Raw genomic sequence first — 64,603 nt, forward strand, 5'->3', positions numbered from 1 at the left:
GCTGCCCTGTTGCCACTGTGACCTCACAAGAGCAGGCAGCAGCAGGTGCTGGTAGCGCCCCGGGAAGGGTCGAATGCGGTGACTGTGGGGGGATTCCTCCGTGATGGCTGGTCTGTGTAAAAGGTGGGTGGGTCAGACGTGGTCCTCCCTGGGGACCATCCCAAAGGGGCTGTGACCCCACAGTGCTGGCCCCACTGCTGCCTTGGGCAGCCCCAGGCAGGCTGGGGACCGAGCACTGTCTCTGCTTCTCCCAGGCACAGCACGCGTGCTGGATCGACTTGGGAGTGAGGGGAGCTGGTGACAACAGCAGGTACACCACCCGCCAGAGCTTCCTCTGACCACTGCGCAGTATCCTCTCCTTTGGCCTCATGGATGCATTCGGCGTCGTCCTGCTCTGCTCCACCTTCCTCTTCCTCTTTGTCCTGCTCTGGCCCCTCTTTGTGCTGCAGGACCACGTGCTGCCGGCCCTGCTCATCCTGGGGAGAGCTGCGCTCCCCATTACCGATATCTTTCTCATCTGTCTGCTGCCATCCCTGGCTGCCTTCCTCACCGTTCTCGTCATCCCGTCCTCCTTTTCCTCGGCTTCATGCATCTGCTGGTGCCGCTGCCAAGCTGAGCCCATCAAAGACAGTGGCAGTGCCTTGGGGATAAGGTGTTTGAGAAGATGTAGGAGAAGCAGCCCTGCAGACCCCCAGGGTAGGGGAGAAGGAGGGGAAGAGGTGCTCCAGGTGCGAGAGCAGAGATTCCCCTGCAGCTCCTGGGGAGGACCATGGTAACACAGGTTCTCACCCTGCAGCCCGTGGACATCCGCCGTTGTCACGGCTTATCGCCAGCCGGCAACTAAGCACCACACAGCTGCTCACTCGCTCGCTCTCTCCCCCTATGGCGGGATGGGCGAGAGAATCGGCAGGGCCAAAGTGAGAAAACTCGAGGGTTGAGATAAAGACAGTTCAGTAGGTAAAGCAAAAGCCACGCGCGCAAGCAAAGCAAAACAAGGAATTCATTCATTACTTCCCATCAGCAGGCAGGTGTGCAGCCATCTACAGTGAAGCAGGGCTCCATCACGCGTAACGATTACTTGGGAAGACAAACGCCATCCCTCCAAACGTCCCCACCCTCCTTCTTCTTCCCCCAGCTCTATATGCTGAGCATGACATCATATGGTATGGAACATCCCTTTGGTCAGTTGGGGTCAGCTGTCCCGGCTGTGCCCCCTCCCAACTTCTTGTGCACCCCCAGGCTGCTCGCTGGTGGGGTGGCGTGAGAAGCAGAAAAGGCCTCGGCTCTGTGTAAGCCCTGCTCAGCTGTAATGAAAACATCCCTCTACTCTCAACACTGTTTGCAGCACAAATCCAGAACACAGCCCCATACCAGCTACAGTGAAGAAAATCAACTCTAGACCAGCCCAAACCAGCACACCACGGTGCCCCTTCGCCGACGCTGGGGAGCACCCCAGCTCCGCCTGATGACAGCAGCCACTCAAACACAGGCGGTACAGTCAGGGCAACAGGTTTCTTGTCCTGCTGCAGGTCCTCAAAATGAGGTTTTGGACCTTCACAATGAGGATTTGGGCCCCCAAAATGACTATTTGATCCCTCAATATGAGCCTATGGCCCTCAAAATGACCATTTGGGCCCTCAGAATGAGGCTTTGGGCCATCAAAATGGCTATCTGGAGCCACAAAATGACTATTTGGACCCTCAAAATGAAGCTACGGGCCCTCTACATGACCATTTGGGCCCTCAAAATGAGGTTCTGGGCCCTCAGAATGGCTATTTGGAGCCACAAAATGAGGCTACAGGCCCTAAAATGAGGATTTGGATGCTCAAAAAGAATACCTGGACCTTCAAAATGAGGCTTTCTTCCTCAAAACTGGGATTCCGGCCCTCAAAACGGGGCCTCGGACCTTGACAATAGGTTTTGTGCCCTCAAGGGATCTGTTGCCACTAAAAAATGAGGCCTGGCAGCCTAAAACGGGTCTGCGGAGGTGCAAAATGAGGCTATGGACCCTCAAAATGACCATCTGGATGCTCAAAATGAGGTTTTAAACCTTCAAAATTACTACTTAGATGCTCAAAATGAGGATATGGACCCTTAAATATGGCTTTGCGTGCTCATACTGCCTATTTGAACCCTCAAAATGAGGTTTCGAACCCTTAAATGAGGCTTAGGACCCTCAAAATGAACTTTTAGACCCTCAAAATGATGTCTGGGGTCCTCATAATGAGGTTTTGGGCCCTCACAATGAGGATTTGGGACCTCAGAATAACAATCTGGACCCTCAAAATGAGGCTTTGGGCCCTCAAACTGTCTATTTGGACCCTAAACGTGAGTATGTAGACGGTCACAATGAGGTTTTGGAAGATCAAAATCAGATTTTGGGCCCTCAAAATGACTATTTGGGCCCTCAAAATGAGGAATTATACCCTCCAAGGAAGACTTTCAGACTTCAAAATGAGGCTTTGGACCCTCAAAATGGGGATTCGGGCCCTCAGAATAAAGCTTTTGGCCCTCAAAACAAAGATTTCCTTCCTCAAAATGAAGATTTCAGCCCTCAAAAAGGGGGTTCGCGCCGTCAAAATGAAGAAATCGATGCTCAAAATGAAGATTTCGGCCCTCAAATCAGGGGCTTCAGGCCCTTAAAATGAAGATTTTGGGCCTCAATACAAGGCTTCGCATTTGGACATTAGGTTTTGTGCCCTCAAGGGATCTGTTGCCACTAAAAACTGAGGTGTGGCAGCCTAAAAACAGGGTGGCAGAAGCTCAAAATGAGGCTTTGGACCCTCAGGATGAGGTTTTGGAGACTCAAAATGACTATTTGAGCCTCAAAATTAGCATTTGGACACTGAAAATCAGACTTTGGGCTCTCCAAATAGTTATTTGGACCATCAAAATGAGTTTTTGGGCCCTCAAAATTACTATTTAGGCCTTTAAAATGAGGCTTTGGACCCTCAAAATGACTATTTGGGCCCTCAAAATGAGGCTTTGGAACCTCAAAATGACAATTCGGACCATCAAAATGACTATTTGTACCATGAAAATGACTGTTTGGGCCTTTAGAATGTGGTTTTGGCCTCTCAAATTGCAGCTTTGGAGACTCAAAATGACTATTTGGGCCCTCAAAATTACCATTTGAACCCTCAAAATAAGGATATGGATACTCAAAATGTGGCTTCAAACCCTTGAAATGAGGCCTTGACCCTTAAATGAGCCTTTGGGCCCTCAAAATTACTATTTGGGCCCTCAAAATAAGGCTCTGGGCCCTAAAAAGAGGATTTGGTTGATCACAAAGAATACTTGGACCTTCAAAATGAGGCTTTCTTCCTCAAAACTGGGATTCCGGCCCTCAAAACGGGGACTCGGACCTTCACAATAGGTTTTGTGCCCTCAAGGGATCTGTTGCCACCAAAAACTGTGTCGCAGCAGCCTAAATACGCGTCTGCGGAGGTGCAAAAATGAGATTTTGGACCCTCAAAATGAGGCTTTGGACCTTCAAAATGACAATTTGGACCCTCAAGATGCCTCTTTGGACCCTCAAAATGATACTTTGGACCTTCAAAATGACTATTTCGACCCTCAAAATAACTATCTGAACCCTCAAAACGAGGCTTTGGACCCTCAGAATGAGGCTTTGGACCCTCGAAAGGAGGCTTTGGGTCCTCAAACTGTCTTTTTGGACCATAAACGTGAGTATTCAGACCGTTAAAATGAGGTTTTGGAAGATCAAAATCAGATTTTGGGCCCTCAAAATTAGTATTTATTCCCTCCAAATGTGGAATTATACCCTCATAAGAAGACTTCCAGACTTCAAAGCGAGGCTTTGGACTATCAAAATGAGGCCGTGGGACCTCAAAATGAAGTTTTGGACCCTCAAAATGACATCTGGAGTCCTCAAAATGAGCTTTTGGATCGTCACAATCAGGCTTTGGGACATCAAAATGACAATTTGGACCCTCAAAATGAGGTTTTGGATCCTCAACATGGGGATTTGGACCTTCAAAATGAGATTTTGGGCCCTTAAAATGAGGTTTGGGGCTTTCAAAATTACTATTTGGATGCTGAAAATGAGGCTTTGGAGACTCAAAATAACTATTTGGACCCTCAAAATGCCTATTTGGACCCTCAAAAATGAAGCTACGGGCCCTCAAAATGACTATCTGGAACCTAAAAATGAGGCTCTGGGCCCTCGAAATGGCTATTTGGAGCCACAAAATGAGGCTAAGGGCCCTAAAATGAGGATTTAGATGCTCAGAAAGAATACTTGGACCTTCAAAATGAGGCTTTGGACCCTCAAATCGGGGCTTAGAACCTGACAATAGGTTTTTTGCCCTCAAGGGATCCATTGCCACTGAAAACTTTATCGCGGCAGCCTAAAAACGGGTCTGCGGAGGCGCAAAAATGAGAGTTTGGATCCTCAAAATGAGGTTTTGGACCCTCAAAATGACCATTTGGACCCTCAAGATGCCTCTTTGGACCCTCAAAATGATGTTTTGGACCATCAAAATGACTATTTTTACCCACAAAATTACTAACTGAACGCTCAAAATCAGGCATTGGACCCTCAAAATGAGGATTTGGGCCCTCAAAATGAAGTGTTGGACTCTCAAAACGACTCCTCAAGTTCTCTGTCTCTCAGTCTGGGGACGGGAGGGCATTGGGTAAAGAGGTTCAGGCCGTGGAGAAAAGAGAGACACCATTTCTTCCGCGTTTCCTCACTTTTAGGACCCCAACCTGTCTTTTATGCCCCCAGCCTTTTCTCAGGGCCCCCAGTTCCCTCTCGAGGGCCTAAACCCTGAAGGCGGAGCTGGTCGCCTGGCAACGGCCGCCCAGGAGTCTGGGGGGAGTCAGTGGACCCAGGACAGCCAATCGCATTTGGGGAAGGGTGTGATTGACATGTAACCAGACAGCCAATCCGAGGCAACATCACCTCAGGGAAGGGCGGGCAGCGATGGGGGTGGGGAGGGAGCCCTCAGGCAGCCAATAAGAGAGAGCATCACCTCAGGGGAGGGTGGGCCCCAACTGAGGGCAGAGTGACAGCCCATGTGGGCAATGAGAGGTCAGAGTCCAGGTGAAGGGCGGGAGCCCACCAGGGCAGCCTGAACCAGCTGGGGGCCAATCAGAGGCAGCATCCCCTCAGGGCAGGAGACTGACAGCCCTCCCGACCTATGCCGGCAAAGACTGGTGTGAGAAGAAGGCGGGCTCCACCGGCAGCCGGGCCGAGCTTCAAGATGGCGCAGGTGGGGCCTGCTGTGAGGCTGAGGGTGGGGAGGAGGGGGAGGACCCGGCCGCCATCCGGCGTCTCCCGCCTGAGGTGGTGAGTTGAGTAGGGGGGATGTGGGGCTGGGGTCCCCCCTCAGAGCAGGGGGGTCCCGGGGTTGATGCTCTCCCCACCTCTCTCCCCACAGCTGCTGCACATCATCTCCTTCCTGACGCTGCCCCCACCCCCTGCTGAGACTGGGCCAGACCTGCCGCTGCCTCCACGAGGTGTGCGACAGCGAGGCCGCCTGGCGCCACCTCTGCACCCCTCTCTCCTCGGCCTCTACCAGCGCCCGTGCCTGCAGGAGGGCCGCCATCCTCACCTGTGAGTCCCTGTCATTGCCAAGGGATGGGGGGTGGCACTTTGTCCCCCAGCCTCATTTTCAGAGTCCACAGCTTTGATTGTATGGTTGAAAGCCTCATTTGTATGGTCCCAAACCCTCATTATTAGGGTACAAACCTCAATCATAAGTTCCAAACCCCCCTTTTAAGGTTCAAAGACTCAACGATGAACGACTTTAACGATTCTATATTTCTACAATTCTATGATTCTATGATTTTAAGGGCCCAGAGTTTCATTTTTAAAGCCCAAAGTCTGATTGTGAAGGTCAAAGCCTCAGTTTCAGAGGCCAAAGCCTTATGTAGAGGGTCCAAAGGCTCATTTGTAGCTTCCAAAGCCTCCTTTTCAGGGACCATAGCCTCCTTTTCAGGATTCGGTCCACAATTTGGAGAACCCAACACCTATTTTGAGCCTCCCAAGACCCATTTCTAGGGTGGAAGGCTTAGGTTTTGGTACGGAAGCATCATTTGAGGGCACAAAACCTAATTTCTGTGTTCGAAGTCTCAATCTCATTTCCAAAGCCCCGTTTTTAAAGAACAAAGCCCCATTTTGAAGGCCCACACCCTCCTTTTGAGGGTCCAAACTCTCATTTATTATTAGGTCCAAACCTCTCTTTTACAGCTCTGAGCCTCCACTGGAGTGCCCAAAGCACTAAAACTTCATTTCTTGGGGCCATGGACGATCCAAGAGTTTCCCCTCCTTTGCAGGCTCCAAAACCTCATCTTTAGCATCGAGCCCATCTTTTAGCCCCAAAAGTCTCTTTTTTAGGGCCAGACCCCTCATTTCTAGGGTCCCAACCTGTCTTTTATTACCCCTAGTCTATTTTTAGGGCCCACGGTTTCATTCTGAGGGTCTAATCCCGCACCATCAGGGCAGAAAGCCTCTTTTTAGGCTCCAAAGCTACATTTCTAGTGTCCAAAGCCTCCTTTTTACTTTCCAAATCTTAGTTTGCGTTTCCAAAGCCTCATTTCAGGCTCCAAAGCCTCAGTTTTATGGTCCCAGGTGTTATGGCTTTCCACATGCCAGCAAGCGTGCCAGGGTCCGGCCCTAGGATACGGCTGAAAGTGCAAGGTCCGAGTGAAGGTGTCCAATTCCTCTTTTATTACTTCTCAGATGACAGCTCATGCTGGTGCCTGAGGCATTTCTCGAATGACGGTTCAGTTGAGGCAGGTGGGCGTCCGTGGGGAAGCAAGTGTTACCAAAATCTTCAACAGCAGTAGAATGATGTCTCTTCCTTTGGTCTTGGAGGAGGCTGCACAACCAAAAGGTAGACTAGACGGGTCTCGGTGGGGTTTTCCAAACTGGTTACCCCCTTCGAAAGAAGGAAGAATCCACCCTGCGCTTCTTTTCTGGTTTGCAGCGCTGCTATCAGTAGCTTCCCAGGCAAGTGGGCCGCGAGGTTTCGTTAGAGTCGCAGGTACAGTTCCAATCTGTGGTAAACTCACGGTGACGGGTTGTCCTGGCTGTAACGCCATCGGATAGTTTCCTTCATCAGAAGGGGGAGCATCAAGCTCAGCTTCTGCAAAGAATGCTCGGCTCACGGGGCTCCCGCTGGGCCCGTGCCGATTATTCAGCTGATGAAGTGTTTGGGGAAGTTGAGTGTCCCTCTGGGCCTTCAGACTCGTTCTCAACAGGCCCTTAGCTCTTTCTACCACCCCATCTGATTGAGGATAACAGGGGGTGTGGAATAGCCATTGGATTTCTTCTTGTGTTGCCCATTCTTGCACTTCCTACACGGGAGAAGTGCGAGCCGTTATCACTGCGGATGACATCAGGAGTAGGTAGACTTGAGAACCAAAACCATACTCCTCGTACTGTATTTCACCCATCGGCCTTCAGGCACTTTGTTGCCAAAAGCAAGCCGGAGACGACTTCCGCTCCCGTGAGGATGCATCGATATCCCGCAGAGGGTTTGAATGGCCCGACACAATCAGTTTGCCGTGTAGACCATAAGGTTTTTCCTTTATTGCTATGGAGGGGTGGTGCTTTAGCAGGGCGATTTTGCATCATTTTAATCGACATTGAGGACACTCTGCGAGAATAACTGCACAAGTTTTCCTGTCTAGGGGCCAACCCGTGCTCTGTGCAGCAAAAGAAAGTGCTGCTTTACCTGTGTGACCTGATTTTTGACGTCGCCATTCCCCCATTTGATACCACTCAGAATTTAGGGAGTTCCCTGTTTAGGTTTTCCTGATCTTTGTCAATTCATCCACCTTTCTGTTCCAGTCCGTTGCTGGCTTATTATCTTTGGTGTGAGCTTTCACCCGTCCCACCCTGAATGGGGTTTTTCTGGCTACATTTAATAACAGTTGTCAATCTTGAGTTCTCCAAACGGGAGATCGCTTTACTTCCCAGTTCAGCAATTCCCACTGTCAGAGCCGGTATGTGGCTCCAGCCCGCACAGCACAGGAGTCCACGGATATAACTTCTGCTCCGTTCTGTGCTGCTAAAGCAACTGCCCTTCATTCTCCTGCTTGTGCACTGCCTTCGCCTTCTCCTCTAATTTGTTGGCCAGTGTTAATGTTCAATGTGGCAGCTTTATATTGCCATTTAGCATTTGTTCTTTCTGCATCAGTGAACCAAATGTCTTCTGTTGGCATTCCCTCAGTGAGGGGAGGTGCGTTTGAAATTGGTGAGGGTTTGAAAGGCTGTTGTAACACTGATGGGTCTGCACTTAGAGGCATCTGGAATTTGGAAACTTTAGAATGTCCTTGGGTCAGTTGCATGTCATCTGCTGCTCCCATCGGGTAGGAATACCATTGCCTGAGAGTGGGATTTTGTGCAATTCCTTCTGGGGGAGCAGCCCAGCCAAGGTCATCCCACCGCAGTGTCTTTGCTGGCCGCACTGGAGACCTTGGCTTCACCCTCCGGTCACGGAGGTGTACAACAAAAAACATGATAACCCACAGCCCCCTAGACACCCCAAAGGCCCCTCCATTCCTCCCCACAGCTCCCCATACCCCCCGCAGCCGCCCGTATGCCCTTGTGCCCTACAGCCCCTATGGCCTCCACACTCCTCCTCCCACGCAAAAGCCCCATCCTGTGCCCTTCTCCCTCCCCACAGCCCCACGGCCCCCATCTCCCCCACTCCCCATGCTCCCATCCTGGGTGGCCCCACAGCCCCGTGGGCCCCTGTCCCAATACCCAGCAGTGCTGGCCCCATGGTCCTCTTGCCTCTTGCACCCCATCCCCTGGGGCCCATTCTAGCAATCTCGTAGCCGCTGGCCCTGTCCCCAAAGCCCTGTCCCTGCTGACCCCACAGCCACCGGCCGGCACAGCCCCGGCTGCTCCCTGCCAGCTTCTCCAGGCACTCCCAGGTTTTGCTGCCGAGGGGAAAGGTGCTGTCGGATGGAGGCCGGAGCGACCCGGCCTGCCAACCCCTGAATGTGGCGACGCTGCACGCAGCCGCTTGAAGCGTCACAGCTGAAGCACGTGGCTCACTGCCTGCCTGCTACGTGCCCCCACCGCTTCCTCCTGGTGTCCCCCCGGGTGCCGGCCACCGCAGCTCTCTGAGCAAGTGAGAGAGCCCATTCCTCTTGGGAGGCTTCAAACACGGTGTCTGCCTGGGCTAGAACAGAGGACTAGGCTTTATTTTGCCCCTTCCTGGGCTGAAGTTCCGCCCCGGGGCTGGATGCTGGAACCAAACAGGGGCTGGATGCTTGAGCCCTGGGCTAGAGCCCGCGTGGTGTTGCTGCCCGTGCACATGTGCACACCTGTGGTGCACATGTGGGTGTGTGATTGTCTGCAGTTGCCTGCTGGGAATACTTGCGCAGCCTGGCTCATGCTGGCGCCCGCAATCGCTCCTGCCCGTGCACTGAGAGTGGGTGCTGAGAGCAATGCCCTGATTCCCCGGTGGTCGCGCCTGGGCCTCAGGTCAGCTCTTGGTGCCAGTACCAGGGAGGTGATGGTCCTGTCACAGGAGGCGGGGATGGCCATGTCACCATGATGTCACTGTGGGTTTGTGACACAGGCGCCCTGGCAGGTATAAAAGGGGGCTGCTCCCTGAGGCGGGGGAGCATCTGGAGGAGAACCTCGGTGCTGCTGGGCAGGAGTTTGGAGAATACTCGCCAATGGCCTGTCCTGTGTCTGCCGTGCAGTGGAAGGCCCCCAACGGGGGAGAGGAGGGTGAGGGCAGAGTATCCCCACGGTCCCCACAGCCCAGGGGCTCAGTGCCTGTGTCTGGATCCTCTCCCCAGAGCTGTGTCGTGGCGCGGTGCTGCGAAAACAAACCCCAGGAGCTCCAGCAGCTGGAGGGGCTGCTCACCCAGACGATGGTGAGTTCACAGAAGGACGGCCTGGTTGAGGCTGGAAGCGACCCCTGGAGATGATCTTGTCTTGTGCAGTGCCCCTGCTCAAGCAGGGTCGCCTACAGTCAGTTGCTCAGGACCATGTCCAGAAGTGGACCGTGTCAGAGTTGGGCCTGGGGGTCCCTCTGTCTCCCTGCAATGTGTCCCGCTTGCTTTGCAGAGGGAGCAGTGGTCGGAGCTGCTAGAAGCTGTTGAGGAACGGGTTAAGGTCAAGAAGGTACTGGCGACAGGAGGGCCGGGGGCTCAACAGGTTTGTGGGGGAAGCTCCCTCAGAGCGGGCATGGCCAGGACTCTTGACCGGGCCCTTTGCTTCTCCAGCTTCTCAGGAACAAGGTCCAGCGCCTCCTGGAGAGACGGCAATGCCTCCGACAGGCAACAGCTCTGTGAGTGGCGATGGGGCCCTGACTGAAACCGGGGCAGCAGGGTCAGGGGTGCTGAGCAGCTTCGGGCAGACCTCTGCCCGTTGCAGGCCTCTCTCTGGCTCCTGTCTGCTCTTCCAGCCTGCCCTGGAGAGCCCTTTGTCTTCTTCTAAGTGGCTCAAACCCTCTCTGAGCAACTCGGGACTCCTGGAAGCAGCTCTGCACACCTCTGAGCAGCTCCCAGGCTCTCCAACTTGCTCCTCAGGCCTGGGGTGGCACAGGGGTGGGGGATGGGTCTATGCAGTGCTGGGTTGCCGGGGGTGCCTGGTGCCAGCCCCAGCAGAGGCTGGGCAGCACCCAGGCTCCCTGTTGGCCAGCCGGGGGGTCGCCATGCCAGCCAAGGTCTCTCCTCACAGGCCAGCAGCCCGTGGTGTCCGTAGCTGGGGGAAGAGGGCGCAGGCAGACGAGACAGATGGGTCGCTGCTGCAGGAGATGGTGGCTGTGCGGCTGGTAGGACAGACAACCCTGCTGTGGGCCTTGGGGAGGGAAGGGGCTGCACTGTGCCCGCGGGACGTGGGGGCACTGATCTCAGCGGGGACGAGGGAGGGGACCTGAGCCCCCAAACCTCGGCCTCCTCGCACACCCCAACACATGTCCCTGCTGTGCCTTGGCCTGTAGGAGGAGCAGCTGGCGTCAAGGAGGAATAGTATCGCTTCTTGGCTGAGGTGAGTTGCCTGGCGGGCGTGGGGTGCTGGGGCTCTTCCATCGGCAGTGGGATGAGAGAGCTGCCCGGGCCCCTCCCCGCAGTCCTGAGCAGGGAGTCTTGTGCCCAGCACGGTGCGAGGTCCCACGGTGCTGTTTGAAGAGGGTGGTTGGAAAGAGCTGAGACAAATTTGCCCCCAGCTCTGCCTGACCCCTCTCCTGTCCCGCAGGAGACTTCTTCTGTTCCTCGCCCTCCTGCAGATCGTTGTCCTCATCGTGGTCTTACTGAAGAGGGACTTCCTTAACTGGGTCCTGCCACCAAAGCTGGCGGCCGCCTTTGGGAGCCGCCCAGCCAGGTCCCGGTTCTTTTGAAATGGCGCTAGAAAGAGAATAAAGACATCTCTGATAGCAGGAGAAGTGCGTGATCTTGTCAATGAATGTCAGCTGACATGTCGGAGGGAGGTGGCTGCTGCTTTCCCTTCCGCCTGTGCGTGCCCCACGATGGCTCTGCCTCAGACCTGGCTCTTGCCCAATTTGGAGGCAGGAGGGTGTATCCACCATCCTGCGTAAACGGCTGCCCTCGCTGCACCGGCAGGAGCCATTGCCCGTGGCCCCTTTCCTTCTGCTGTAGAGCTCCAGCCCCCGGCAAAACCTCCAGCGGGACACAGGGAGCTCCTTCCTCTTCAGCCCCTGCCCGGGGGCACGACGACCAGGTTCTGCGAGAAACACGCAAGGGCGCTGACCCGTGGGCACTGCCGTGGCTGAGTACGTGTCCCAGAGACCACACAGAGCCACCCCACAGGTCCCCTTCTTGCCGGCTGCTCCAGATTGATGCTCACTGCAAACATGCAGCAGTTCCCTTTCCTTTCCCAGTTCCCTTTCTATATTCTTTTCCTGTGCTACCACCTTGTTGTTTGGGGGCGGAAATACCATCCGTCCATAAGGCCCTACTGCATTTTTTGTGGGGGGAAATAAATCCCCCCAACATCGTCCTCTATTTTATTGGGGGGGGAACTAATTTTCATCCCGTGGCCTCCTCTATTTTGGGGTTAGCAATAACTCATGTTCATCTTATTTTCCAGCCAGCCAAGTTGTGTGCGACTGCTCCCTGCAGGTCGTGAGCCCCCTCCTGTCCCTCCCGTTCCCCTCTCTGCAGCTCGGCAAGGGCCTTGGTGCCATTCAGCATCTGCTGTCCTCACCCCATCGCTGGGCAGGGCGAGGCGGGACTGTTGTCTTTCCACCGCGCGCTTTGCCAGCAGCCCTGCTGCAGCCGGCAGACGAGGTCATGGAAGAGGGAGAAGGCGTAAGGCAGATCAGGCAGCCCGCAGGCTACTACCCATCTTCAGGCGCTGACGCTCCACCTCCTGCGAGCACATCGAGATCGAGAGCAGCACCTGGAAACCAGGCCAAAGAGGTGGAAAGGAGGAGTCTCGGAAGAGGGCTGAAGAGCAGCCCCCTCCTGCTGCCCTGTTGCGGATCACTCCTCTGTGCTCCGACCCCACGGCATGGGAGGCGGTACTGAGATGCTGGAGTGAAACGTTAGGATGCTGCAAAGGAGCAGGCAGCGACAGCCGAGAGGCAGATCCTCTCCTCGGCTGCATCGTCACTCCCGTGTTTAACAAAGTCGTTGGGTTCCAGCGGTGCCCGTGAACAGTTTGTGGTGCCTGGCAGGAGCATCGCAGACTAGTTGGGTCTCCTTCTGTGCTCTGAACTTGCAGAGAGCTACAGAGGTGCCAAAACGTCTTGGCCAAGAAGATCCTCCTCAGGTGACCCCAACGTGTGTTTGGAATGCACCCAGAGAGTATTTCTTCTCGAAGAAGAAAGCCAATCCTAAAGGTAAGGAAGGAAGACACTTTGTAAGGAATGCACCTGGCATTTAGACGTGTTAAAGATAAAACCTGTCTCCACTAACTAACAATAAGCATTGACACAAGGACGACTTCTAGGAAGATAGAATAGAGTGCCAATACAGTGTCCGAAGGCTGACCCACCTCATTATCCTGCGAAAACCACACCTCCTAGGTAGAAAACGCCCCCAACCCAAATAAGCCCCCTCCTCTCTGGGCATGCGTAGTGAATTAAAAGAGAACTGTCGCTTTAAGGTGAAGTAAGAAAGGTACCAACCAATAGTTAGTTAAGGGGTGGGACCGGTAGGCGTCACTCACTTTGCTAACTGTTTAAATACTTGTCATGATTTCAAGCGGGTGTGCATGCTAGGAGGAGAAATCCCCCATGCACCCAGCGCAGCAATAAACCAATGTCGGCTTTCTGAACTGTCATTTGGCTTTGGGAGTTTTCTTGGTTACGATTTTCCGTAACAGGCAGGGCAGGAGTAAATCCAGGTACCCTGCGTGGAGAAGGGGGAAAAAAGAGCTTCCCCAAGCAAGAGAGGGGAACAAAGAGCCGTCCCGAGAGGGACGTGATGAGAAAAAGCCGAGCAAGGCTGTGACCAAACTGGATGCCCCAAGTAGAGGATAAAAAGAAGAAAACCTCCCTGAGTGGAGCAGGGGCAAAACTCCCTGCCCTGACTGAGCAGGAGTACAACTAACGGCCCCGAGTAGGACTGGGGAAACTAGATGACCCAGGTGGGGCAGGGGCCAAACCAGACAGTTCAAGTAGGGCAGGAATAAGAACCGGCTGCCTCGTCAGGGCAGGAGCAATACAACTGCCCGCCGAGCAGGAACAGGGGGTTATAGCAGACGTCCCAAGTGAGGACTGCCCAAAACTACATAAGCCAAGCGGGGCGGGAATAAAACTGCCTCCAGCCACCCCGAGTGGGAATTGGGCAAAGCTGTGGCAGCCAGAAATCTCACAAACCCTGGAGGCGGGAGAAAATGTGAAGACGCTAAAAAGCCGCTCGTGAACCGTTTTTGGAGCTCCAGGGTGGGAGAGCAGCTGGGTGGGGGCCTGGCAGCCAGCCAAGGTCAACCCTGCCCAGTTGCTGAGTGTTCCTGTGGTAGCACTAGTTCAGAGTCAGCCTGAGGCTGTATCTTGGGGGGTCAGATGAAATTCATTGGAAAGGAACCCGTAAGAGACCTGGTGCTTTGCTGCACGCGTCTCACGGACACAGTCCCGTAGCTGGGAAGAGCGGAAAAGGAACTCTCAGTAACCCAATGTGCCAGCCAAAGCTGTGAACAGGCACGCTTACTGCCCTGGGCAGGTTTTTATTCCTCTGGCTGTGCGGCTCAGGGAAGAGGTGGGAGCTCTGCCGGCGGACGAACAGCCCATTGCCAGCAGTGTGTGGGGAAGCCCAGCGGCTGCCAGCTGCTGGCTACGTGAGGTGCCCAGGCTGCAGGGGCTGCGTGGCCGCAGTGCGTCCCCATGAGTCCCCGTGCGTCTCCGTGTCACAAAGGGGCAGTGATGCAGGACCCGCCCGCTGCTTGTGAGCTCACCAGGCCAGGGCTTCATATCCTGAAAAGCGGGCCAGTGAAAGCCACTTGGGCTGAGCTGGCCTTCGGGATAACTTGGCTCCTTCCTTTGCTTCTTGCGTGGCTACGTTGTTCCAACCATTTATCGTTTACTGCCCACTTGGCCTCCACTTCCATCCTCTTTCAAAGGTAATTAAGATTAGACTTTCAGGACAGATCACAGAGTAGGTAGATACAGGATAAAAGTCTCCGCTGGTCTATACCTTCCGAGCTGTCGGCTGAGCTATTACACCTCTCTGGGCTGGCCAGATATGCGCTATGGGTAGAGTTCCTATTTGCTAATTCTGATGTCTCTACCGTAGCCTGGGATAGGTAAGTGGGGGGTGGGGGCAGCGTAGTCTGAGGCGTTGGGCTCAGCCTAGAATGACAAGGAGCCCACCCTGGCTGCTGCGGTAGGAAGGAAGGCAGAAAAGGAGCACGGCAAAGGCAGCCGTTAAAGTAGTGGCCAAAAGCTGGTCCGTCACTCCTGCATCCGAGGTGGGAAAGTGTGGGCTGGAGAGCCAGAGGGCTCTGCTGCTAAAGCTGGCAACAGGTCAGCAGCAGGTCCTCTTCCGAGAAGGTGACGCACATTTGAGCCTTTCAAAAGGGCCTTTGGAAGTGCTGTGAACCAGGGCCCCGTGACAGTGATGGTGAGGTCGTCAGCCTGCGGCTCTGCAGCAGTTAAAACTACCACGGAAACAGTTTTGATGGCGGATGCTGTTCTGTGAGTTTCCTTTGGGGGTTTCCTCCATCATTTTGTTGAGCTACAATTATTTCTTGGCGATCAGGTGACGGGATTGGCGCTGGTCTTCTCTTCCGCGAGCACATCCTGACATCCTTTGTCATCCCGAGCTTTCCCCTCTGTTCCTGAGAGGAGCGATGGCCGCAATGGGGAACGACTCCTGTGAGTAACAGTTTCCCCAGCAGGCTTGGACTTTGTGAATCCCCAAAGGCGATGGACGCGGCTGGTCCTCCATCCCTGAAAGCTGATGTGCTGACAACCTGGAGTGAAGTCTGGGGCGTTTCCTTATAGTGGCCAGATCTACCCAGGTGTTTTCGATTAGACACAGGAAACGGCGTTTTCTCCCTCCTCTGCCACTATGTACAAGACGTTGAAAGATGACATTGCTCATAGAAAGCTCTGACATCAGTAGGGTTACCTTCTGTGCTAGGGTCTTGCTTGTTTTTGTCCAGTTACAATCAGGAAAAGGGAAGACTTGACCTCATAGTCTAATTCAAGAGCCTAGAGGGAAAGGAAGGTAGCCCGAGGCACAGAAATCAGTGTGGGTTTGTTGGACTTTGGGCAACGTAAGCGAGGGAACAGACTATCTTCCACAGCTGTTTCTTAACAAGCAAATTTCAATGGCAGCGTTAGGCTTCCCCCAATGTCTCTGTGTTGGAGGTTAGAGCTGGTTGTCCTGGGTGCTCCTGCACAGAACTCGACTTTGAAATATGCTTTTGTGCAACAGTATCGTCTCACCTCTTTTCAAACGTCGTTTCCCTGCAGTCATTGCCGAGGGAATGGCTCCGCCACAAAGGATCCTCTTTCCCCCGGAGAAGATTTGCATGGGCTGGCAGCAACGACAGAGAGCTGGAGCGGGACTCCACAACCTGCACAATACGTGCTTCCTCAACTCCGTCCTGCAGTGCCTGACGTACACACCCCCTCTGGCCAACTACCTGCTCTCTCGTGAGCACAGCTTGTCGTGTGAGTACTTTTAGGAACATCTCCTTGTCAATCTGTTGGGCACTTCCTGAGGATTCCCAGAACCTGGAATTTGATTTAGGGGAAAAGCAGCCCTTCTTTGTCAACCCCCCACCCCGCCCGCCCCAAGCGGGTGTCCTTTGAACGCTCAAGCCTAGAAGCCGCTTGTCGTACCTAGGCGTGTTCCTCTTCAGAAAGTCACCTCTTTCTAGCCCCGGGTCTCCGTCCCTATTCCTGCAGCTTAAACTCTCTTTGCTTACGGCACACAAAACTTCTGTCAGTTTAGCATCCCTCTGAAAAAAGTTTTCTACGCACAGAAATGTCCCGGGCTTGTTGGGACATTGTCACCCTAGGAGAAGAGAGTAGAACTCCTCTCCATTAAGTTTCCCGTTGCTACGGATATTTTGCTAAGCTGACAAATCGCTTTCCTCTCTCTCCTCAGGTCGCCAGCTAGGCTTCTGCATGATGTGCAGAATGGAAGCGCACGTTAACATGGTCTTGCGTTCCTCCGCCAGTGCCATCGAGCCTTGGGCTGTCCTCAGTGTCCTCAAGCGTAAGTCATTTCAGGTGCTTTGACACGGTGTCTTCTGTTCTCGTAGGAGAGAACTCCTAACTTCTTCTTTCTTAGGAATAGGAGAACATTTCCAGCTTGGCATGCAGGAAGACGCCCACGAGTTCTTACGCTATACTGTCGATGCCATGCAGAGAGCTTGTCTGAGTGGAAGCAGCGAGTAAGCACAAGCAAATGACCTTTTGAATGTTCCCCAGCCCTTTGGACTCCTCGACGTACTCCCGTCAGGGAAAAACTGCGCCCAGGGCTTTCAGACAAAGTAAAACTCTTGGAGGAGATAACTCCCTGCCTTACCATTTATTTCCAGCTTGGACATCTCTTCTCAATCAACTACCGTTGTCCATCAAATATTTGGGGGTTTTCTGAGATCCAGAGGTACTTTTCCACACCTATTGCTCTCCTTGGAATTGTCTGTGCCCTTCTGTCTGCCTGTGATCAACAGCTGTTCTTGTGACTGGCGTAGTAGGTACGCCGAGCGTAAACCCGCACAGTCCACTCCCTCTATCGCTGAGCATTTCCATTTGCCTTCCAGTCACGTGCTTGAGCTGCAAAGCGGTTTCTGATGCCTACGAGACCTTTCTGGATGTTCCTCTGGATATAAAAGTAAGAGGGTTTGGAATTGTGCTTCCAGACGTCCCAAGGCTCCTGTAGCTTTCCAGCATAAACGCAGTTGGCTTTAAAAACGTAGACGGCAAACACAAGAGAGCTTGGTGGTGGGTGGGGAGTGGAATGGAAGGCGTCCTTCTGGGGAGGCCGTGGCAGTGGTCTCCCTGGAGGTGCCGGCTTTAAGCCGGACAAGCACGAATTATCCTCTCTGCAGCCTCGACGTGCTCTCATCCTTCTTCCCTTTGCCCTCCCTCCACACCCGTCTGACTCCCAGGCTGATGGGTTGTGGTGTTTTCCTTATTGATGACCCTGCACACCATCGGTAGCTGAACCGTGCGGTGCCCCAGAGAGGTGGCTCTTGATGGCCCTGGGATTCCGTGGAATTGAGGGGAATGTTCAGCGTAATCCCCTCTTTCGGCCTCCTCCTGGGCGCTGCTTGCGGGTTCAGGGTGGGTCTCCTCAGCGTCAGCTACCTGGCTCTTCTGGTCAACTCCTAGGAAGTGTTGGGACGAGGGCGTTGCCCTCAGCTCAGTGCTCTCCTTTCTCACTCCTCCAGGCAGCCTCATCGGTCAGCGCAGCTCTCGAGGACTTTGTGAAACCTGAGCAGCTGGATGGTGAAAACTGCTTTAAATGTAGCAAGTAAGATGATTCCTAACGACATATTAATACTAGATCCTGGGGGAAGGTGCTGCATGTCATCGAGCGTAAGTCATCTTTTCCTCTAGGTGAGATGCACAACAAGGACACGCGGCTTTTATTTTTAATCTGGCCTTAGACAACCGAATAGCCTTAAAATAGCGGAAGGACGTGTGAGACGTGAAAGCTTGTCCGGCCTTCTGGGGGGAGAAAAGGGGGCATTTAAGGCTGCGTTTCACCACTCGGCTCTGTGCTTGGATTCCAGGTGTGACAAGATGGTTGCCGCCTCCAAGAGGTTTACAATCCATCGGGCGCCAAAGGTTCTCACGGTGTGTCTGAAAAGGTTTGACCATTTCACCGGCGGGAAGATCAGCAAGGTGCGTACGCAATTGGAGTGCGACTTTCTCCCTGGAGCGGGAGGTTTCCCAAAGCAGTGCGCTCTTTCCCAAGCTCTTCATGTTGAGATTTTCGTATTCCCTTCTGGGGACAGGAGAGCTCCCGTGGGAAGATGAGCATGCACTCTGCTCCGGCAGAGCTGCTTTGGCTGAGAACACTTTCCTGCCACCCAAACCACGACATATCGCTTTAGGGAAAACCAAGTTTCCAATAGCCCCAAAAGATGTATTTGTAAACCTCTGGCCCCTGGTCTTGGAAAGCTATTTCGTGTCGAATTTCAGGATCATTTCTGAGCCCTCTTGGTCTCTCCGTAGGTTGTGGAGTATCCCATGTACTTGGATCTTCGGCCATACACGTCTCAGACAGCTGGAGAACCGCTCCTCTACTCCTTATATGCTGTCCTGGTGCACAGCGGTGGCAGCTGTCATACAGGACACTATTTCTGCTACACGAAGGTGAAGAGCAACTTCTCGCCTAACAAGGGAAAAACGTACCCGGGGGAAGACAACTTCCGTGGCACTGTTCCCGGCAGCCAAGCTTTTGGGGGGAAGGTCTCCTTACCGGCCGGGTTGGATCGGTTTTGGCGTCCTCTTGGTTCTGTAGTTTTCTGCCTGTCTTTTTGTGGAGACACCATGCAGTTCATCTCCAGATACCGATGCCTTCTTTGCAGGCCAGCAATGGACTGTGGTACGAGATGGACGATTCGTCTGTGGTTCCCTGTGACTTCAACACAGTTCTCAGGCAGCAAGCCTATTTACTGTTCTATGTCAGGTAATAAGCAGTATTAACTGTGTTCAGAATACTGTGTTTCCTTTTCCTGGCTCTGCTACTTTTCTTCTCGTCCTCCTGAGTGTTCTTCATGCTGGAGGTGGTGAGGCACTGGAAGAGGTTGCTAAGGGAAGTTGCGGATGTCCCTCCCTGGACATGTTCCAGGCCAGGCTGGATGGCGCTTTGAGCAACCTGATCTAGTGGAAGGTGTCTCTGCCCGTGGCAGGGGAGATGGAACTAGATGATGCCTTCCAACCCAAACCATTTGATGATCCTATGATTCTATGAAACGGAGGGTGTAGGGGGTGTAAAGAAGAGGTCTTGCTCCGACAGGGGCAGACCTGGTGGGAAGACCCTAATCGAATTTCCCACTTGTAGTTTTGGTTGCGTCTTCTCTCTGTCATAGAATCTGCCCTGAGAAAATGACAGGTTGGAACTGAACCCCAGAGGAGGCTGTGAGAACAGCCCTAAACAGAGATCACTCTTTCTCTCCAGACGCTCCGATCTGAAAATGGGAGAAAGGACTTCTTCCTCACCGGCACCATCACATGCCCGCTCCTTCCTCAGTCAGTGGGCGGCCGGCAGCAAGCAGGCGGGTTCTGTGGGAGCATGGGATCTGCCTCGTCAGACTAAGGTAGCTCTGGGGAAGTGGGTCAGGGCACCAGGCGCATTTCTTTCTGGGATCTTGGCGTTGCTCTCTTTTCCCTCCCACACTGCAGCTTTCTCCACAGCCGCGAGGCTGCTCCCTCTGAAAGCATCCCGCCTAGATCCATCCCCTTTGTCCGCCTTTGGCCCTTCTGCCTTGGCAGCCCTCCAGAAGAGCCTTTGGGAGGCCTTTAGCTGTCCCCTCCCAGAGCTCCTGGGGTTTCCCCACTGTTGTGGTCCTCTTGGGAGGAAAGGGCAGGACCTTTTCACAGCTCTCTTTGCAGGACATGGCGGTGGGCATGGAGGACTCTCCAGAGCACGGCAGCTCTTCCGCACCAGCCGGCACCAGCCAGCTAACCTGGGCAGGTGCCCGGGAGGCGTCTGCAGGCCGGCCGTGCCTCATCTGGCCAGGCAGGCTCAGCGTCACCTCCGCCGTGCCCAGAAGACAGCCTGATTTCCTGCTCCACCATCAACCATTTGACCGTGCGCTGCACAGCGTGCGAGAAGATGACAACGACGAGGAGCACGGATTCAGCCCTTTTTCCTGCTGCCAGAGGAACGGGGCCAGGGAGAGGGCCTGGAGCAGATCCCCGCAGTGGGGCAGTGGTCTCCGCAGCTGGTTCGTGGACGCCACGGACTATGACCACTCAACAGGGAGGAGAAGGATGATAACTGGTCCTCCAAATTGTGGCCATGCTCCCAGGGATGACGCAGCTCCAGGGCCCTCCGATGTCAGCTTCCAGTTGGCTCCCCCACCCAGTGCTGCTTGGGAGCAAACCCTGCCGAGGCAGAGAGAGCGGAGCAGATCCCCGCGGCGGGGCTATGATCTCCGCAGCCGTTTTGTAGAGTACAGAGAGTACTGCTCAGCAAGGAGGAGGAGGAGGAGGGGGAGAATAAGTCTTCCATGTTGTGATGGAGCCCCAAGGGATGATGGAGCTCCAGGGCCCTCCAACGCCAGCTCCCAGTTGGCTCCCGCACCCAGGGCTGCTCGGGGGCAAACTTGGCTGAGGCAGAGAGAGCGGAGTAGATCCCCGCCGCGGGGCTATGATCTCCGCAGCCGGTTTGTGGCCACCACGGACTGTGACCCCTCAGCAGGGAGGAGGAGAAGGGTTTCAGCGCCCCAGAGAGACATGCCAGACAAACACTGCAGCGGTGATGGGGGCAGCTTGTGACCCTGGTTGAGGGAGGAGCACATCTGACTCCTGCAAAGCCAGAGAGGAGCAGGAGGAGGAGGAGGAATCCAGGAAGCACCAAAGCTGCCCCCAGCAGGGACCAAGCTGCACTAAGGGCACCAGCAGCCCACCCTGTCCCTCCTCCCAGTGCTGCCTCTGGCCAGGAAGAGCTCAGAGAGACCTTCCAGAGCGATGGACAGCTCTGCCGCCTGGCCCGCCTGCCCACAGGTCCCTCGAGGAAGACCTTTAATCCGTGGTCAGATTTTGGTATCGCCTTGCAAAAACAACACTCCTTTGGAACCAACAGGCAGAAAAGCCAAAGCCAGAATTAAAAACATTTGTTGGCCTTCCAGGGTGTTTTCTTCTCTCTCGGTTTTGAGGCTTTTGGTGGAAATACCCACTGTGGGAGGTTTATATCTTGAGATTTTGAAAGCCGTGTGCTTGCACATGCCCATCTTCCAATCTCTTCTTTTTAAATATGGAGTTCAAGTCACACAAACAGAAATGGGCTGGATGAGCTGACAGCGAGGGGAACCAAAAACCGGCTGAACGGCCGGGCCCAGAGGGTGCTGCTCAGTGGCACCAAGACGAGTTGGAGGCCGGTAATTCCTGGTGTTGCCCAGGGGTCAGTACTGGCTCCAATCCTGTTTAACATCTTCCTTAATGGTCTGGATGATGGGGCAGAGTGCACCCTCAGCAAGCTGGCAGATGGCACCAGACGGGGAGGAGTGGCGCTTAGGCCGGGGCGCCGTGCTGCCATCCCGAGGGACCTGGGCAGGCTGGAGAGATGGGCTGACAGGGACCTCATGCAGTTCAGCAAGGGGAAGTGCAAAGGGTGCTGTGCGGGTGACGAGCAGCGGCACAGAGTGCCCAGGGAGCTTGTGGCGTCTCCATCCTTGGAGATGTTCCACAGCCCTCTGGATGTGGTCATGGACAACCGGCTGCAGGTGGCCCTGCTTGAGCAAGGGGGGTTGGACCAGGTGACTTCACCCTCCAGGTGACCTCCCGGCCAGCCTCAAGTAGCCTGTGATGCTGTGAAATGGATCCAGCCACCAACGCTGTCCCCCTCAGGCGGCCATCGACAGCTCCACCAGGAAGCTGCAACCCCTGGAGAAAAGCCCAGGCCGGAGCAGGCTCCTGGCAGGAGCTGCGGCCCCTGGGGCCCAGGCGGGAGCAGGGAGACAAGGTGAGGAGGAGGAAAGGGTGGCAGAGACGAGGCGCTGTGGGCTGCCCACAGCCCCATTCCCCATCGCCCTGTGCCGCTTGGAGGGGAGAGGGGGCGGAGGAGTCGGGAAGGGAGGAGTGAGGCTGAGCCTGGGAAGAGTGGGGCTGGGGGAAGCCGTTATCGTTGGGGTTTGTTGCTGCTCTCCTGCTCCCTTTTTAATTGCCTAATTGGTTAATTACATGAATTGCATCCTCTCCCCCAGCCTAAACCAGTTCCCACCAGTGTAGCACTGGCTGAGGACACCCGTGGTAAGAGCAGCACAAACCCATTTCCCTTTTCCCACCCCTCCGGCTGCCGGGTGTAGCCGAGCCAGAGGCCGAGCAGGGGAGGGCTCATCCTGCCAGCGCTGCTCGCAGCAGCACAGGAGGGAGCGGCCCGATCCTGCTGAGCGCGGGGTCGCTCTCCTGCCTCGGCTGCCCCTCGGCCCGGCGCTGTTCGATGCGCCGCTGCCGCAGGCAGGCCGGGCAGTTTGCCTGTTGAGCGCTGGGGACGGCTGCCCCAGGGGAAGGGGGAGATGTCTCTGCTCCGTCCTGCTGCGGGAGCTGGGCTGAGCCTCAGTGTTGAGGGCTGAGAGCGGGTCTTTGCGTTCGTCTAGCTCGGAGAAAAGGAGGCCGAGGGGCGAAGACGTTGCTCTCTGCAGCTTCCTGGGGAGGGGACGTCGAGAGGGAGGTGCTGAGCACTTCTCCCAGGGATAGGACACATGGGAATGGTTCAAAGCTGCCCCAGGGGAGGTTCAGACTTGACCTTAGGAGGCATTTCTTTACCGAGAGGGTGCTGAAGCACCGCCACAGGCCTCTCAGTGTTTAAGAAGCGTTTGGACAACGCCCTTAACAACATGCTTTAACTTTTGGTCAGCCCTGAATCGGTCAGGCAGTTGGACTAGACGATCCTTGTAGGTCCCTTCCAAATGAAATATTTTATTCTCTTGTATGCTATGCTGTGCTATAAAGAGGACAGCGTGGGCTGAAGGCATTGCAGTTTCTACAGCTGTGCAACCTGGGCTCGAAAACCAGCTCAACCCAACGCAACCCAACCCAACCCAACCCAACCATCATTGTACTTTCTCTTGGAGGTAGTGCTGATAGGATTTGTCTTAGAAGATGATGCCTCCCTACCAAAGCCCTCCTGGTACCACAACTGTGGGATTTTAGGAGAATGGGAGTGGACGGGGCGTACGCAAAGAGGTGACGTTTGAGCAGGTGCCTCTTGTCAACATCTGCACCTTCGCAGCTCATGCTCCTTATCTCTTCTCCTCTGGTGATAGTCTACAGTTCCACCTTTGTCCTGGAGTAGAGATGTTGTACAAAACGTTGGAAATATCTCTGGTCGCGCCAGCCCTACACAGAGAAAACCTTTCGCTTCCCCATTCAGGAGCTCCTCTCAGACACGTGAATTGCTTTACCCAGGACTGGGAGCCGGGAGCTTCCAGAAGCTGAGCATCAGCAAGGAGTTGTTTTGTGATCTGGGACGACCCCACCTCCCTTCATCCCTTTCTCTGTTGCCCAAATGAGAAGTGAAGTGCCAGCCTGTTGTAGGTGAAAGCTGAAGGTCTTGTTTGCCTTGGTAAAGGCTTGGGCTGGTAGAAATCACTCTGTACCTGCCAAATACCGTTACGCCAAGGCTCGCCTCCGGCTCGGATGCCCCTGCCTGTTGTCCGTGCCTCCTTGACAGCCCTCCCCGTAGCAAGGTTGCCCTGGCTGATGTCAGACAGCAGAGAGAAACCAGAGCAGAGCAGAAGCCTACGGCTGTGCCCCCCAGCAGGCTGGTGCTACCCACAGCGGGGTGCAGGGAGCAAGGAAAGGCACCAGGAGAAGGGGGAGAAAGCGGCATGGGAAGACCTGCCCTGTCCAGGAGTGGAGGAGCTGCGGCTGCGGCCCCGGGCAGAGGGACCCGCTGCTGCTGCCTCCCCTGGCTCTTCCTGGGGCTGCTCCTGTTCTGCAGGGACGGGCACAGGCGGGGCACAGCTGGGACCCCTGCGGAGGGTGACCTCCAATGTTCTCGCTTCCTCCTCCGTGTCGGAGCTGGCGGGCTGTGGCGACTGATGGCTACACAGGGCGGGGGGACGCGATGACATGCTCCAGGTAGTCATCTGCTCCCTGCGCAGGGAACTTGATCTCCCACCTCCGTCCACTGCAGAGCGGGCAATTTGACGTCCTTCTTGCAGAAAATGGCGGCAGATGTTTTGAACCCTCAAAATGCCTATTTGGACCCTCAAAATGAGAATTTGGACCCTCAAAAGGAGGATTTGGACCCTCAAAATGAGCGTTTGGATCCTCAAAATGAGGATTTGGACCCTGCAAATGAGGCTTTAGCCCCTCAAAATGAGGCTATGGGCTCTCAAAATAAGTATTTGGACCTGCAAAATGAGGATTTGTACCCTCAAATGATGCTTTGGACCGTTGAATGAGGCTTCGAGCCCTCAAAATGAGGTTTTGGACCCTCACAATGAGGCTTTGGGACTTCAAAATAACAATTTGGACGTTCAGAATGAGATTTTGGACCCTCAAAATGGCTATTTAGACCCTCAAAATGAGACTAAGGACCCTCAAAATGCCTATTCGAACCCTCAAAATTAGGATTTGCATCCACAAAATGTCTATTTGGATGCTGGAAATTATGATTTGGACCCACAAAATGACTATTTGGACCCTCAAATTGAGGCTTCGGACCCTTAAATGAGGCTTTGGACCTTCAAAATTATGCTTTGGACTCTCAAAATGAGGCTTTGGGCCCTCAAAATGACTCTTTGGACCGTCAAAATGAAGTTTTGGACCCTCAAAATGAGGCATGGCATTCTCAAAATCAGATTTTGGCCCCTCCCAATGAGGATCTGGGCCCTCAAAATGACTATTTGGACTCTGAAAATGAGGCTTTGGACCTTCAAAATGGCTATTTGGACCCTCAAAACAAAGATTTTATTCTTCAAAATGAAAATTTCAGCTTTCAAAATGGGGGTTTGGGCCCTCTAAATGAAGATTTTGATGGTCAAAATGAAGATTTTGGCCCTCAAAACAAGGCTTTGGACCTTGATATTAGTTTTTGTGTCCTCAAGGGATCCCTCGCCGCCAGGAACTGAGGCTTAGCAGCCTAAAAACAGGTCTGCGGAGGCCCCAAATGAGGCTTTGAACCCTCAAAATGACCATTTGGACCCTCAAAATTACTGTTTTGACCCTCAAAATGAGGTTTTGGACCCTCACAATGAGGCTTTGGACCCTCAAAATGGGGATTCCAGCCCCCAAACTAAGTTTTTGTTCCTCAAAATGAAGATTTCAGTCTTCAAAATGAACTTTCTATCTACTCAAAAGTTACTCGTCTTGAGAACGTTCCAAGCACTCCAAGTGAATAGTGCTCCTGCGTGTCGAGAGTCTGCCTGAAAAGAGGGTCCTGGGAAGAAAGAGACTATAAAAGACGCCAGGACAGACTGGGTGAAGGCGCCCCACCACCCAGGAACCACGAACGAGACACTACGCAGGATAAGACATCGCTGGAACCTAGGGTGGTGATATGTCTCTCTCTTTTCTATTTCTCCTTTTCTCTTGTTGATTCTTACCCTTCCTTCTTTTTCCTTTTACCCGTTGCTTGGGAATTATATAACTATAGAGGTCGTCAGGGACATTCCATCCCTTTTGTCTCCAACCAATAAAGGATTTTCTATTGAATCTCCTGCAAACCTGGGGCAGGGGCAGAGAAAGGGGCAGAAGCCAGAGTCATGCCAGTTGCTGAGCCTGGGGCAGAGGCGTGGCCTCTACACAGGCTGAGGGAGCTTCAAGTCTGGGGAGAGGAGACACTTGCCACCGCCCGCGTGTCCTGCCTCCTTTGTGCCAGCGCGGTGGAGGGAGCCCGGCGGGCTCTGCTGGTCTCTCCCTGCTGACTTCATTTCAGCTGCTGCTCTGCGCTGACGTCAAAACAGAGGAGTTTGTTGCCCTGTACAAGGCCCAGAGGTACCTGAGGCATCCAAGCCTGGTGATGCTCTCGCTGGTGCTCAGGGCCCTCATCACGCTTGCGAAGACACCTGAGACGGTGAGCATATAGGCAAGAAAAATGCCGGTCCTGCTGCCGGACGTCATGGAGACCCTGCAGGATGCCAACACTGATGTCAAGATGAAGGCCCTGGTATTCCGCAGGAACACGATGCGTCACGTGAAGAGGGAGGAGGCCAGCGTCATCGCTTTGCAGCTGGCGGAAAAGTTCCTGCCCCTCTTTGGTGATGTAAGGCTGCCATGGGAGCCTGAGCCCTACAGATGGGTGCTCTGCAAAGACAGCTGCCCTTCAGCCCAGCCCTGTGGGCAGCACTCGGGCAGGGCTCCCCTCCTCGCTCCTCTTGTGCGGCCTTTTTAGGACTCTGGGGCCATTCAGCCGCAGCTGCGGATATGGCCCACAGTCCCCGTGTTCAGGATCTGACCCCAGATCGTCTCCCCTCACATCAGCCACGCTAACGCCGATGCATCGATGCATTCTTGCAGGAGCGGAAGTCGCCTCTGGCTTGCTTTTGGCAACAAAGTGCCCGAAGGCCGATGGGTGAAATACAGTATGAGGGCTATGGTTTTGGTTCTCAAGTCTACCTACTCCTGATGTCATCCGCAGTGATAACGGATAGCACTTCTCCCGTGTAGGAAGTGCAAGAATGGGCAACACAAGAAGAAATTCAATGGGCGTAATGAGCATTTGGACCCTCAGAATGACTCTTTGGACCCTCACAATGAGGCTTTGAGCCCTCAGACTGTCTATTTGGATCCTAAACATGAGTATTTAGACCGTCAAAATGAGGTTTTGGAAGATCAAAATCAGACCCTCAAAATGGGGATTCGGGCCCTCAGAGCAAAGCTTTTGGCCCTCAAAACAAAGACTTCATTCCTCAAAATGCGATTTCAGCCCTCAAAAAGGGGCTTCAGGCCCTCAAAATGAGGATTTCATCCCTCAAAATGAAGATTTTGGCCCTCAATACAAGGCTTCCGATTTTGACATTAGGTTTTGTGCCCTCAAGGTATCCGTCGCCACTAAAAACTGAGGCGTGGCAGCCTAAAAACGGGTCTGTGGAGGCACAAAATGAGACTTTGGACCCTCAAAAAGAGGCTTTGGACCCTCAGAATGCCTGTTTGGACCCTCAAAATGAGGTTTTGAACCTTCAAAATTCCTATTTTGACCCTCAAAATTCCTATTTGAACTTTCAAAATGAGACTTTGGACCCCCTGATATTTTTAATAAATAAAAAATAAACAAAATAATAAAAAATAATAAAAATAAATAATAAATGAAATAATAAAATACAAATGCATAAGTTAGGATTGTTAAGTTAGAAACAATAACCATAGGAACCTCACCAGGGAGTCACTGTTCCATACTAAGAAACTCACAGTAACGAGGTGGAACGATTAAGAATTGAATATAAACGTCTTGTTTGAGTCCTGTGACAATGTGACCTGATATGCACCAGCGATGCTGCTTGGAAAATTCCTTCCCTTTCCCATCTTGATTCAAATATCAAGAATGCCAATCAATAAATATTAATAGAAATAACCATTGTTTATTTTAAGTATGGATATTGATAGAATAGTATAATCCAGAGAGCAATTAATAAAAAATAAATTACATCATATATTCTGTATGACGGTAACTAGGTATGATTTATCTGTGATTTAATCATAAACTAAGTGTTGAACAATGTAGCATTGTGAATAGGTAAAGTTTGCTTGTCAAGAGAATGATAAGTTGTAGGCCTGGTCAGTAAAGGAAACTGAAGAAGATTCCAAGAATGGAATTTTGCAACCAACCTGAGCATGCGCAAAGATTGGGTTCAACTAAAGGACACCATGAGGAAGACTATGGACGACCACCAGAGGACCTTGGACGATGTGCTGGTTTTGGCTGGGATGGGGTTAACTTTCTTCATAGCAGCTAGTATGGGGCTGTGTTTTGGATTGTATGGGACTGTGTTTTGGATTTGGGCTGGAAACAAAGTTGATAAAGCAGGAATGTTTTAGTTACTGCTGAGCAGGGCTCACACAGCACCAAGGCCTTTTCTGCTCCTCACCCCACCCCACCAGTGAGTGGGCTGGGGGTGCACGGGAAGTTGGGAGGGGACACAGCCGGGACAGCTGACCCCATCTGACCAAAGGGGTATTCCATACCATATGACATCATGCTCAGTATATAAAGCCGGGGGAGGAAGAAGGAAGGTGGGGACATTCGGAGTAATGGCGTTTGTCTTCCCGAGCAACCGCTACGCGTGATAGAGCCCTGCTTCCCTGCAGATAGCTGAACACCTGCCTGCCGACGGGAAGTGGTGAATGAATTCCTTCTTTTGCTTTGCTTCTCCGCGCGGTGTTTTTTGCTCTACCTATTAAACTGTTTCTATCTCAGCCCACGAGTTTTCTCACTTTTACTCTTCTGGTTCTCTCCCCCACCCCACTTGGGGGGAGTGAGTGAGCGGCTGTGTGGTGCTTAGTTGCCAGCTGGGCTTAAACCACGACAGACGACCACCTGTGTACCTGGAGGCGCATGCGTCACGAGCATTTACATATATTAATGAGTTCTCGGAAATTGTATGAATATGTTAATTGTTTCTTGGAAATATGATGAATATGTATACTTTGATTGTATATAACTTTTCTGGCAGAGAAACTAAGCACGTACACGGTGGAGCGAACCCCTGTGCGTCCAGCGCTGCAATAAAGAAGCGCCTTATCACCTACATACATTGTGTAGGTGAGTCTATATATTACAGATTTGTAACAGTTGGACCTTCAAAATGAGACTTTGGACTCTCAAAATGGGGATTCCGACCCTCAAAATGGGGCCTCGGACCTTGACAATAGGTTTTGTGCCCTCAAGGGATCCCTTGCCACTAAAAACTGAGGCGCGGCAGCCTAAAAACTGGTCTGCGGAGGCACAAAAATGAAATTTTGGACCCTCAAAATGAGGCTTTGGACCCTCAAAATGACTATTTGGGCCCTCAGAATGAGGATTTGGACCCTCACAATGAGGATTTGGGCCCTCAAAATACCAATTTGGACCCTCAAAATGGTTATTTGGACCTTCAAAATTACTGTTTGACCTTCAAAATGAGGCTTCGGGCCTCAAACTGTCTATTTGGACACTAAACGTGAGTATTTAGACCGTCAAAATGAGGTTTTGGGAGATCAAAATCAGATTTGGGGCCCTCAAAATGAGGAATTATACCCACAAAAGAAGACTTCCAAACTTCAAAATGAAGCATTGGACCCTCAAATGAGTATTTGGACCCTCAAAACGAGGCTTTGAACCCTCAAAATGAGGCCTTGGGACCTCAAAATGAAGTTTTGGACGCTCAAAATGACATCTGGGGTCCTCAAAATGAGGTTTTGGACCATCGCAATGAGGCTTTGGGATGTCAAAATGACTACTTGGGCCTTTAAAATGTGGTTTTGGACTCTCAAAATGAGGCTTTGGAGACTCAAAATGACTATTTTGGTCCTCAAAATGAGGCTCTGGGCCCTCAAAATGGCTATTTGGAGCCACAAAATGAGGCTATAGTCCCTAAAATGAGGATTTGGATGCTCAAAAAGAATACTTGGACCTTCCAAATGAGACTCTGGACCCTCAAATCGGGGCTTAGGACCTTGACAATAGGTTTTGTGCCCTCAAGGGATCCATTGCTACTAAAAACTGAGGCGTGACAGCCTAAAAACCGGTCCGCGGAGGCACAAAATGAGGCTTTGGACCCTCAAAATGACAGTTTGGACCCTCAAAATTAGTTTGGATGCTCAAAATTACTGTTTGGACCCTGAAAATGAGGCTTTATACCCTCAAAATTAGTATTTCAACCCTCAAAAAAAGGATTTGGACCCTGAAAATGAGGCTTCAAACCATTAAATGAGGCTTTGGACCCTCAAAATGATGTCTGGGGTCCTCATAATGAGGTTTTGGACCCTCACAATGAGGATTTGGGCCCTCAAAATAACAATTTGGACCCTCAAAATGAGGCTTTGGACCCTCAAACTGTCTATTCGGACCCTAAACGTGAGTATTTAGACCATAAAAATGAGGTTTTGGAAGATCAAAACCAGATTTTGGGCCCTCAAAATGACTATTTGGACCCTCCAAATGACTTTTTGGGCCCTCAAAATTACAATTTGAAAGTCACAAAATAAGGATTTGGACGCTCAAAACGAGGTTTCAAACCCCCGAAATGAGGCTTTGAGCCTTCACTGAGGGTTTGGCCCTCAAAATGACTATTTGGGCCCTCAAAATGAAGTTCTGGGCCCTCAAAATGGCTCTTTGGAGCCACAAAATGAGGCTACGGGCCCTAAAATGAGGATTTAGATGCTCAGAAAGAATACTTGGGCCTTCAAAGTGAGGCTTTGTGTTGGAGAGGGAGAACCACCCGGAGTAACGATGACATCTCAGTATGAGTATAGTCGTTCTCCCCTTTATTCAAGCTTACAGAGTATATATAGACAGATGCCAAGAACACGCGTCCGCAACAGTTGTATAATTGGCTTACAGCCTCTGTTCATGCGCCAGGGCGGCGAGTGTGATTGGTACAGTGCTCTTGTGCACGCACAGGAGCACTTCTCCTCTTCGTGGATGTAGCTCCTTCTTCTTGTTTACCATTCCGCTGTCTCTTATCACAACAGGCTTTCAAGGACAGTTAGCGGTTCCCTCTGAGCCTTTCCTCTCATCAGAGACTGAGTTGCTCATGGGAATCAGATCGTGTCCCTTTTTACTAAACCATTCCTCCACAGCTTTGGACCCTCAAATCGGGGCTTTGGACCTTGACAATAGGTTTTGTGCCCTCAAGGGATCCATTGCCCCTAAAAACTGAGGCGTGGCAGCCTAAAAAATGGTCCGCGGAGGCCCAAAATGAGGCTTTGGACCCTCAAAATGACCATTTGGCGCCTCAAAATGCCTCTTTGGACCCTTCAAAATTATGCTTTGGACCTTCAAAATGACTATTTCGATGCTCAAAATCACTATCTGAACCCTCAGAAGGAGGATTTGGACCCTCAAAACGAGGCTTTGGACCCTCAAAATGAGGCCTTGGGACCTCAAAATGAAGTTTTGGACACTCAAAATGACACCTGGGGTCCTCAAAATGAGGTTTTGGACGGTCACAATGAGGCTTTGGACCCTCAAAATGACAATTTCGACGCTCAAAATTACTCCTTGGATGCTCAAAATTACTGTCTGGACGCCCAAAATGAGGATTTGGACCCTCAAAATGAGGCTTCGAACCCTTAAATGAGGCTTTGGGACCTCAAAATTAAGTTTTGGACCCTCCAAATGACTGTTTGGGCCTTTAAAATGTCATTTTGGACTCTCAAATTGCAGCTTTGGAGACTCAAAATGACTATTTGGGCCCTCAAAACTACCATTTGAACCCTCAAAATAAGGATATGGACGCTCAAAAGGAGGCTTCAAACCCTTGAAATGAGGCTTTGACCCTTAAATGAGCCGTTGGGCCCTCAAAATGACTATTTGGACCCTCAAAATGCCTATTTGGACCCTCAAAATGAAGCTACGGGCCCTCAAAATGACTATTTGGGCCCTCAAAATGAGGTTCTGGGCCCTCGAAATGGCTATTTGGAGCCACAAAATGAGGCTACGGGCCCTAAAACGAGGATTTGGATGCTCAGAAAGAATTCTTGGACCCTCAAAATGAGGCTTTGGACTCTCAAAATGGGGATTCCGGCCCTCAAAATGGGGGCTTGGACCCGGAATGACTATTTGAGGCTCAAAATTAGCATTTGGACACTGAAAATCAGACTTTGGGCCCTCCAAATGCGTATTTGGACTGTCAAAATGAGTTTTTGGGCCCTCAAAATTACTATTTAGGCCTTTAAAATGAGTCTTTGGACCATCAAAATGACTATTTGTACCCTCAAAATTACAATTTGAAGAAAATAAGGATTTGGAGGCTCAAAACAAGGCTTCAAACCCTCAAAATGAGGCTTTGAGCCTTAACTGAGGCGACGGGCCCTCAAAATGACTATTTGGACCCTCAAAATGAGGCTCTGGGCCCTCAAAATGACTATTTGGAGCCACAAAATGAGGCTACGGGCCCTAAAATGAGGATTTAGATGCACAAAAAGAATTCTTGGACCTTCAAAATGAAGATTTTGGCCCTCAAATCGGGGCTTTGGACCTTGACAATAGGTTTTGTGCCCTCAAGGGATCCATTGCAACTAAAAAGTGAGGCGTGGCAGCCTAAAAACTGGTCTGCGGAGGCGCAAAATGAGGCTTTGGACCCTCAAAATGACCATCTGGCCCCTCAAAATGCCTCTTTGGACCCTTCAAAATTACTGTTTGGACCCTCAAAATTACTGTTTGGACCCTCAAAATGAGGCTTCAAACCCTTAAATGAGGCTTTGGGCCCTCAAAATGATGTCTGGGGTCCTCATAATGAGGTTTTGGACCCTCACAATGAGATTTTGGGCCCTCAAAATAACAATTTGGACCCTCAAAATGAGGATTTGGGCCCTCAAACTTTCTATTTGGACCCGAAACATGAGTATTTGGACCGTCACAATGAGGTTTTGGAAGACCAAAATCAGATTTTGGGCCCTCAAAATGACTATTTGGGCCCTCAAAATGAGGAAATATACCCTCAAAGAAGACTTTCAGACTTCAAAATGAGGCTTTGGAGACTCAAAATGGGGATTCGGGCCCTCAGAATAAAGCTTTTGACCTTCAAAACAAAGAGTTCCTTCCTCAAAATGAAGATTTCAGCCCTCAGAAAGGGGATTCGGGCCCTCAAAATGAAGAATTCGATGCTCAAAATGAAGATTTCGGCGCTCAAATCAGGGGCTTCAGGCCCTCAAAATGAAGATTTTGGGCCTCAATACAAGGCTTCGCATTTGGACATTAGGTTTTGTGCCCTCAAGGGATCTGTCGCCACTAAAAACTGAGGCGTGGCAGCCTAAAAACAGGTTGGCAGAAGCTCAAAATGAGCCTTTGGGCCCTCAAAATGACTATTTGGGCCCTCAAAATGAGGCTCTGGGCCCTCAAAATGACTATTTGGAGGCACAAAATGAGGCTAAGGGCCCTAAAATGAGGATTTGGATGCTCAAAAAGAGTACTTGGACCTTCAAAATGAGACTTTGGACTCTCAAAATGGGGATTCCAGCCCTCAAAATGGGGCTTTGGACCTTGACAATAGGTTTTGTGCCCTCAAGGGATCCCCTGCCACTAAAAACTGGGGCGCGGCAGCCTAAAAACAGGTCTGCGGAGGCGCAAAAATGAAAGTTTGGACCCTCAAAATGAGGTTTTGGACCCTCAAAATGACAATTTGGACCCTCAAAATGACTATTTGGACCCTCAAAGTGAAGCTACGGGCCCTCAAAATGACTCTTTGGGCCCTCAAAATGAGGCTCTGGGCCCTCAAAATGGCTATTTGGACCCTCAAAATGAGGATTTGGACCCTCAGAATGGCTATTTGGAGCCACAAAATGAGGCTACGGGCCCTAAAGTGAGGATTTGGATGCTCAAAAAGAATACTTGGACTTGGGTCTGCAGAGGTGCAAAAATAAGATTTTGGACCCTCAAAATGAGGCTTTGGACCCTCAAAATGACTATTTGGGCCCTCAAAATAAGGCTCTGGGCCCTCAAAATGACTATTTGGAGCCACAAAATGAGGCTACGGGCCCTAAAATGAGGATTTAGATGCACAAAAAGAATTCTTGGACCTTCAAAATGAAGATTTTGGCCCTCAAATTGGGGCTTTGGACCTTGACAATAGGTTTTGTGCCCTCAAGGGATCCATTGCAACTAAAAAGTGAGGCGTGGCAGCCTAAAAACTGGTCTGCGGAGGCGCAAAATGAGGCTTTGGACCCTCAAAATGACCATCTGGCCCCTCAAAATGCCTCTTTGGACCCTTCAAAATTACTGTTTGGACCCTCAAAATCACTGTTTGGACCCTCAAAATGAGGCTTCGAACCCTTAAATGAGGCTTTGGGCCCTCAAAATGATGTCTGGGCTCCTCATAATGAGGTTTTGGACCCTCACAATGAGATTTTGGGCCCTCAAAATAACGATTTGGACCCTCAAAATGAGGATTTGGGCCCTCAAACTTTCTATTTGGACCCGAAACATGAGTATTTGGACCGTCACAATGAGGTTTTGGAAGACCAAAATCAGATTTTGGGCCCTCAAAATGACTATTTGGGCCCTCAAAATGAGGAAATATACCCTCAAAGAAGACTTTCAGACTTCAAAATGAGGCTTTGGAGACTCAAAATGGGGATTCGGGCCCTCAGAATAAAGCTTTTGACCTTCAAAACAAAGAGTTCCTTCCTCAAAATGAAGATTTCAGCCCTCAGAAAGGGGATTCGGGCCCTCAAAATGAAGAATTCGATGCTCAAAATGAAGATTTCGGCACTCAAATCAGGGGCTTCAGGCCCTCAAAATGAAGATTTTGGGCCTCAATACAAGGCTTCGCATTTGGACGTTAGGTTTTGTGCCCTCAAGGGATCTGTCGCCACTAAAAACTGAGGCGTGGCAGCCTAAAAACAGGTTGGCAGAAGCTCAAAATGAGCCTTTGGGCCCTCAAAATGACTATTTGGGCCCTCAAAATGAGGCTCTGGGCCCTCAAAATGACTATTTGGAGGCACAAAATGAGGCTAAGGGCCCTAAAATGAGGATTTGGATGCTCAAAAAGAGTACTTGGACCTTCAAAATGAGACTTTGGACTCTCAAAATGGGGATTCCAGCCCTCAAAACGGGGCCTTGGACCTTGACAATAGGTTTTGTGCCCTCAAGGGATCCCCTGCCACTAAAAACTGGGGCGCGGCAGCCTAAAAACAGGTCTGCGGAGGCGCAAAAATGAAAGTTTGGACCCTCAAAATGAGGTTTTGGACCCTCAAAATGACAATTTGGACCCTCAAAATGACTATTTGGACCCTCAAAGTGAAGCTACGGGCCCTCAAAATGACTCTTTGGGCCCTCAAAATGAGGCTCTGGGCCCTCAAAATGGCTATTTGGACCCTCAAAATGAGGATTTGGACCCTCAGAATGGCTATTTGGAGCCACAAAATGAGGCTACGGGCCCTAAAGTGAGGATTTGGATGCTCAAAAAGAATACTTGGACTTGGGTCTGCAGAGGTGCAAAAATAAGATTTTGGACCCTCAAAATGAGGCTTTGGACCCTCAAAATGACTATTTGGGCCCTCAAAATAAGGCTCTGGGCCCTCAAAATGACTATTTGGAGGCACAAAATGAGGCTAAGGGCCCTAAAATGAGGATTTGGATGCTCAAAAAGAGTACTTGGACCTTCAAAATGAGACTTTGGACTCTCAAAATGGGGATTCCAGCCCTCAAAACGGGGCTTTGGACCTTGACAATAGGTTTTGTGCCCTCAAGGGATCCCCTGCCACTAAAAACTGGGGCGCGGAAGCCTAAAAACAGGACTGCTGAGGCGCAAAAATGAAAGTTTGGACCCTCAAAATGAGGTTTTGGACCCTCAAAATGACAATTTGGACCCTCAAAATGACTATTTGGACCCTCAAAGTGAAGCTACGGGCCCTCAAAATGACTATCTGGAACCTAAAAATGAGGCTCTGGGCCCTCAAAATGGCTATTTGGAGCCACAAAATGAGGCTAAGGGCCCTAAAATGAGGATTTAGATGCTCAGAAAGAATACTTGGACCTTCAAAATGAGGCTTTGGACCCTCAAATCGGGGCTTAGAAACTTGAAAATACGTTTTTTGCCCTCAAGGGATCCATTGCCACTGAAAACTTTGTCGTGGCAGCCTAAAAACGGGTCTGTGGAGGCGCAAAAATGAGAGTTTGGATCCTCAAAATGAGGTTTTGGACCCTCAAAATGACCATTTGGACCCTCAAGATGCCTCTTTGGACCCTCAAAAGGATGTTTTGGACCTTCAAAATTACTATTTCGACCCTCAAAATTACTATCTGAACCCTCAAAATGAGGCTTTGGACCCTCAAAATGAGGATTTGGGCCCTCAAAATGAAGTGTTGGACTCTCAAAACGACTCCTCAAGTTCTCTGTCTCTCAGTCTGGGGACGGGAGGGCATTGGTTAAAGAGGTTCAGGCCGTGGAGGAAAGAGAGACACCATTTCTTCCGCGTTTCCTCACTTTTAGGACCCCAACCTGTCTTTTATGCCCCCAGCCTTTTCTCAGGGCCCCCAGTTCCCTCTCGAGGGCCTAAACCCTGAAGGCGGAGCTGGTCGCCTGGCAACGGCCGCCCAGGAGTCTGGGGGGAGTCAGTGGACCCAGGACAGCCAATCGCATTTGGGGAAGGGTGTGATTGACATGTAACCAGACAGCCAATCCGAGGCAACATCACCTCAGGGAAGGGCGGGCAGCGATGGGGGTGGGGAGGGAGCCCTCAGGCAGCCAATAAGAGAGAGCATCCCCTCAGGGGAGGGTGGGCCCCAACTGAGGGCAGAGTGACAGCCCTTGTGGGCAATCAGAGGTCAGAGTCCAGGTGAAGGGCGGGAGCCCACCAGGGCAGCCTGAACCAGCTGGGGGCCAATCAGAGGCAGCATCCCCTCAGGGCAGGAGACTGACAGCCCTCCCGACCTATGCCGGCAAAGACTGGTGTGAGAAGAAGGCGGGCTCCACCGGCAGCCGGGCCGAGCTTCAAGATGGCGCAGGTGGGGCCTGCTGTGAGGCTGAGGGTGGGGAGGAGGGGGAGGACCCGGCCGCCATCCGGCGTCTCCCGCCTGAGGTGGTGAGTTGAGTAGGGGGGATGCGGGGCTGGGGTCCCCCCTCAGAGCAGGGGGGTCCCAGGGTTGATGCTCTCCCCACCTCTCTCCCCACAGCTGCTGCACATCATCTCCTTCCTGACGCTGCCCCCACCCCCTGCTGAGACTGGGCCAGACCTGCCGCTGCCTCCACGAGGTGTGCGACAGCGAGGCCGCCTGGCGCCACCTCTGCACCCCTCTCTCCTCGGCCTCTACCAGCGCCCGTCCCTGCAGGAGGGCCGCCATCCTCACCTGTGAGTCCCTGTCATTGCCAAGGGATGGGGGGTGGCACTTTGTCCCCCAGCCTCATTTTCAGAGTCCACAGCTTTGATTGTACGGTTGAAAGCCTCATTTGTATGCTCCCAAACCCTCATTTTTAGGGTACAAACCCTCAATCATAAGTTCCAAACCCCCCTTTTAAGGTTCAAAGACTCAACGATGAACGACTTTAACGATTCTATATTTCTACACTTCTATGTTTCTATGATTTTAAGGGCCCAGAGTTTCATTTTTAAAGCCCAAAGTCTGATTGTGAAGGTCAAAGCCTCAGTTTTAGAGGCCAAAGCCTTATGTAGTGGGTCCAAAGGCTCATTTGTAGCTTCCAAAGCCTCCTTTTCAGGGACCATAGCCTCCTTTTCAGGATTCGGTCCATAATTTGGAGAACCCCAAGGCTATTTTGAGCCCCCCAAGACCCATTTCTAGGGTGCAAAGGCTTAGGTTTTGGTACGGAAGCATCATTTGAGGGCACAAAGCCTAATTTCTGGGTTTGAAGTCTCAATCTCATTTCCAAAGCCCCGTTTTTAAAGAAGAAAGCCCCATTTTGAAGGCCCACACCCTCCTTTTGAGGGTCCAAACTCTCATTTATTATTAGGTCCAAACCTCTCTTTTACAGCTCTGAGCCTCCACTGGAGTGCCCAAAGCTCTAAAACTTCATTTCTTGGGGCCATGGGCGATCCAAGAGTTTCCCCTCCTTTGCAGGCTCCAAAATCTCATTTTTAGCATCGAGCCCATCCTTTAGCCCCAAAAGTCTCTTTTTTAGGGCCAGACCCCTCATTTCTAGGGTCCCAACCTGTCTTTTATTACCCATAGTCTATTTTTAGGGCCCACGGTTTCATTCTGAGGGTCTAATCCCGCACCATCAGGGCAGAAAGCCTCTTTTTAGGCTCCAAAGCTACATTTCTAGTGTCCAAAGCCTCCTTTTTACTTTCCAAATCTTAGTTTGCGTTTCCAAAGCCTCATTTCAGGCTCCAAAGCCTCAGTTTTATGGTCCCAAGTGATATGACTTTCCACATGCCAGCAAGCGTGCCAGGGTCCGGCCCTAGGATACGGCTGAAAGTGCAAGGTCCGAGTGAAGGTGTCCAATTCCTCTTTTATTACTTCTCAGATGACAGCTCATGCTGGTGCCTGAGGGATTTCTCGAATGACGGTTCAGTTGAGGCAGGTGGGCGTCCGTGGGGAAGCAAGCGTTACCAAAATCTTCAACAGCAGTAGAATGATGTCTCTTCCTTTGGTCTTGGAGGAGGCTGCACAACCAAAAGGTAGACTAGACGGGTCTCGGTGGGGTTTTCCAAACTGGTTACCCCCTTCGAAAGAAGGAAGAATCCACCCTGCGCTTCTTTTCTGGTTTGCAGCGCTGCTATCAGTAGCTTCCCAGGCAAGTGGGCCGCGAGGTTTCATTAGAGTCGCAGGTACAGTTCCAATCTGTGGTAAACTCACGGTGACGGGTTGTACTGGCTGTAACGCCATCGGATAGTTTCCTTCATCAGAAGGGGGAGCATCAAGCACAGCTTCTGCAAAGAATGCTTGGCTCACGGAGCTCCCGCTGGGCCCGTGCCGATTATTCAGCTGATTAAGTGTTTGGGGAAGTTGAGTGTCCCTCTGGGCCTTCAGACTCGTTCTCAACAGGCCCTTAGCTCTTTCTACCACCCCATCTGATTGAGGATAACAGGGGGTGTGGAATAGCCATTGGATTTCTTCTTGTGTTGCCCATTCTTGCACTTCCTACACGGGAGAAGTGCGAGCCGTTATCACTGCGGATGACATCAGGAGTAGGTAGACTTGAGAACCAAAACCATAGTCCTCGTACTGTATTTCCCCATCGGCCTTCGGGCACTTTGTTGCCAAAAGCAAGCCTGAGATGACTTCTGCTCCCGTGAGGATGCATCGATATCCCGCAGAGGGTTTGAATGGCCCGACACAATCAGTTTGCCGTGTAGACCATAAGGTTTTTCCTTTATTGCTATGGAGGGGTGGTGCTTTAGCAGGGCGATTTTGCATCATTTTAATCGACATTGAGGACACTCTGCGAGAATAACTGCACAAGTTTTCCTGTCTAGGGGCCAACCCGTGCTCTGTGCAGCAAAAGAAAGTGCTGCTTTACCTGTGTGACCTGATTTTTGACGTCGCCATTCCCCCATTTGATACCACTCAGAATTTAGGGAGTTCCCTGTTTAGGTTTTCCTGATCTTTGTCAATTCATCCACCTTTCTGTTCCAGTCCGTTGCTGGCTTATTATCTTTGGTGTGAGCTTTCACCCGTCCCACCCTGAATGGGGTTTTTCTGGCTACATTTAATAACAGTTGTCAATCTTGAGTTCTCCAAACGGGAGATCGCTTTACTTCCCAGTTCAGCGATTCCCACTGTCAGAGCCGGTATGTGGCTCCAGCCCGCACAGCACAGGAGTCCACGGATATAACTTCTGCTCCATTCTGTGCTGCTAAAGCAACTGCCCTTCATTCTCCTGCTTGTGCACTGCCTTCGCCTTCTCCTCTAATTTGTTGGCCAGTGTTAATGTTCAATGTGGCAGCTTTATATTGCCATTTAGCATTTGTTCTTTCTGCATCAGTGAACCAAATGTCTTCTGTTGGCATTCCCTCAGTGAGGGGAGGTGCGTTTGAAATTGGTGAGGGTTTGAAAGGCTGTTGTAACACTGATGGGTCTGCACTTAGAGGCATCTGGAATTTGGAAACTTTAGAATGTCCTTGGGTCAGTTGCATGTCATCTGCTGCTCCCATCGGGTAGGAATACCATTGCCTGAGAGTGGGATTTTGTGCAATTCCTTCTGGGGGAGCAGCCCAGCCAAGGTCATCCCACCGCAGTGTCTTTGCTGGCCGCACTGGAGACCTTGGCTTCACCCTCCGGTCACGGAGGTGTACAACAAAAAACATGATAACCCACAGCCCCCTAGACACCCCAAAGGCCCCTCCATTCCTCCCCACAGCTCCCCATACCCCCCGTAGCCGCCCACCTGCTCTCGTGCCCTACAGCCCCTATGGCCTCCACACTCCTCCTCCCACGCAAAAGCCCCATCCTGTGCCCTTCTCCCTCCCCACAGCCCCACGGCCCCCGTCTCCCCCACTCCCCATGCTCCCATCCTGGGTGGCCCCACAGCCCCGTGGGCCCCTGTCCCAATACCCAGCAGTGCTGGCCCCATGGTCCTCTTGCCTCTTGCCCCCCATCCCCCGGGGCCCATTCTAGCAATCTCGTAGCCGCTGGCCCTGTCCCCAAAGCCCTGTCCCTGCTGACCCCAGAGCCACCGGCCGGCACAGCCCCGGCTGCTCCCTGCCAGCTTCTCCAGGCACTCCCAGGTTTTGCTGCCGAGGGGAAAGGCACTGTCGGATGGAGGCCGGAGCGACCCAGCCTGCTAACTCCTGAATGTGGCACCGCTGCACGCAGCCGCTTGAAGCGTCACAGCTGAAGCACGTGGCTCACTGCCTGCCTGCTACGTGCCCCCACCCCTTCCTCCTGGTGTCCCCCCGGGTGCCGGCCACCGCAGCTCTCTGAGCAAGTGAGAGAGCCCATTCCTCTTGGGAGGCTTCAAACACGGTGTCTGCCTGGGCTAGAGCAGAGGACTAGGCTTTATTTTGCCCCTTCCTGGGCTGAAGTTCCGCCCCGGGGCTGGATGCTGGAACCAAACAGGGGCTGGATGCTTGAGCCCTGGGCTAGAGCCCACGTGGTGTTGCTGCCCGTGCACATGTGCACACCTGTGGTGCACATGTGGGTGTGTGATTGTCTGCAGTTGCCTGCTGGGAATACTTGCGCAGCCTGGCTCATGCTGGCGCCCGCAATCGCTCCTGCCCGTGCACTGAGAGTGGGTGCTGAGAGCAATGCCCTGATTCCCCGGTGGCCGCGCCTGGGCCTCAGGTCAGCTCTTGGTGCCAGTCCCAGGGAGGTGATGGTCGTGTCACAGGAGGCGGGGATGGCCATGTCACCATGATGTCACTGTGGGTTTGTGACACAGGCGCCCTGGCAGGTATAAAAGGGGGCTGCTCCCTGAGGCGGGGGAGCATCTGGAGGAGAACCTCGGTGCTGCTGGGCAGGAGTTTGGAGAATACTCGCCAATGGCCTGTCCTGTGTCTGCCGTGCAGTGGAAGGCCCCCAAAGGGGGAGAGGAGGGTGAGGGCAGAGTATCCCCACGGTCCTCACAGCCCAGGGGCTCAGTGCCTGTGTCTGGATCCTCTCCCCAGAGCTGTGTCGTGGCGCGGTGCTGCGAAAACAACCCCCAGGAGCTCCAGCAGCTGGAGGGGCTGCTCACCCAGACGATGGTGAGTTCACAGAAGGATGGCCTGGTTGAGGCTGGAAGCGACCCCTGGAGATGATCTTGTCTTGTGCAGTGCCCCTGCTCAAGCAGGGTCGCCTACAGCCAGTTGCTCAGGACCATGTCCAGAAGTGGACCGTGTCAGAGTTGGGCCTGGGGGTCCCTCTGTCTCCCTGCAATGTGTCCCGCTTGCTTTGCAGAGGGAGCAGTGGTCGGAGCTGCTAGAAGCTGTTGAGGAACGGGTTAAGGTCAAGAAGGTACTGGCGACAGGAGGGCTGGGGGCTCAACAGGTTTGTGGGGGAAGCCCCCTCAGAGCGGGCATGGCCAGGACTCTTGACAGGGCCCTTTGCTTCTCCAGCTTCTCAGGAACAAGGTCCAGCGCCTCCTGGAGAGACGGCAATGCCTCCGACAGGCAACAGCTCTGTGAGTGGCGATGGGGCCCTGACTGAAACCGGGGCAGCAGGGTCAGGGGTGCTGAGCAGCTTCGGGCAGACCTCTGCCCGTTGCAGGCCTCTCTCTGGCTCCTGTCTGCTCCTCCCTCCAGCCTGCCCTGGAGAGCCCTTTGTCTTCTCCTAAGTGGCTCAAACCCTCTCTGAGCAACTCGGGACTCCTGGAAGCAGCTCTGCACACCTCTGAGCAGCTCCCAGGCTCTCCAACTTGCTCCCCAGGCCTGGGGTGGCACAGGGGTGGGGGATGGGTCTGTGCAGTGCTGGGTTGCCGGGGGTGCCTGGTGCCAGCCCCAGCAGAGGCTGGGCAGCACCCAGGCTCCCTGTTGGCCAGCCGGGGAGTCACCATGCCAGCCAAGGTCTCTCCTCACAGGCCAGCAGCCCGTGGTGTCCGTAGCTGGGGGAAGAGGGCGCAGGCAGACGAGACAGATGGGTCGCTGCTGCAGGAGATGGTGGCTGTGCGGCTGGTAGGACAGACAACCCTGCTGTGGGCCTTGGGGAGGGAAGGGGCTGCACTGTGCCCGCGGGACGTGGGGGCACTGATCTCAGCGGGGACGAGGGAGGGGACCTGAGCCCCCAAACCTCGGCCTCCTCGCACACCCCAACACATGTCCCTGCTGTGCCTTGGCCTGTAGGAGGAGCAGCTGGCGTCAAGGAGGAATAGTATCGCTTCTTGGCTGAGGTGAGTTGCCTGGCGGGCGTGGGGTGCTGGGGCTCTTCCATCGGCAGTGGGATGAGAGAGCTGCCCGGGCCCCTCCCCGCAGTCCTGAGCAGGGAGTCTTGTGCCCAGTACGGTGCGAGGTCCCACGGTGCTGTTTGAAGAGGGTGGTTGGAAAGAGCTGAGACAAATTTGCCCCCAGCTCTGCCTGACCCCTCTCCTGTCCCACAGGAGACTTCTTCTGTTCCTCGCCCTCCTGCAGATCCTTGTCCTCATCGTGGTCTTAATGAAGAGGGACATCCTTAACTGGGTCCTGCCACCAAAGCTGGCGGCAGCCTTTGGGAGCCGCCCAGCCAGGTCCCGGTTCTTTTGAAATGGCGCTAGAAGGAGAATAAAGACATCTCTGATAGCAGGACAAGTGCGTGACCTTGTCAATGAATGTCAGCTGACATGTCGGAGGGAGGTGGCTGCTGCTTTCCTTTCCGCCTGTGCGTGCCCCACGATGGCTCTGCCTCAGACCTGGCTCTTGCCCAATTTGGAGGCACGAGGGTGTATCCACCATCCTGCGTAAACGGCTGCCCTCGCTGCACCGGCAGGAGCCGTTGCCCGTGGCCCCTTCCCTTCTGCTGTAGAGCTCCAGCCCCCGGCAAAACCTCCAGCGGGACACAGGGAGCTCCTTCCTCTTCAGCCCCTGCCCGGGGGCACGACGACCAGGTTCTGCGAGAAACACACAAGGGCGCTGCCCCGTGGGCACTGCCGTGGCTGAGTACGTGTCCCAGAGACCACACAGAGCCACCCCACAGGTCCCCTTCTTGCCGGCTGCTCCAGATTGATGCTCACTGCAAACATGCAGCAGTTCCCTTTCCTTTCCCAGTTCCCTTTCTATATTCTTTTCCTGTGCTACCACCTTGTTGTTTGGGGGCGGAAATACCATCCGTCCCTATGGCCCTACTGCATTTTTTGTGGGGGGAAATAAATCCCCCCAACATCGTCCTCTATTTTATTGGGGGGGGAACTAATTTTCATCCCGTGGCCTCCTCTATTTTGGGGTTAGCAATAACTCATGTTCATCTTATTTTCCAGCCAGCCAAGTTGTGTGCGACTGCTCCCTGCAGGTCGTGAGCCCCCTCCTGTCCCTCCCGTTCCCCTCTCTGCAGCTCGGCAAGGGCCTTGGTGCCATTCAGCATCTGCTGTCCTCACCCCATCGCTGGGCAGGGCGAGGCAGGACTGTTGTCTTTCCACCGCGCACTTTGCCAGCAGCCCTGCTGCAGCCAGCAGACGAGGTCATGGAAGAGGGAGAAGGCGTAAGGCAGATCAGGCAGCCCGCAGGCTACTACACATCTTCAGGCGCTGACGCTCCACCTCCTGCGAGCACATCGAGATCGAGAGCAGCACCTGGAAACCAGGCCAAAGAGGTGGAAAGGAGGAGTCTCGGAAGAGGGCTGAAGAGCAGCCCCCTCCTGCTGCCCTGTTGCAGATCACTCCTCTGTGCTCCGACCCCACGGCATGGGAGGCGGTACTGAGATGCTGGAGTGAAACGTTAGGCTGCTGCAAAGGAGCAGGCAGCGACAGCCGAGAGGCAGATCCTCTCCTCGGCTGCATCGTCACTCCCATGTTTAACAAAGTCGTCGGGTTCCAGCGGTGCCCGTGAACAGTTTGTGGTGCCTGGCAGGAGCATCGCAGACTAGTTGGGTCTCCTTCTGTGCTCTGAACTTGCAGAGAGCTACAGAGGTGCCAAAACATCTTGGCCAAGAAGATCCTCCTCAGGTGACCCCAACGTGTGTTTGGAATGCACCCAGAGAGTATTTCTTCTCGAAGAAGAAAGCCAATCCCAAAGCATCAAGCTTTGGATGGCTGCAGCAGCTTTTGGCGTAAACAAAGACAGCAAAGTCAGAGCACTGCTCTTCTTGTTCATCTCAGCTACAGCACTGTTAGGTACCACAGGGACGGGCAATGGATCAAGTCTGCAGATAGCTTTGCAAGTTGGCATTAGAAACGTCAAGAGTGTCTGACGAGAGCAGACACGGTCTGCACAGGTCTGCCAGAGCTTCCTAGAGCCTGGAAGCCCTGGCAGCTGCTCCTGGCCAGGCTCCTTGTTGCCTTTACTAATAACAGCAGTGAAATATATTGTGGGTTTTTCATCTTTCTTTTTTCTGTTTTCTTTTCCCCCCCAGGAACCTTCAGAGGAATAATACTAAAAAGTCGTGTAAGAAAAAGCTCTGGCCGTTTCAAGGTATGGCCAAGATGCCTTCCATAAAAGGAGCCTCTCAGGACACAGGAATTCTTCAGCCACCTTCACCCAACCAAGCCTGCCTGCCGTGGCATTTTGTGAAGGGTGACGAGCGCCACTCTGCCCCAGCACAAAAGCCGTGGCTAAAGTGTATGAGTGAGGAGCCAGCGGCAGAGGCACCCCCTGCCCCACATCCAGCTGCCGGGGTCCTCTGCTTCCCTGGATGGCATCAGGCGCTGCCGGCTCCTGCGCTCTGACCCTCTAATGAGCTCAGCAGTGAGGTAACTTTGCACCTCGGAATGTCAGATGCCAGCTGGAGGAGCGGTGCTAGAGGAGGCTTGCAAGCAAAGCTGACTTTGTGCTGGAAGGCGAGGTTGTGGGGCAAAACCAGCCACCCCGATTTGGGCAGGGGCATAAAGAGCCACTTGAGCATGTTATAGCACATCTCAAAACTCAAGGTCAAAAATAAGTGAAAAAGAATGGAAAGAACGGAAGGAAGATACTTTGTAAGGAATGCACCTGGCATTTAGACGTGTTAAAGATAAAATCTGTCTCCACTAACTAACAATAAGCATTAACACAAGGACGACTTCTAGGAAGATAGAATAGAGTGCCAATACAGTGTCCGAAGGCTGACCCGCCTCATTATCCTGTGAAAACCACACCTCCTAGGTAGAAAACGCCCCCAACCCAAATAAGCCCCCTCCTCTCTGGGCATGCATAGTGAATTAAAAGAGAACTGTCGCTTTAAGGTGAAGTAAGAAAGGTACCAACCAATAGCTAAGGGGTGGGACCGGTAGGCGTCACTCACTTTGCTAACTGTTTAAATACTTGTCATGATTTCAAGCGGGTGTGCATGCTAGGAGGAGAAATCCCCCATGCACCCACCGCAGCAATAAACCAATGTCGGCTTCCTGAGCTGTCATTTCGGAGAAGGGGGAAAAAAGAGCTTCCCCATGCAAGAGATGGGAACAAAGAGCCGTCCCGAGAGGGACGTGATGAGAAAAAGCCGAGCAAGGCTGTGGCCAAACTGGATGCCCCAAGTAGAGGATAAAAAGAAGAAAACCTCCCTGAGTGGAGCAGGGGCAAAACTCCCTGCCCTGAGCTGAGCAGGAGTACAACTAACTGCCCCGAGTAGGACTGGGGAAACTAGATGACCCAGGTGGGGCAGGGGCCAAACCAGACAGTTCAAGTAGGGCAGGAATAAGAACCGGCTGCCTCGTCAGGGCAGGAGCAATACAACTGCCCGCCGAGCAGGAACAGGGGGTTATAGCAGACGTCCCAAGTGAGGACTCCCCAAAACTACATAAGCCAAGCGGGGCGGGAATAAAACTGCCTCCAGCCACCCCGAGTGGGAATTGGGCAAATGTGTGGCAGCCAGAAATCTCACAAACCCTGGAGGCGGGAGAAAATGTGAAGATGCTAAAAATTCGCTCGTGAACCGTTTTTGGAGCTCCAGGGTGGGAGAGCAGCTGGGTGGGGGCCTGGCAGCCAGCCAAGGTCAACCCTGCCCAGTTGGTGAGTGTTCCTGTGGTAGCACTAGTTCAGAGTCAGCCTGAGGCTGTATCTTGGGGGGGCAGATGAAATTCATTGGAAAGGAACCCATAAGAGACCTGGTGCTTTGCTGCACGCGTCTCACGGACACAGTCCCGTAGCTGGGAAGAGCGGAAAAGAAACTCTCAGTAACCCAATGTGCCGGCCAAAGCTGTGAAACAGGCACGCTTACTGCCCTGGGCAGGTTTTTATTCCTCTGGCTGTGCGGCTCAGGGAAGAGGTGGGAGCTCTGCCGGGGGACGAACAGCCCTTTGCCAGCAGTGTGTGGGGAAGCCCAGCGGCTGCCAGCTGCTGGCTACGTGAGGTGCCCAGGCTGCAGGGGCTGCGTGGCCGCAGTGCGTCCCCATGAGTCCCCGTGCGTCCCCGTGCGTCTCCGTGTCACAAAGGGGCAGTGATGCGGCACCCGCCCGCTGCTTGTGAGCTCACCAGGCCAGGGCTTCATATCCTGAAAAGCGGGCCAGTGAAAGCCACTTGGGCTGAGCTGGCCTTCGGGATAACTTGGCTCCTTCCTTTGCTTCTTGCGTGGCTACGTTGTTCCAACCATTTATCGTTTACTGCCCACTTGGCCTCCACTTCCATCCTCTTTCAAAGGTAATTAAGATTTGACTTTCGGGACAGATCACAGAGTAGGTAGATACAGGATAAAAGTCTCCGCTGGTCTATACCTTCCGAGCTGTCGGCTGAGCTATTACACCTCTCTGGGCTGGCCAGATATGCGCTATGGGTAGAGTTCCTATTTGCTAATTCTGATGTCTCTACCGTAGCCTGGGATAGGTAAGTGGGGGGTGGGGGCAGCGTAGTCTGAGGCGTTGGGCTCAGCCTAGAATGACAAGGAGCCCACCCTGGCTGCTGCGGTAGGAAGGAAGGCAGAAAAGGAGCACGGCAAAGGCAGCCGTTAAAGTAGTGGCCAAAAGCTGGTCCGTCACTCCTGCATCCGAGGTGGGAAAGTGTGGGCTGGAGAGCCAGAGGGCTCTGCTGCTAAAGCTGGCAACAGGTCAGCAGCAGGTCCTCTTCCGAGAAGGTGACGCACATTTGAGCCTTTCAAAAGGGCCTTTGGAAGTGCTGTGAACCAGGGCCCCGTGACAGTGATGGTGAGGTCGTCAGCCTGCGGCTCTGCAGCAGTTAAAACTACCACGGAAACAGTTTTGATGGCGGATGCTGTTCTGTGAGTTTCCTTTGGGGGTTTCCTCCATCATTTTGTTGAGCTACAATTATTTCTTGGCGATCAGGTGACGGGATTGGCGCTGGTCTTCTCTTCCGCGAGCACATCCTGACATCCTTTGTCATCCCGAGCTTTCCCCTCTGTTCCTGAGAGGAGCGATGGCCGCAATGGGGAACGACTCCTGTGAGTAACAGTTTCCCCAGCAGGCTTGGATTTTGTGAATCCCCAAAGGCGATGGACGCGGCTGGTCCTCCATCCCTGAAAGCTGATGTGCTGACAACCTGGAGTGAAGTCTGGGGCGTTTCCTTATAGTGGCCAGATCTACCCAGGTGTTTTCAATTAGACACAGGAAACGGCGTTTTCTCACTCCTCTGCCACTATGTACAAGACGTTGAAAGATGACATTGCTCATAGAAAGCTCTGACATCAGTAGGGTTACCTTCTGTGCTAGGGTCTTGCTTGTTTTTGTCCAGTTACAATCAGGAAAAGGGAAGACTTGACCTGATAATCTAGTTCAAGAGCCTAGAGGGAAAGGAAGGTAGCCCGAGGCACAGAAATCAGAGTGTGGGTTTGTTGGACTTTGGGCAACGTAAGCGAGGGAACAGACTATCTTCCACAGCTGTTTCTTAACAAGCAAATTTCAATGGCAGCGTTAGGCTTCCCCCAATGTCTCTGTGTTGGAGGTTAGAGCTGGTTGTCCTGGGTGCTCCTGCACAGAACTCGACTTTGAAATATGCTTTTGTGCAACAGTATCGTCTCACCTCTTTTCAAATGTCGTTTCCCTGCAGTCATTGCCGAGGGAATGGCTCCGCCACAAAGGATCCTCTTTCCCCCGGAGAAGATTTGCATGGGCTGGCAGCAACGACAGAGAGCTGGAGCGGGACTCCACAACCTGCACAATACGTGCTTCCTCAACTCCGTCCTGCAGTGCCTGACGTACACACCCCCTCTGGCCAACTACCTGCTCTCTCGTGAGCACAGCTTGTCGTGTGAGTACTTTTAGGAACATCTCCTTGTCAATCTGTTGGGCACTTCCTGAGGATTCCCAGAACCTGGAATTTGATTTAGGGGAAAAGCAGCCCTTCTTTGTCAACCCCCCACCCCGCCCGCCCCAAGCGGGTGTCCTTTGAACGCTCAAGCCTAGAAGCCGCTTGTCGTACCTAGGCGTGTTCCTCTTCAGAAAGTCACCTCTTTCTAGCCCCGGGTCTCCGTCCCTATTCCTGCAGCTTAAACTCTCTTTGCTTACGGCACACAAAACTTCTGTCAGTTTAGCATCCCTCTGAAAAAAGTTTTCTACGCACAAAAATGTCCCGGGCTTGTTGGGACATTGTCACCTTAGGAGAGTAGAGTAGAACTCCTCTCCATTAAGTTTCCCGTTGCTACGGATATTTTGCTAAGCTGACAAATCGCTTTCCTCTCTCTCCTCAGGTCGCCAGCTAGGCTTCTGCATGATGTGCAGAATGGAAGCGCACGTTAACATGGTCTTGCGTTCCTCCGCCAGTGCCATCGAGCCTTGGGCTGTCCTCAGTGTCCTCAAGCGTAAGTCATTTCAGGTGCTTTGACACGGTGTCTTCTGTTCTCGTAGGAGAGAACTCCTAACTTCTTCTTTCTTAGGAATAGGAGAACATTTCCAGCTTGGCATGCAGGAAGACGCCCACGAGTTCTTACGCTATACTGTCGATGCCATGCAGAGAGCTTGTCTGAGTGGAAGCAGCGAGTAAGCACAAGCAAATGACCTTTTGAATGTTCCCCAGCCCTTTGGACTCCTCGACGTACTCCCGTCAGGGAAAAACTGCGCCCAGGGCTTTCAGACAAAGTGAAACTCTTGGAGGAGATAACTCCCTGCCTTACCATTTATTTCCAGCTTGGACATCTCTTCTCAATCAACTACCGTTGTCCATCAAATATTTGGGGGCTTTCTGAGATCCAGAGGTACTTTTCCACACCTATTGCTCTCCTTGGAATTGTCTGTGCCCTTCTGTCTGCCTGTGATCAACAGCTGTTCTTGTGACTGGCGTAGTACGTACGACGAGTGTAAACCCGCACAGTCCACTCCCTCTATCGCTGAGCATTTCCATTTGCCTTCCAGTCACGTGCTTGAGCTGCAAAGCGGTTTCTGATTCCTACGAGACCTTCCTGGATGTTCCTCTGGATATAAAAGTAAGAGGGTTTGGAATTGTGCTTCCAGACGTCCCAAGGCTCCTGTAGCTTTCCAGCATGAACGCAGTTGGCTTTAAAAACGTAGACGGCAAACACAAGAGAGCTTGGTGGTGGGTGGGGAGTGGAATGGAAGGCGTCCTTCTGGGGAGGCCGTGGCAGTGGTCTCCCTGGAGGTGCCGGCTTTAAGCCGGACAAGCACGAATTATCCTCTCTGCAGCCTCGACGTGCTCTCATCCTTCTTCCCTTTGCCCTCCCTCCACACCCGTCTGACTCCCAGGCTGATGGGTTGTGGTGTTTTCCTTATTGATGACCCTGCACACCATCGGTAGCTGAACCGTGCGGTGCCCCAGAGAGGTGGCTCTTGATGGCCCTGGGATTCCGTGGAATTGAGGGGAATGTTCAGCGTAATCCCCTCTTTCGGCCTCCTCCTGGGCGCTGCTTGCGGGTTCAGGGTGGGTCTCCTCAGCGTCAGCTACCTGGCTCTTCTGGTCAACTCCTAGGAAGTGTTGGGACGAGGGCGTTGCCCTCAGCTCAGTGCTCTCCTTTCTCACTCCTCCAGGCAGCCTCATCGGTCAGCGCAGCTCTCGAGGACTTTGTGAAACCTGAGCAGCTGGATGGTGAAAACTGCTTTAAATGTAGCAAGTAAGATGATTCCTAACGACATATTAATACTAGATCCTGGGGGAAGGTGCTGCATGTCATCGAGCGTAAGTCATCTTTTCCTCTAGGTGAGATGCACAACAAGGACACGCGGCTTTTATTTTTAATCTGGCCTTAGACAACCGAATAGCCTTAAAATAGCGGAAGGACGTGTGAGACGTGAAAGCTTGTTCGGCCTTCTGGGGGGAGAAAAGGGGGCATTTAAGGCTGCGTTTCACCACTCGGCTCTGTGCTTGGATTCCAGGTGTGACAAGATGGTTGCCGCCTCCAAGAGGTTTACAATCCATCGGGCACCAAAGGTTCTCACGGTGTGTCTGAAAAGGTTTGACCATTTCACCGGCGGGAAGATCAGCAAGGTGCGTACGCAATTGGAGTGCGACTTTCTCCCTGGAGCGGGAGGTTTCCCAAAGCAGCGCGCTCTTTCCCAAGCTCTTCATGTTGAGATTTTCGTCTTCCCTTCTGGGGAGAGGAGAGCTCCCGTGGGAAGATGAGCATGCACTCTGCTCCGGCAGAGCTGCTTTGGCTGAGAACACTTTCCTGCCACCCAAACCACGACATGTCGCTTTAGGGAAAACCAAGTTTCCAACAGCCCCAAAAGATGTATTTGTAAACCTCTGGCCCCTGGTCTTGGAAAGCTATTTCGTGTCGAATTTCAGGATCATTTCTGAGCCCTCTTGGTCTCTCCGTAGGTTGTGGGGTATCCCATGTACTTGGATCTTCGGCCATACACGTCTCAGACAGCTGGAGAACCCCTCCTCTACTCCTTATATGCTGTCCTGGTGCACAGCGGTGGCAGCTGTCATACAGGACACTATTTCTGCTACACGAAGGTGAAGAGCAACTTCTTGCCTAACAAGGGAAAAACGTACCCTGGGGAAGACAACTTCCGTGGCACTGTTCCCGGCAGCCAAGCTTTTGGGGGGAAGGTCTCCTTACCGGCCGGGTTGGATCGGTTTTGGCGTCCTCTTGGTTCTGTAGTTTTCTGCCTGTCTTTTTGTGGAGACACCATGCAGTTCATCTCCAGATACCGATGCCTTCTTTGCAGGCCAGCAATGGACTGTGGTACGAGATGGACGATTCGTCTGTGGTTCCCTGTGACTTCAACACAGTTCTCAGGCAGCAAGCCTATTTACTGTTCTATGTCAGGTAATAAGCAGTATTAACTGTGTTCAGAATACTGTGTTTCCTTTTCCTGGCTTTGCTACTTTTCTTCTCGTCCTCCTGAGTGTTTCTCTTTCCGTCACAGAAGACAATTACTACCTGCGTCGTTCAGTGCTGTCAAACCCGAGCTACCCCACGTCAGTCCTTATCCTTCCTTGCTGGGCTTTAGGCTGCTGCCCAGGTCTAAACTGCTGCTCCTCTGCTATCTGAAGCTGGCTAATGTAGAGGAGAGTAGTTAACGGGGGCCTACGGGAAAGATGGGGAGGGGCTCTTGATCAGGGAGCGCAGGGATAGGACGAGGGGTAACGGTTTGAAGCTGAAGGAGGGTAGATTTCAATTAGACGTTAGGAAGAAATTCTTTATGCTGGAGGTGGTGAGGCACTGGAAGAGGTTGCTAAGGGAACTTGCGGATGTCCCTCCCTGGACATGTTCCAGGCCCGGCTGGATGGGGCTTTGAGCAACCTGATCTAGTGGAAGGTGTCCCTGCCCGTGGCAGGGGAGATGGAACTAGATGATGCCTTCCAACCCAAACCATTTGATGATCCTATGATTCTATGAAACGGCGGTTGTAGGGGGTGTAAAGACGAGGTCTTGCTCCGACAGGGGCAGACCTGGTGGGAAGACCCTAATCGAATTTCCCACTTGTAGTTTTGGTTGCGTCTTCTCTCTGTCATAGAATCTGCCCTGAGAAAATGACAGGTTGGAACTGAACCCCAGAGGAGGCTGCAAGAACAGCCCTAAACAGAGATCACTCTTTCTCTCCAGACGCTCCGATCTGAAAATGGGAGAAAGGACTTCTTCCTCACCGGCACCATCACATGCCCGCTCCTTCCTCAGTCAGTGGGCGGCCGGCAGCAAGCAGGCGGGTTCTGTGGGAGCATGGGATCTGCCTCGTCAGACTAAGGTAGCTCTGGGGAAGTGGGTCAGGGCACCAGGCGCATTTCTTTCTGGGATCTTGGCGTTGCTCTCTTTTCCCTCCCACACTGCAGCTTTCTCCACAGCCGCGAGGCTGCTCCCTCTGAAAGCATCCCGCCTAGATCCATCCCCTTTGTCCGCCTTTGGCCCTTCTGCCTTGGCAGCCCTCCAGAAGAGCCTTTGGGAGGCCTTTAGCTGTCCCCTCCCAGAGCTCCTGGGGTTTCCCCACTGTTGTGGTCCTCTTGGGAGGAAAGGGCAGGACCTTTTCACAGCTCTCTTTGCAGGACATGGCGGTGGGCATGGAGGACTCTCCAGAGCACGGCAGCTCTTCCGCACCAGCCGGCACCAGCCAGCTAACCTGGGCAGGTGCCCGGGAGGCGTCTGCAGGCCGGCCGTGCCTCATCTGGCCAGGCAGGCTCAGCGTCACCTCCGCCGTGCCCAGAAGACAGCCTGATTTCCTGCTCCACCATCAACCATTTGACCGTGCGCTGCACAGCGTGCGAGAAGATGACAACGACGAGGAGCACGGATTCGGCCCTTTTTCCTGCTGCCAGAGGAACGGGGCCAGGGAGAGGGCCTGGAGCAGATCCCCGCAGTGGGGCAGTGGTCTCCGCAGCTGGTTCGTGGACGCCACGGACTATGACCACTCAACAGGGAGGAGAAGGATGATAACTGGTCCTCCAAATTGTGGCCATGCTCCCAGGGATGACGCAGCTCCAGGGCCCTCCGATGTCAGGTTCCAGTTGGCTCCCCCACCCAGTGCTGCTTGGGAGCAAACCCTGCCGAGGCAGAGAGAGCGGAGCAGATCCCCGCGGCGGGGCTATGATCTCCGCAGCCGTTTTGTAGAGTACAGAGAGTACTGCTCAGCAAGGAGGAGGAGGAGGAGGGGGAGAATAAGTCTTCCATGTTGTGATGGAGCCCCAAGGGATAATGGAGCTCCAGGGCCCTCCAACGCCAGCTCCCAGTTGGCTCCCGCACCCAGGGCTGCTCGGGGGCAAACTTGGCTGAGGCAGAGAGAGCGGAGTAGATCCCCGCCGCGGGGCTATGATCTCCGCAGCCGGTTTGTGGCCACCACGGACTGTGACCCCTCAGCAGGGAGGAGGAGAAGGGTTTCAGCGCCCCAGAGAGACATGCCAGACAAACACTGCAGCGGTGATGGGGGCAGATTGTGACCCTGGTTGAGGGAGGAGCACAACATCTGACTCCTGCAAAGCCAGAGAGGAGCAGGAGGAGGAGGAGGAATCCAGGAAGCACCAAAGCTGCCCCCAGCAGGGACCAAGCTGCACTAAGGGCACCAGCAGCCCACCCTGTCCCTCCTCCCGGTGCTGCCTCTGGCCAGGAAGAGCATAGAGAGACCTTCCAGAGCGATGGACAGCTCTGCCGCCTGGCCCGCCTGCCCACAGGTCCCTCGAGGAAGACCTTTAATCCGTGGTCAGATTTTGGTATCACCTTGCAAAAACAACTCCTTTGGAACCAACAGGCAGAAAAGCCAAAGCCAGAATTAAAAACATTTGTTGGCCTTCCAGGGTGTTTTCTTCTCTCTCGGTTTTGAGGCTTTTGGTGGAAATACCCACTGTGGGAGGTTTATATCTTGAGATTTTGAAAGCTGTGTGCTTGCACATGCCCATCTTCCAATCTCTTCTTTTTAAATATGGAGTTCAAGTCACACAAACAGAAATGGGCTGGATGAGCTGACAGCGAGGGGAACCGAAAACCGGCTGAACGGCCGGGCCCAGAGGGTGCTGCTCAGTGGCACCAAGACGAGTTGGAGGCCGGTAATTCCTGGTGTTGCCCAGGGGTCAGTACTGGCTCCAATCCTGTTTAACATCTTCCTTAATGGTCTGGATGATGGGGCAGAGTGCACCCTCAGCAAGCTGGCAGATGACACCAGACTGGGAGGAGTGGCGCTTAGGCCGGGGGGCCGTGCTGCCATCCCGAGGGACCTGGGCAGGCTGGAGAGATGGGCTGACAGGGACCTCATGCAGTTCAGCAAGGGGAAGTGCAAAGGGTGCTGTGCGGGTGACGAGCAGCGGCACAGAGTGCCCAGGGAGCTGGTGGCGTCTCCATCCTTGGAGATGTTCCACAGCCCTCTGGACGTGGTCATGGATAACTGGCTGCAGGTGGCCCTGCTTGAGCAAGGGGGGGTTGGACCAGGTGACTTCACCCTCCAGGTGACCTCCCGGCCAGCCTCAAGTAGCCTGTGATTCTGCGAAATGGATCCAGCCACCAACGCTGTCCCCCTCAGGCGGCCATCGACAGCTCCACCAGGAAGCTGCAACCCCTGGAGAAAAGCCCAGGCCGGAGCAGGCTCCTGGCAGGAGCTGCGGCCCCTGGGGCCCAGGCGGGAGCAGGTGACAAGGTGAGGAGGAGGAAGGGGCGGCAGAGACGAGGCGCTGTGGGCTGCCCACAGCCCCATTCCCCATCGCCCTGTGCCGCTTGGAGGGGAGAGGGGGCGGAGGAGTCGGGAAGGGAGGAGTGAGGCTGAGCCTGGGAAGAGTGGGGCTGGGGGAAGCCGTTATCGTTGGGTTTGTTGCTGCTCTCCTGCTCCCTTTTTAATTGCCTAATTGGTTAATTACATGAATTGCATCCTCTCCCCCACCCTAAACCAGTTCCCACCAGTGTAGCACTGGCTGAGGACACCCGTGGTAAGAGCAGCACAAACCCGTTTCCCTTTTCCCACCCCTCCGGCTGCCGGGTGTAGCCGAGCCAGAGGCCGAGCAGGGGAGGGCTCATCCTGCCAGCGCTGCTCGCGGCAGCACAGGAGGGAGCGGCCCGATCCTGCTGAGCGCGGGGTCGCTCTCCCGCCTCGGCTGCCCCTCGGCCCGGCGCTGTTCGATGCGCCGCTGCCGCAGGCAGGCCGGGCAGTTTGCCTGTTGAGCGCTGGGGACGGCTGCCCCAGGGGAAGGGGGAGATGTCTCTGCTCCGTCCTGCTGCGGGAGCTGGGCTGAGCCTCAGTGTTGAGGGCCGATAGCGGGTCTTTGCGTTCGTCTAGCTCGGACAAAAGGAGGCCGAGGGGCGACAGCGTTGCTCTCCGCAGCTTCCTGGGGAGGGGACGTTGAGAGGGAGGTGCTGAGCACTTCTCCCAGGGATAGGACACATGGGAATGGTTCAAAGCTGCCCCAGGGGAGGTTCAGACTTGACGTTAGAAGGCATTTCTTTACCGAGAGAGTGCTCAAGCACTGCCACAGGCTTCCTAGAGAGGTGGTCCATGCCACAGGCCTCTCAGTGTTTAAGAAGCATTTGGACAACGCCCTTAACAACATGCTTTAACTTTTGGTCAGCCCTGAATCGGCCAGGCAGTTGGACTATGCGATCCTTGTAGGTCCCTTCCAAATGAAATATTTTATTCTCTTGTATGCTATGCTGTGCTATAAAGAGGACAGCGTGGGCTGAAGGCATTGCAGTTTCTACAGCTGTGCAACCTGGGCTCGAAAACCAGCTCGACCCAACGCAACCCAACCCAACCCAACCCAACCCAACCATCATTGTACTTTCTCTTGGAGGTAGTGCTGATAGGATTCGGCTTAGAAGATGATGTCTCCCTACCAAAGCCCTCCTGGTACCGCAACTGTGGGATTTGAGGAGAATGGGAGTGGACGGGGTGTACGCAAAGAGGTGACGTTTGAGCAGGTGCCTCTTGTCAACATCTGCACCTTCCCGGCTCATGCTCCTTATCTCTTCTCCTCTGGTGATAGTCTACAGTTCCACCTTTGTCCTGGAGTAGAGATGTTGTACAAAACGTTGGAAATATCTCTGGTCCCGCCAGCCCTACACAGAGAAAACCTTTCGCTTCCCCATTCAGGAGCTCCTCTCAGACACGTGAATTGCTTTACCCAGGACTGGGAGCCGGGAGCTTCCAGAAGCTGAGCATCAGCAAGGAGTTGTTTTGTGATCTGGGACGACCCCACCTTCCTTCATCCCTTTCTCTGTTGCCCAAATGAGAAGTGAAATGCCAGCCTGTTGTAGGTGAAAGCTGAAGGTCTTGTTTGCCTTGGTAAAGGCTTGGGCTGGTAGAAATCACTCTGTACCTGCCAAATACTGTTACACCAAGGCTCGCCTCCGGCTCGGATGCCCCTGCCTGTTGTCCGTGCCTCCTTGACAGCCCTCCCCGTAGCAAGGTTGCGCTGGCTGACGTCAGACAGCAGAGAGAAACCAGAGCAGAGCAGAAGCCTACGGCTGTGCCCCCCAGCAGGCTGGTGCTACCCACAGCGGGGCGCAGGGAGCAAGGAAAGGCACCAGGAGAAGGGGGAGAAAGCGGCACGGGGAGACCTGCCCTGTCCAGGAGTGGAGGAGCTAGTGGATGAGGGGAAGGCTGTTGATGTTGTCTACCTGGACTTCAGTAAAGCCTTTGACACTGTTCCCCACAGTATTCTCCTGGAGAAGCTGGCGGCCCGTGGTTTAGACAGGTACACTCTTCACTGGGTAAAAAACTGGCTGGATGGCCGAGCCCAGAGAGTCATCCGGCTGCCTGAGCAGATCTGGCCAAGGGCTTTCACCATCTGGCATATCTCCGAGGCAGTCTCTCCTTCCGGAGAAGTCAGCAGCGCCCCCAAGGAGTTTGCCGTCTCCGTAAGTCTTTGCCTTGTGCTTCTTAGGGTGGGGCCTGGCCCCAGGGAAAAGCTCTACCAGAGACGTGCTTCTCACAGCAGCTTCTCTCAGAGCTCTGTCTGGGGCTGGCTGCTGCAGGGCACCGCCTCCCCTGGGGGGCCACTGGGGGCACGTGGCGGGTCTGTGCCTCTGGGGGCTTCTCTCTGCTTCATGGCCAAGGATCCTGGAGCACGTGCTCAAAGCACCCAGAGTCAGCCTAAGCCGTGCTAGTCTACCGCTAGAGCCGAGGGAGGTGGGCAAGGCTTCCCGGTTCGGCCTCGGCGGGCCCTTTTTCTGGCGCCCTGCTTGAGCCTGACCTGCTCCCTTTGTCTCTTGTCTGTGAGGGCGTGGATGAGGCAGGGGCAGAAACTCTCCTGGGGACATTCACCTACGAGGTGCACAAGGAGGTGGCTCAGACGTTCCACGTGCAGGTACCGCAAGAGCTGTGGGCAGCATGTGCGGGAAGAAGGCCGGGTTCCCTGCAAGTCCGTGGAGGAAAGAGCTCTGGTTGCCCTTGCTTCCTCCTTCGTCAGGGCTGCCGTTTGGTCCTCGGCAGGGGCAGCGTGGGCAGAGGGGCCTCCGGCGATGTGCTGTGGCTCTTGCCACCTGCCTAATGATGGCTGCCCCCATTTCTTTACAGAAGGAGCTTCCCAGGACCTTTCGCTACATCAAATTCGAGGTGCAGAGCAACTGGGGAAACCCAGAGTACACCTGTGTGTACCGTGTACAGGTTCACGGGAAGACGGCGAGCCACCACGACCACCCACAGGCCCAAGATTTCCTTTGAGAAGACTAATGAAACAAGATGTGTGGCAGTTTGGCTTGTGTGTCTTCCTTGTAAAAAGGAAGGTCTGAGGTCTGCCTCAGACCTGGCTCTTGCCCGATTTGGAGGCAGGAGGGTGTATCCAGCATCCTGCGTAAACGGCTGCCCTCGCTGCACCGGCAGGAGCCATTGTCCGTGGCGCCTTTCCTTCTGCTGTAGAGCTCCAGCCCCCGGCAAAACCTCCAGCGGGACACAGGGAGCACCGGCACTGTCCCCATGTCCCTGGCAGGGCACCAGCACTGTCTCCATATTCCAGGACACCGGCATGGTCCCTATGTCCCAGCACACCGACGCTGTCCCCCCAGTCCCTGGCTGCCCTGTTGCCACTGTGACCTCACAAGAGCAGGCAGCAGCAGGTGCTGGTAGCGCCCCGGGAAGGGTCGAATGCGGTGACTGTGGGGGGATTCCTCCGTGATGGCTGGTCTGTGTAAAAGGTGGGTGGGTCAGACGTGGTCCTCCCTGGGGACCATCCCAAAGGGGCTGTGACCCCACAGCGCTGGCCCCACTGCTGCCTTGGGCAGCCCCAGGCAGGCTGGGGACCGAGCACTGTCTCTGCTTCTCCCAGGCACAGCACGCGTGCTGGATCGACTTGGGAGTGAGGGGAGCTGGTGACAACAGCAGGTACACCACCCGCCAGAGCTTCCTCTGACCACTGCGCAGTATCCTCTCCTTTGGCCTCATGGATGCATTCGGCGTCGTCCTGCTCTGCTCCACCTTCCTCTTCCTCTTTGTCCTGCTCTGGCCCCTCTTTGTGCTGCAGGACCACGTGCTGCCGGCCCTGCTCGTCCTGAGGAGAGCTGCGCTCCCCATTACCGATATCTTTCTCATCTGTCTGCTGCCATCCCTGGCTGCCTTCCTCACCGTTCTCGTCATCCCGTCCTCCTTTTCCTCGGCTTCATGCATCTGCTGGTGCCGCTGCCAAGCTGAGCCCATCAAAGACAGTGGCAGTGCCTTGGGGATAAGGTGTTTGAGAAGATGTAGGAGAAGCAGCCCTGCAGACCCCCAGGGTAGGGGAGAAGGAGGGGAAGAGGTGCTCCAGGTGCGAGAGCAGAGATTCCCCTGCAGCTCCTGGGGAGGACCATGGTAACACAGGTTCTCACCCTGCAGCCCGTGGACATCCGCCGTTGTCACGGCTTATCGCCAGCCGGCAACTAAGCACCACACAGCTGCTCACTCGCTCGCTCTCTCCCCCTATGGCGGGATGGGCGAGAGAATCGGCAGGGCCAAAGTGAGAAAACTCGAGGGTTGAGATAAAGACAGTTCAGTAGGTAAAGCAAAAGCCACGCGCGCAAGCAAAGCAAAACAAGGAATTCATTCATTACTTCCCATCAGCAGGCAGGTGTGCAGCCATCTACAGTGAAGCAGGGCTCCATCACGCGTAACGATTACTTGGGAAGACAAACGCCATCCCTCCAAACGTCCCCACCCTCCTTCTTCTTCCCCCAGCTCTATATGCTGAGCATGACATCATATGGTATGGAACATCCCTTTGGTCAGTTGGGGTCAGCTGTCCCGGCTGTGCCCCCTCCCAACTTCTTGTGCACCCCCAGGCTGCTCGCTGGTGGGGTGGCGTGAGAAGCAGAAAAGGCCTCGGCTCTGTGTAAGCCCTGCTCAGCTGTAATGAAAACATCCCTCTACTCTCAACACTGTTTGCAGCACAAATCCAGAACACAGCCCCATACCAGCTACAGTGAAGAAAATCAACTCTAGACCAGCCCAAACCAGCACACCACGGTGCCCCTTCGCCGACGCTGGGGAGCACCCCAGCTCCGCCTGATGACAGCAGCCACTCAAACACAGGCGGTACAGTCAGGGCAACAGGTTTCTTGTCCTGCTGCAGGTCCTCAAAATGAGGTTTTGGACCTTCACAATGAGGATTTGGGCCCCCAAAATGACGATTTGGTCCCTCAATATGAGCCTATGGGCCCTCAAAATGACCATTTGGGCCCTCAGAATGAGGCTTTGGGCCATCAAAATGGCTATCTGGAGCCACAAAATGACTATTTGGACCCTCAAAATGAAGCTACGGGCCCTCTACATGACCATTTGGGCCCTCAAAATGAGGTTCTGGGCCCTCAGAATGGCTATTTGGAGCCACAAAATGAGGCTACAGGCCCTAAAATGAGGATTTGGATGCTCAAAAAGAATACCTGGACCTTCAAAATGAGGCTTTCTTCCTCAAAACTGGGATTCCGGCCCTCAAAACGGGGCCTCGGACCTTGACAATAGGTTTTGTGCCCTCAAGGGATCTGTTGCCACTAAAAAATGAGGCCTGGCAGCCTAAAACGGGTCTGCGGAGGTGCAAAATGAGGCTATGGACCCTCAAAATGACCATCTGGATGCTCAAAATGAGGTTTTAAACCTTCAAAATTACTACTTAGATGCTCAAAATGAGGATATGGACCCTTAAATATGGCTTTGCGTGCTCATACTGCCTATTTGAACCCTCAAAATGAGGTTTCGAACCCTTAAATGAGGCTTAGGACCCTCAAAATGAACTTTTAGACCCTCAAAATGATGTCTGGGGTCCTCATAATGAGGTTTTGGGCCCTCACAATGAGGATTTGGGACCTCAGAATAACAATCTGGACCCTCAAAATGAGGCTTTGGGCCCTCAAACTGTCTATTTGGACCCTAAACGTGAGTATGTAGACGGTCACAATGAGGTTTTGGAAGATCAAAATCAGATTTTGGGCCCTCAAAATGACTATTTGGGCCCTCAAAATGAGGAATTATACCCTCCAAGGAAGACTTTCAGACTTCAAAATGAGGCTTTGGACCCTCAAAATGGGGATTCGGGCCCTCAGAATAAAGCTTTTGGCCCTCAAAACAAAGATTTCCTTCCTCAAAATGAAGATTTCAGCCCTCAGAAAGGGGGTTCGCGCCCTCAAAATGAAGAAATCGATGCTCAAAATGAAGATTTCGGCCCTCAAATCAGGGGCTTCAGGCCCTTAAAAGGAAAATTTTGGGCCTCAATACAAGGCTTCGCATTTGGACATTAGGTTTTGTGCCCTCAAGGGATCTGTTGCCACTAAAAACTGAGGTGTGGCAGCCTAAAAACAGGGTGGCAGAAGCTCAAAATGAGGCTTTGGACCCTCAGGATGAGGTTTTGGAGACTCAAAATGACTATTTGAGCCTCAAAATTAGCATCTGGACACTGAAAATCAGACTTTGGGCCCTCCAAATGGTTATTTGGACCATCAAAATGAGTTTTTGGGCCCTCAAAATTACTATTTAGGCCTTTAAAATGAGGCTTTGGACCCTCAAAATGACTATTTGGGCCCTCAAAATGAGGCTTTGGAACCTCAAAATGACAATTCGGACCATCAAAATGACTATTTGTACCATGAAAATGACTGTTTGGGCCTTTAGAATGTGGTTTTGGCCTCTCAAATTGCAGCTTTGGAGACTCAAAATGACTATTTGGGCCCTCAAAATTACCATTTGAACCCTCAAAATAAGGATATGGATACTCAAAATGTGGCTTCAAACCCTTGAAATGAGGCCTTGACCCTTAAATGAGCCTTTGGGCCCTCAAAATTACTATTTGGGCCCTCAAAATAAGGCTCTGGGCCCTAAAAAGAGGATTTGGTTGATCACAAAGAATACTTGGACCTTCAAAATGAGGCTTTCTTCCTCAAAACTGGGATTCCGGCCCTCAAAACGGGGACTCGGACCTTCACAATAGGTTTTGTGCCCTCAAGGGATCTGTTGCCACCAAAAACTGTGTCGCAGCAGCCTAAATACGCGTCTGCGGAGGTGCAAAAATGAGATTTTGGACCCTCAAAATGAGGCTTTGGACCTTCAAAATGACAATTTGGACCCTCAAGATGCCTCTTTGGACCCTCAAAATGATACTTTGGACCTTCAAAATGACTATTTCGACCCTCAAAATAACTATCTGAACCCTCAAAACGAGGCTTTGGACCCTCAGAATGAGGCTTTGGACCCTCGAAAGGAGGCTTTGGGTCCTCAAACTGTCTTTTTGGACCATAAACGTGAGTATTCAGACCGTTAAAATGAGGTTTTGGAAGATCAAAATCAGATTTTGGGCCCTCAAAATTAGTATTTATTCCCTCCAAATGTGGAATTATACCCTCATAAGAAGACTTCCAGACTTCAAAGCGAGGCTTTGGACTATCAAAATGAGGCCGTGGGACCTCAAAATGAAGTTTTGGACCCTCAAAATGACATCTGGAGTCCTCAAAATGAGCTTTTGGATCGTCACAATCAGGCTTTGGGACATCAAAATGACAATTTGGACCCTCAAAATGAGGTTTTGGATCCTCAACATGGGGATTTGGACCTTCAAAATGAGATTTTGGGCCCTTAAAATGAGGTTTGGGGCTTTCAAAATTACTATTTGGATGCTGAAAATGAGGCTTTGGAGACTCAAAATAACTATTTGGACCCTCAAAATGCCTATTTGGACCCTCAAAATGAAGCTACGGGCCCTCAAAATGACTATCTGGAACCTAAAAATGAGGCTCTGGGCCCTCGAAATGGCTATTTGGAGCCACAAAATGAGGCTAAGGGCCCTAAAATGAGGATTTAGATGCTCAGAAAGAATACTTGGACCCTCAAAATGAGGCTTTGGACCCTCAAATCGGGGCTTAGAACCTGACAATAGGTTTTTTGCCCTCAAGGGATCCATTGCCACTAAAAACTTTATCGCGGCAGCCTAAAAACGGGTCTGCGGAGGCGCAAAAATGAGAGTTTGGACCCTCAAAATGAGGTTTTGGACCCTCAAAATGACCATTTGGACCCTCAAGATGCCTGTTTGGACCCTCAAAATGATGTTTTGGACCATCAAAATGACTATTTTTACCCACAAAATTACTATCTGAACCCTCAAAATGAGGCTTTGGACCCTCAAAATGAGGATTTGGGCCCTCAAAATGAAGTGTTGGACTCTCAAAACGACTCCTCAAGTTCTCTGTCTCTCAGTCTGGGGACGGGAGGGCATTGGGTAAAGAGGTTCAGGCCGTGGAGAAAAGAGAGACACCATTTCTTCCGCGTTTCCTCACTTTTAGGGCCCCAACCTGTCTTTCATGACCCCCAGCCTTTTCTCAGGGCCCCCAGTTCCCTCTCGAGGGCCTAAACCCTGAAGGCGGAGCTGGTCGCCTGGCAACGGCCGCCCAGGAGTCTGGGGGGAGTCAGTGGACCCAGGACAGCCAATCGCATTTGGGGAAGGGTGTGATTGACATGTAACCAGACAGCCAATCCGAGGCAACATCACCTCAGGGAAGGGCGGGCAGTGATGGGGGTGGGGAGGGAGCCCTCAGGCAGCCAATAAGAGAGAGCATCCCCTCAGGGGAGGGTGGGCCCCAACTGAGGGCAGAGTGACAGCCCTTGTGGGCAATGAGAGGTCAGAGTCCAGGTGAAGGGCGGGAGCCCACCAGGGCAGCCTGAACCAGCTGGGGGCCAATCAGAGGCAGCATCCCCTCAGGGGAGGAGACTGACAGCCCTCCCGACCTATGCCGGCAAAGACTGGTGAGAGAAGAAGGCGGGCTCCACCGGCAGCCGGGCCGAGCTTCAAGATGGCGCAGGTGGGGCCTGCTGTGAGGCTGAGGGTGGGGAGGAGGGGGAGGACCCGGCCGCCATCCGGCGTCTCCCGCCTGAGGTGGTGAGTTGAGTAGGGGGGATGCGGGGCTGGGGTCCCCCCTCAGAGCAGGGGGGTCCCGGGGTTGATGCTCTCCCCACCTCTCTCCCCACAGCTGCTGCACATCATCTCCTTCCTGACGCTGCCCCCACCCCCTGCTGAGACTGGGCCAGACCTGCCGCTGCCTCCACGAGGTGTGCGACAGCGAGGCCGCCTGGCGCCACCTCTGCACCCCTCTCCCCCGGCCGCCGCCAGTGCCCATCCCTGCAGGAGGGCCGCCATCCTCACCTGTGAGTCCCTGTCATTGCCAAGGGATGGGGGGTGGCACTTTGTCCCCCAGCCTCATTTTCAGAGTCCACAGCTTTGATTGTACGGTTGAAAGCCTCATTTGTATGGTCCCAAACCCTCATTTTTAGGGTACAAACCCTCAATCATAAGTTCCAAACCCCCCTTTTAAGGTTCAAAGACTCAACGATGAACGACTTTAACGATTCTATATTTCTACACTTCTATGTTTCTATGCTTTTAAGGGCCCAGAGTTTCATTTTTAAAGACCAAAGTCCAATTGTGAAGGTTAAAGCCTCAGTTTTAGAGGCCAAAGCCTTATGTAGTGGGTCCAAAGGCTCATTTGTAGCTTCCAAAGCCTCCTTTTCAGGGCCCATAGCCTCCTTTTCAGGATTCGGTCCACAATTTGGAGAACCCCAAGGCTATTTTGAGCCCCCCAAGACCCATTTCTAGGGTGCAAAGGCTTAGGTTTTGGTACGGAAGCATCATTTGAGGGCACAAAGCCTAATTTCTGGGTTTGAAGTCTCAATCTCATTTCCAAAGCCCCGTTTTTAAAGAACAAAGCCCCATTTTGAAGGCCCACACCCTCCTTTTGAGGGTCCAAACTCTCATTTATTATTAGGTCCAAACCTCTCTTTTACAGCTCTGAGCCTCCACTGGAGTGCCCAAAGCTCTAAAACTTCATTTCTTGGGGCCATGGACGATCCAAGAGTTTCCCCTCCTTTGCAGGCTCCAAAACCTCATCTTTAGCATCGAGCCCATCTTTTAGCCCCAAAAGTCTCTTTTTTAGGGCCAGACCCCTCATTTCTAGGGTCCCAACCTGTCTTTTATTACCCCTAGTCTATTTTTAGGGCCCACGGTTTCATTCTGAGGGTCTAATCCCGCACCATCAGGGCAGAAAGCCTCTTTTTAGGCTCCAAAGCTACATTTCTAGTGTCCAAAGCCTCCTTTTTACTTTCCAAATCTTAGTTTGCGTTTCCAAAGCCTCATTTCAGGCTCCAAAGCCTCAGTTTTATGGTCCCAAGTGATATGACTTTCCACATGCC

General features: G+C 53.0%; 2 protein-coding genes across 2 annotated transcripts; both read left to right on the forward strand.

Annotated features, from left to right (window-relative positions):
• The first annotated feature begins 15,259 nt into the window (after nt 1-15,259).
• LOC132321129 (ubiquitin carboxyl-terminal hydrolase 42-like) lies at nt 15,260-42,791 on the forward strand. Its single transcript, XM_059834701.1, has 17 exons — nt 15,260-15,275; nt 15,879-16,079; nt 16,519-16,629; nt 16,705-16,807; nt 16,955-17,022; nt 17,180-17,250; nt 17,810-17,892; nt 18,155-18,266; nt 18,600-18,740; nt 18,956-19,056; nt 19,549-19,645; nt 25,978-26,115; nt 26,176-26,304; nt 41,244-41,321; nt 41,515-41,571; nt 41,673-41,737; nt 42,650-42,791. Exons 1-17 carry the CDS (start codon nt 15,260-15,262, stop codon nt 42,789-42,791), a joined length of 1,713 nt encoding a protein of 570 aa, XP_059690684.1.
• A 4,740-nt stretch (nt 42,792-47,531) lies between these two features.
• LOC132321130 (ubiquitin carboxyl-terminal hydrolase 42-like) lies at nt 47,532-51,584 on the forward strand. The gene is made up of 11 exons (XM_059834703.1): nt 47,532-47,547; nt 48,153-48,353; nt 48,793-48,903; nt 48,979-49,081; nt 49,229-49,296; nt 49,454-49,524; nt 50,084-50,166; nt 50,429-50,540; nt 50,874-51,014; nt 51,230-51,330; nt 51,431-51,584. The coding sequence occupies exons 1-11, from the start codon at nt 47,532-47,534 to the stop codon at nt 51,582-51,584; spliced, it is 1,161 nt and encodes a 386-aa protein (XP_059690686.1).
• Nucleotides 51,585-64,603: the final 13,019 nt, after the last annotated feature.

The sequence above is a fragment of the Gavia stellata genome, unplaced genomic scaffold (assembly GCF_030936135.1).
Source record: "Gavia stellata isolate bGavSte3 unplaced genomic scaffold, bGavSte3.hap2 HAP2_SCAFFOLD_53, whole genome shotgun sequence".
In the NCBI taxonomy this organism is placed as follows: Eukaryota; Metazoa; Chordata; class Aves; order Gaviiformes; family Gaviidae; genus Gavia; species Gavia stellata.

Coding starts and splice junctions, on each gene's coding strand:
- LOC132321130 (XM_059834703.1), top strand. Junction 48,904..48,978: donor TGTCCTCAGTGTCCTCAAGC/GTAAGTCATTTC, acceptor CTTCTTTCTTAG/GAATAGGAGAACATTTCCAG. Junction 49,297..49,453: donor GGGCTTTCTGAGATCCAGAG/GTACTTTTCCAC, acceptor TTTGCCTTCCAG/TCACGTGCTTGAGCTGCAAA.
- LOC132321129 (XM_059834701.1), top strand. Junction 19,057..19,548: donor TATTTACTGTTCTATGTCAG/GTAATAAGCAGT, acceptor CTTTCTCTCCAG/ACGCTCCGATCTGAAAATGG. Junction 19,646..25,977: donor GGGCGGCCGGCAGCAAGCAG/GCGGGTTCTGTG, acceptor ACTTCATTTCAG/CTGCTGCTCTGCGCTGACGT.